The sequence below is a fragment of the Megalops cyprinoides genome, chromosome 25, assembly GCF_013368585.1.
Source record: "Megalops cyprinoides isolate fMegCyp1 chromosome 25, fMegCyp1.pri, whole genome shotgun sequence".
NCBI lineage: Eukaryota > Metazoa > Chordata > Actinopteri > Elopiformes > Megalopidae > Megalops > Megalops cyprinoides.
The window spans coordinates 9527663-9597271 of NC_050607.1; the positions used below are offsets into that span (position 1 = coordinate 9527663).

Consider the following 69609-nt stretch of genomic DNA (forward strand, 5'->3'; position numbering starts at 1 on the left):
ATCCAGTATTAAAACAAGTGAAACGAGTTAGTACCTCTATTTTCCTAATAGATTAAAATGACTGCAACTGCAAATGGCAAGGCATTTGCCAACATGCTCAGTAACATCACTAACATTACTACTAAACAGCAGACAAAAATACTGTAATCAACGAATTGTCACAATCCAACATCAATAACTCTATATGATATCATTCCAAGTGCACACTGTTAGTGGCTACTTGAGGTCCATTTGTGGTTGATGTCCATTATACGTCATCTCCATATATAACACACTCAATGTTAGCACTATATGACACTAGGGCAAACACCTGCTTCTTTTATATTTGGTTGGGACATCAAGGAAGAGCCATTACCAAGAGAATCATTTTAATGATTTGCACATTACTTAATGCCTTTGTAATGGCACCATACCTAGCATTAGCATTACCACCTTACCAGCTACTGGATCCTCCTCTGCATTCATATAAGAAGGCTTGGAGGCAGCCACTCTCACACTAAAACAACAGTGTCTCATGAAGGCGTAGGGATCACAGGGAACTAGGAGGAATAAATTTGTAACTGAAAATAGTGTCAACCAGGGTCATACTCCCTACCACAATTACAGAAAGAATGACAAATCTCCTTCAAACTGTTGTGGGAAACTGTGCTCAGCAAGTGAGCCCACCAAGACCCTTAGTAGAACAGTCATTTGTCATAGTTGTCCAAACATACACTGAACTTCCTCAATGGTACAAAATGGTGAACAACTAACTGAGTGAACACAATGTAACATGCAAATGTAACAAAGGTAGCCTAATGCTTCAGATGCATCCTTTCTGTTCACTGAGCAGGTATGGTCATGTAGTCTTATTTCATCCATTCCATAATTATATACGCATGTGGTTTTGCCAACATAGAGGAGGGAGCAGGCACATTCAGTAGCATACATCACCCCCCACTGAGACACAAAAATTGAAAGATTTAATTCTGAATGTCCCGTTTGTGTGAGTTCTTTGGACTGGGGGCAAGGACACAGTGTATATGCAAAGAATGGTCATTCCGCACTGGGAGCTGTGTCAGGGTTGTGGCAATCTGGAGTGTCTGTTTTAGGTGTGCATAAAGTGGTCTGAGGAGTCCTGCATATCTCTGTTGTGTCACTGCTATGCTCTACAAGCTCATGCCTGGCTTTCCCCCTCCTACAGGGAAGCATCTCTCAGTCACACCCCCTGTCTGTTCTGGCACGGATGTGGTAGAACAAGATTCCCATAGCAACAAGAAAAGCAGAGTCTGCCCATCCATTACAGCAGGCTGACGACCCACCTCTTCAGATTGTACCTTTGCTGCCATACCTAAATGCATCACTTCGATGCTTCCTCTTCTTTTATATTTCTGTACTGTATTATTGCTGTTATTTATTATTAACACTCATTCTGTATTCATCTTGGCACAAATTCCTATAGGACTGCGAACGATTGACACGTTATGTTGTCTTTCCTATATGTACTTTTGTTTTTTATAATAGGAACTCTCAGACTTTTGTAAGTTCCTCTGTGTAAGAATGTCTGCCAATCAACTCTAAATGAATACCAGTGTGCATGGAGCTGCAGTATATTCCAATGCTTGCAAGGAACTCTCTTGATATTGTCTGCCATGAATGAATGTTTGGAGGGACATTATTCATCTATTTGCACATACCAAATGGGACCTGGTACCTTGCTTTTCCTGTTTCATCTGGAAGCTCACAGTTGCTCCACTCTTATTGGAATAACAGGGATTATTAACTAGCTAACTTGCTTTTCCAGCTTGCTCATTAGCAACATAACTGTATGCTATTTAAAGACAGGATGATATGGTCTTAGGGAGTGGAGTGGTGTAAGGGGAGGTGCCTGGTGATGTGGTAACATTTAGCATCTAGCAAAAACGGCTATTTTCAGTTTCTCAGTTTGTCAGTGAACAGGCAGATGGAACTGAAAAAAAAAAAACCAGCACGATAAGTTCAGAATGGCATTCACCTTGTCAGCCTGCACAGAATGTGGTAACATGCCGTTCTTAAAGAACATCAAACTGAGTTGAGCTGACTTTTCACAGAACCAATTCTAGCAAATGATCAGATCCTTAAAGGTTTCAATACATGTGAGTGGACATTATCATATATTTCCACACCTACCCATATCCAGAGCTTGCTAGCTAATGGTTAGTGCGCAAATTAATATTTCACCACAATTTAGGTCTTTTAATCACCCTTGAAAATTTGCTACAATTCATGGTGAAATTCAGCATGGACACCCTGAAATCATATCAAGACTTACAGTAGCTCATTAATCTGAGAATAGCTAGCTGTATAGTTATTTTTAGTTTAAGATAGTTATTGTGCTAATAAACAGCTATGGTATGTATTTTGTCTTACCTTGCTGTAGTTGGAGTGGAAGGGGGCAGATAACCTGTAAACAGGTTTGTGGAAATTTGTAAATGGTCAAATAACTTTGCCCAGGTAAAGCTAAAAAATACTTAGCTAAACAAGCATTGTACTGGGAGACACCAAAAACTAATACTCTATCGTTTGATCCAATCAGTATTAAGCTGTTTCAGGTGGCTCAGGTGTGAAGAGTCCTTTCTCAGCCATATTGTCTGAATTGTCACTTATTTTACACTAACTTTCGGGACTAAAAAAGGCCACTTTTTTAACCAACCTTATATTTTGCCGATAGCAAGACAGACTCCTTCCTGAGAAGAAATGGTCGTCTTTGTGCGTCCATTGTGACTAGTTCTCTGTAAGAAGACAGTTCAGCCCATTTTCCAAAGCAAACTTTTTGGTTTGGAAGTCTCATGTTTTTACAATGCTGAATAGACACTCCCATTTCCAATTGCTACCCCAAAGCCATACATATTGATCAACTTTTAATATATTTACCCTGGTTAGTTTCCTTTTTCTAAAGTTGCTCTAAGTATTTCCTTGCTACACAACCGTACACGTGAAGCAAATTTGTTTTGAAGTACCCGGAAAGGTTCGTAAGTCTTCGGTTTTGGGAAACGTGGCTGGCTACTTTTTGAATCGAGGGCGGGAAACGTCCAAACCCCCCGCCCTGGGTCTATTTTCCCTCCCCTCTTGGCGCCTCGATATCCGCCTGACTTAGCGCTCACTTCCACCCAGGTTTACTACAGCTTCCGTGCGGCCTTTAGTTTCACCACTCAGCAATCAAGCGCACCCGTCCCAGTTAATCTCCGGTACTTTCACAGTGGAAATATAACACAGAAAAAAGATGCACATTAAAACAGGTACGTTGTTGTATTCATGTATGATTTTAGTACAGTCGACGGCTTGTTAAGTTACTAGCCGGTGAGCCAACTCACCTGAACAGTTAAAGTGTCGGGCTTTCCACGTTTTGAGCGAAAGCTTCGCTCAGTCTTACGAAACTACTTGGCTAGGAAGCTAACGTTAGCCGGACAGCTATCTGTGTTGTCTTATTTTCAAATTAAGACCCGTCTTTTCGTGTTCTGGACTTGGCGTGCTGTTCTGACTTTCCTAGGTAGTCACTTGGCTTGCGAACAAATTACCTTGTCTGTTTTTTAGATATAGTCAGTACGTGCTGGTTAGCTAGGCTTTGCGTAGTGGCTCGTACTTTAGCTAGCCACCTAGCTGTTCAGTTAACACGCTTCCCCACATATCGCGCTAGCTAGACAATGGATACCTTGCTAGGCACAGCATTTAACTAACTGTCGTGTCATTTTCAACAGATGATTCTTAAAAATTCTTGTAAAAATTAGCTCTCTGATTTGCTTTGACACGTTCAATACAGTGCCGTTCCTCTTCCATTTGTAATGTGCAATCACGTAGTTTGATACCTAGCCATGTATGTAAATGGCCAACGGTATGAAAAAGTTTTGTCATAGGTTTCACTAAAGGTTAGCTAACCGGTTACCTGGCCGACTGGATTCAGTGATGGGACAGTGCTATGTGTCGTGGGTTAGTCTACTAGATTAATAATTTAATAGTTATAGCCAGCGCTAACTAGCCGGTAGTTGCTAGAACAATCCAGAATCGCTAGGTGGCTAATGCAGCCGGCCGGCAAAGCAACCGTGGGCAAATTGCTGTGAAATTGTGGTAAACGTTTTGCACTTCATTGTTGATTAAGATCAAACCCAACCAGAGAGATCAGTCAATCATGATTATATGGCTATCTACCCAGTCAGTGAACGATTTATTGAAATGTACAGTCAAAGTTAGCTAGAAATGGCAGAAAGTCTTGGAGCCTGCTGTAACCACCGTCGAGGAAGTTCCTTGTTCATGTGTCGTATGTAAACGAGTCTGCTATAGAGCTGTGATGCTTGTCACTCAGCCGCCACTGTAAAAATAGAAACCCAGTTTGCTGCGACTGCGAACGCGTACAACTAGTCAAACTACGTCAGTTTAGATAACTGACTCAATATTTAACTGCAGGTCAAATTGCAGAAGTCATGATGATCCATTCTTGATCCACAATCCCTAGCAACATCAGACTGAAGGAAATGTGCACTTAAAACCTTTGCATCTATGCAGGAATGTCAGAGTCGTGTTCGTTTGCAGTCACAGGGTTGTTTGATTTTCAGTAGTCCATATGAACCATGCCATATTACTCAGTCACTTAAAGTTGATTCGCCTAATACCTTTCACCAAGTAAAGGAAAACTGCAAATACTCATAGTACAGTCAGTGGTAATCAACACTGTGTAATCCAAGATCAGTTCTGATAAAACTCATATGAAACTAGCCATTGTGTCTTCCCAAACACATGCGTGGATTTAGAGATATTTAAGTCACACGTTTTGCAGCAAAATATGACATCAGAATGCATGATGCATCTGAGGGGTTTTATTGGTAAGGACATGATTGCTAAATACACCTTTGTACACCCATTAACAATATCAGCTCACGTGTGCATTTTTGATGCTCTGAAAATGTGTAGTTGGTGCAGACCTTGTTCGTTCACAGCCTCTTTTGGCTCTCTTGAACCGCCTGTCTCTTCACTCCTGGTGCACAAGCCTTTTGAATGGATACTGTCATATATTCAGCTATATAAATGCATGTGATGTAACAAGCATTGTTTCTGGAAGCATGACTCAGCCTCGCTTTAGCTGCTGACTTATCTGTGGTTTTGGAAGTGTTCGCGCCGTGCCAGGGGTTGACTGACGTTTGTCTCTTGCCCTTGTTCGCTTGTTCAGCTACGTGGGAGGCCAGCAGCATGGGGTGCGAGTCAGACCCCCTGTACGATTCTGCTGCGCTCGTCTCGCCCCCCAACCCGGAGCCCCACATCCGAAACCGCCGCCTCTCACCGGGGTCGGGGAGCTGCGGCGGGGGCGGGGGAGGTGGGAACAGGGTCCGCAAGCACGCCCGGCAGACGTCTCCGCCCGCCGCAGAACACGCCCCCCACACACACGCCCCGGCCGCCGGCAGGGACACAGACCACAGAGCCCATCTCAAAGGGCGCAGCCTCCGGAAAGAGGGGCCCAGGGGCGGCCGGGCGGGGCCCCACGACAGAGCGCGGAGGGACAAAGAGAGGTGGGCCGGGGACAGCCTGTCGCTGCTGAAGCCCCCGCCCGCCTTCCCGGTGAAGGACAGTCCTGCCAAGCTACAGCCCGCCGTCAGCTACGCCTCCAAGGTGAAGGCCGGCCCGGCCGGGAGCGTCGCGGAGGACCCCCCAGCTATCGGGGTGCTGCTGCAGAACCAGTGGGGGCTGAGCTTCATCAGCGACTCCCCCCAAAACGCAGAGGCGGCCGAGTCCCAGTCCCCCATGCAGAACGGGACGTCAGTCGAGCCACCCCTCACCTGCCCGGTTAACCCCGCCAAGGGGGTGTCTCCCACTGAAGAGGCTGACGCTGGGAGTCCGGCCCCCACCACGCCCCTTCCCTTCATTGGCCAGTGTCGAGAGGAGGCGGATGCTTCTGGGGAGCTGCTGCTTGGCTGTCGCCATCTGGTGGAGGCAGTGCGGTATCACACTCAAGGTAATATTTGGCAGTGTAGGCTGTCTTTTGTTGCTCATACGTGTTTCTGCTGTTTCTCTGAATAAGTGTGACTGACTCCAAGCCTCGCCGGCCCCTGACCTGTGGAAGATGATCATCCATCCAAACATGCGCCTTGTGTTTTCTGCTGGTGCAGAATTGTGACCGGTAGCCCCCGCTCCCAACACACACGCCATTAGAAGCTTAGAAATGCCTTTTGAATGTTCAGGATTCCACGTACAGAATCTTGGTAGGATGCCCTCCTGTTCACTTAAAATGGCTCATTGACGGCTCAGGTCATGATGACCTCAGTGCCTGGAATAGTCAGCTCTGCTTATTGATACCTACCAGCTGTAGGGATTGAATAGAAGTGCTTTCTGATGTCAGTCTTATAGCAGGAGGGAGAGCCTGTTCTTAATTGCAAATCTCAACCTGTACATGAGGAAGGGTTGCATAATCTGCAGACCTCAGCATACACGGTAGAAAATATGAATTATATCACTGTCAAGCTGTTTCTAAGATGTGATATTGAAGAAGGCAAATGGTTTAAATGAAAAGCAAATTCAGCATTTAAGCTGAATAATTTTAATCTTTTATTGAATAAAAACTGTGGTGAAAAATTGTACACGTCACCCTCTGAGTGCAGGCTGGAAACGGGCAGTCCCCCTCTGAAAGGGGGCTGGGAGTTAAGCAACGGCACAGGATTTCAGTGTGTTTGTAGTGTGCTTCACCACTGAATGGCGGAACCCAGTTAGATCTGGTCTGGCGGTTGGGGAGGATCCTCTCACTTGAGCAGCTGAGTCCCTGTGCAAGGACGGACTATTCAGTCGCCTCTCTGCGTAGAAAAAGATGAAATGAGCACCCCAGTTCAACAGTTACAAAGCATGTCCCTTTAAGAACCCAAACCCAAATTTGTGTATCTTTTGATGAATATGCTTAGTCAGGTCTTCTGAGTCTAATGAAGGGATCACCCATAATAACCTGTGCTGGTTAGAGAAAGGGGTGTCAGTATGAGAGGCAGAAATTGCTGTCAAAGTCCTCCAAGCCTGCCTATAAACAAGTTGCAAACAATTAAGTAGTGATGGACAGTCTTTCTTAATCTTGCATATGTATTCACCAGATACAAGTCTTATTGTGGGTGAAGCTGAAACATCAAGTTCAGAGTTCATTTAGAAACCAACATATTGGCACACAGCCAGAGCATACTCTCTATTCCAAATAGTGGGGCAGTGATTTTGTTCCTTTCATCCTCAAAGGAATTTGCTTCATTGGCAGATGGACCCATATATTTGCCCTGTGAGAGTTAATGAATATTCATACCAATGAATATTTGTTTTCACTCACCTCTCACCTCCAAAATTGCTTCTCATACTGATCTTTGGCTGTCAGAGTTGTAATATAAAATAAAAAAACACCATACCAGCCTTTCAAACTGCTGCACACAGCGCCCTCTGCTGGGAGAATCCAAGTCTACCACATCCAGGAGGCAGAGTCTCCTCCTCTATGCATGGAATGCTGTATTGTGCATACAGTTGAACAATGCAGCCCTATTGTTCATATTTAATTGTTCATGAGTTGTCCTTGTCTGCTTGCATGTTTTCTGAAGAAGCTTTTTTTCTGTCTTTTCAGAGTGGGAAGCTATCTACAGTAGACAGAAACAAGGTAAGGCACTCTTTGTCAGTCTGGTCCCGTTTGAGTAAGAGGGTGGAGCAGAACAAACCATTTCCGATTAATTTTAAATGCATTTTTGAACGAGTTCTTAACAGTGTTCGTTACTGTAATATGTGTATATTTGTTAATTCAAGAGAAATGCAAATTCTGGTAAATTCCAGCTACCTCCCCCTCCAATGGGTGAGTCAGCTCACCTGCACATGGCAAATAGCTGCTCCAGGTGGATGTGTCGAGCAGATAGCTGCTCCAGGTAGCTGTGTCAGTAACACGTAGCCGCTCAAGGCAGATGTGCCGGGAGCGGGTGGCATTTGAAGCATTACGGAGCGCATGAGGTTCTGATCGTTGTCTCCATTTCTCCCAGGTTCCCCCAAGGTCGTCTGGTACCAGTCTTCGGATCAGCCAGCCTAGCACATGCTAACATGTTTCTACCGCACGTGCACACACACAGACATGCATATATACACACACACACACGCGCATACACATACACACTCCGGACTAATTTCTTGAAGTGAGGAGGACAGCTGGCCCTTCTCCTATGCCTTACAACAGAGCCTGCCTCAGTAGTCTGGACCTGGAGTTCTGCTCGCGGCTCACAACGGAAATCTGTGTTGTGGAGAGTTTCTTTTTAATCTCTAAGAAATGTCCTTTTATTGTAAGGAGCTGCAGTTTTATCACAGACACCTTTTTGTCCTCTCTGATATGCGAGTGATCAATCAAGCACTTTCCTATCCATTGTGACCGACTGTTGTATTCGCCCAACCCAAACCGTTTTTAAGAGCACAAGTTTGAAACGTTTCTCTTGTTTTTGTTTTTACCCTGGAAACGGATGATCATTTCTCTTGTTTACACAGAGACAGCCAACACGGTCTGTATGTGCCCTGCTTTAAAGTTGCTGTCTGTAAAGCTGTCTTGTCTTAGACTGGTCTAATCATTTTTTTTAAATCCTGCTGGGATTCTGGTCACGAATGTGGTCTTTGATTTAAACGACACTGGAAGAGATTGAAATTGAAAAGTGAACAGTATTTCATAATAGAAATAAATGAGCTAAAGATGTTGTATTGCCTTGATGGAAGTGTGGTTGTGATTTGCATCCCGTGTCACTAAGATTGATAATCTCAGTGGAAGATCACATCTCTAAACCAGTGTGCTTTTTCCACACACATATTTTATTGTTTGTCCCTTAGGTTTTACTTTATTCATTACTCCCTGATCCACATTTATAATATCTCTGTAAATGACAGAAGCCATCTTCCTTTGTTATGATGCAACATTTCATTTTTTCTTGAAATTTGCTTAATGCTGCTTCAGGAACATGACACCAAGGAAGCAGCAGTTGAACGGTTACAAACTGTGAAAGAAATGGACTGCTGACACAGATATTAGGCTTAGTGTCTTTCCACTCTTGCAACTGGGCCTTTTTAATGAAAACGGATTAACATGAGGGGCGTCTTAGGGCAGAAGTTGTTAAACTGGAGGTTGAGATCCATCTGTAAGAGGAGTTGAATTGGGAAATGGGATACACATGAGAAATGAAGCAAAGATTTTCATACAGGGCAGTGTAAACATCACCAGCTTAGCTAATGGTACAGTTCTATATAATGTTGAGGGGAAAAGGCTGACCAGTAAAGGCAGACGTTTAACAATGGCATAATATAAGGGAGGAGGCAGACTGGAGACTGCCAGTGACTATATTGCAGCATAATCTTTATGCATGGAGTATAAGAGTGTGCAGAAAGATTGGCATGAATATTTAGAGAAGAGCAGCTTTGTAGACCACATGCTCAAGCGTCAGCTTGCAACTGGTTGTGCACTCCACCCCTTTTGTAGAAAGGAAAGTTATTGAGCTGCTGTGAATGGAGGGCAACCAGAGGTCAATGTCCATTGCCAGATTAACAAAGAACACTTGACTTCTGTGAACACATTTGTTCCCTTTTCGACAACCCAAAAGTTTCTATGTGTATTGTGAAAGCTCTGTCTGGAGATTACCCATCTGGTATAAGGCAATGTACAATTTGCCATTTTTATGGAAACTGGTTGTTTCCGAAATTGCACAAGTGTTTGTTGTCAGCCCGGCTCATGCTGGAAGATCTGTTTGAGTATTTCAGAGGAACCGTTATCGAAGATCTCTTTCTTCTGCTTGTACCACCATAAAGGCGGGAAACAGTCTGGATGCACCAGGCCCTGACTTCATGGCAGAGACCTCCAGTGGGGTGCAAGTGTAGGAAGAGCCGGCACGGAGGTGCTGAGACCGAAACTTCACGGAGTGTGAATGCGCAGGCATGGAGACGGCAGGAGAAAGACACACCGGGGCTCTCGGGCTGCCAGGGGCTGCGGTGCTCGCCGGGGTTGGCAGCTTCACCGTGGCTCCACCTGGAGAAGATGATCGGCACGACTTCCAGAAGCACACGAGCTAATGATTAACGCTGCAGGGAACAGCTACGCTAAACATAAAATATGAATCAGTAAATTTTAGAAATGAAGCCATACATACAAAACACTGAATGAAATTTTGTGTACTAAGTGTTTAATTTTGTACTGTAATGTTTGATATGACGTGACAAAAATGACATGGTACTGTACACATGCACACACACAAAAACCACCACACTGCTGCTTGTTGTCTATGCATTACATCTTTATTTTAAAAAAGAAAACGTCTATGAATAACCTAGTAAGGTTTCAACATGTGAACACTGTTTATCGCCCTAGATCACACTGTATGGTAAGACAGTATGCACACCTGTATGTGCACATACACACTATGCATTCTAGTGCGAACAAGTAGAATTTGCTGATGGTGGTAGTTTCAAAGACAAAAACACCAGTTTCATTCAAATAGAATTCCCCTTCCCTGTTATTAATGATGTTTGATTCAAGGACATTTCTTTGTGTGAAAATGTGCTCCAATGCTTTGGTTGCTAAAGGGACGATTAGAAGGCAGGAGCAAAACCAGGGGTGCGCTACGGCCCCCTGAGTCCGCCACCCCTGACTGGCTATTTCGGACAGGGGGAGTATCGAGGGGGGGCGGGGTGCAGGGGGTGGGCAGTGAGGTTTTACTGGAAAACAGCAGAGGGAGGAGGAGGTGAAGGCGGGAGGGAAGGAGCGAGATGGGAGGTGGGGAGGAGTTACATAAGAGAGCTGTGCAAACAGACCTGTCTTTGTGCCCGGCGCTATTTGTCTGTGCTGCGGGTTACTGTACCGTTCATGTAACGCGGATGCTGAGAGGACTCCAGCAGGGCGAGTATGTGCTTTAGCCGCGCGGCCATGTAGAGCTGACATTTTTCTGACATCTGTCTATCTGTAGACTCCAGCTGTCACTTACAGTACTGTTGGAATTGTCATAGATACAAGGGAAACTTGTACCCTTGTATCTATGACTCACTAAAAGCTTCTTGCCTCTTTCAGAGGTTAATCTGTTGTGTAAGGTAATTATGTGCACTTTTAGGGGTCTGTTGGCTCTTTAGAGTATATAGATCTAAATTATGTACATAACGATATACAGAAGTGTAGATGATTGTTGGATGACGTGGGATCATCATTTTATCAATTTATCATTATTTGTGTGTCAGTCAAGTTCTTCAAGCCATGATCACGTTGCAGCTGTGCTTGACATAATCTCAACAGGGAAAATTAGTCTTATGAGAACCTGTAGATGACTTTGTGTATTAATCATATTATGTCAGCTTTGACCCATCAAGACTTCTAGGAAAACCTTTAGCAGTTTTTGTCCCAGTTATATCACCCTTACTTAATTGCTTTTAATTTCCAATTAATTGTATTTAATTAATAGTATTTTTTATTTGTTGTTATTACCTTCCTGTTAATAGAATGCAGGTTCTACCACTGAATGGTAGAATAATACTGAGTGTACGTAATCCTATAGTGTCACAAAGTTCATTTTTTCTGTCAAGTGTTTTGATACTTTGATAAAACATGATAAAACATTTGATATTTGTTAGAGAATCTCTGTAGAACAGTTGTAATACACTTGTTTTGTACTGTGCCTACAGGTGCACCCACAGCGTTGGGGCGCCATCCCATAGTGGGTGTGTGGGTCAAAGGGACAGAGGGAAGTGGGAGGGGGGGAGGGGCTGAATGGGTCTCCAAGGAGACGACCGTGTAGAAATGATGTTTGGGGAGGGGGCACTGTGGCTGCTTTGCCAAGAGAGGGAGGCAGCACAGGTTGGGGCCTTTGATATGGGAGAGACTTTATTGAACCCCCCCCTCTGCTTTCTCTCTCCCTCCCTGTAAAACACACACTCTGCTCCCCTCCATTATCCTGACTTATCCTGAAGGTCTGCTGCTGTGCATGGCCTGATTTGTGGGTCTCTTGCCGTGTTGTTGAATGATATGTGTTAAATGATTATATGGTTTCCCTGTGACTGAACTTCAGCTTCATTGGCTGTGGTGCCTCAAAAACGAATTCTTGGGTTAATCTGTACCCGATAGACAGTCATAGAATCACGGGCTCGACTTCACATCTGCCCCTCAAAATAAAGTCCGCTGTGACAAATCAAATCTCAAAGCAGGTACAGTATATGTTATGAAGGCCCACAGCTGTAGTTCTTACAGAGCAGCGGTGCTGCCACTGGCCTGTCTTCAGAGATGAGGTGGCTGTACTGATTTACCAGCTTGTTTTGGGCAGCCCGGATCCGCCGGTCCGTGATGTAGTGGAGGGAAGGGGTCAGCCTCCCGGGGCGTCCCTGGCATTGCCTGAAGCACAGCAGTTTTGATGAGTTCTGTGACTGTGCAGCCAAGAGTTCACAAATGCTGGGAGAGCTGGCAGGGGCGAGGGGGGGGGCATCTCCCCTCACCTTATTGTCATTCCAAGCCATGCCCCCCCCCCCAGCCCCCCTGCTTCTGGCACTGGAAGCTCATGGGGATTGTTTTTTTGTTCTCCTCTTTTGAAAAGATCCTGTTCCAAAACTTTTTTTTCCCTCCCTCTCAAAGCGAGAGGAGCCGGGGTGTGGAGAGTGACTAAACGGAGAAACGAGCCCCCTCTGCTGCAGTCAGAGACGCAGCCTGCGGAAGTACGGCGAGCGGACGGACACACGGACGGAGCCACCAGCAGCCACCAGCAGCACGAGTACGCAGGTGAGCTCAGGCAGGAGAGGAGGTTCCGGGGGGGGTCATCAAGGGTTGGAGAAACAGTATGGGAGGTAATGAGGGGTCATGAGAGGGGGAGAAAAGAGGGTGGAAAGAGGAAAACAGCAGGAAAACAGGGAAGGGGGGGGTGTTTTGAAAATAAGATGGCATCTCTCTGGGCTCTCTGGTTTTCTTGCTCATCTTTGTTTATTCACTGTAGCACTTACTCTGTAAGTCCCTTAAATCCTACATTATTTTTGTAGAGGTACAGAAGCAGAAGCAAATTTATTAAGTTCAATGTCATGTTTTATACATTTGCACGCCTGTCACGAGGTTGTGGGGTGCAGGCTGTAGAGATTGAAACTTGTGAGAGAGAGGCTGTAAACTGGAGCATGACATTAACTCTGCAGTCTTTCATGGAATAGCAACGTGGAGGGACTAGTATACTGCTATGGCTCTGTAAGGTTTTACTGAATTTATCATTTCAGTTAGATGTGGTCTGTAATAAGTTAACGCCACTGCATCTTAGGCAGGCTACTCTGACAACAGGAAGTCGCTGTTTTAGCAGTCCAGTAACGATTATGGTGACTATCTGGGGCAGTGATTGGGGAACTGTAATTTTGTAAGACAATTGTGCATTGTAATTCCTATGTTATCCTTAAGAGAAGAGTTAACTTGGTTTTCTTCAGTGGATAGCCCTGTAAACATATTGATATGTCAACTGTCAGCAATATTAGTCCAAGTGCCTACCAATATCCAAGTTCCTACCAAGCAAATGACTCATGAGCTGATTAACTGACAGCTTCAGGGAATGAATGAAGACAATCCCTGGGGAGAACAGAAACAGAAACCCACAGGGATTTATCCCAGCTACTGAGCCACATTCACAAAGGCCACAGTGCCTGTTGGAGTGCATGCCATCCACACACGTCAGCTGGAGAGGGATGTTGGCCAAATTTATTTATAATACTAATGAACAGATGACTCGGCTGTTTTTCCTGGACTGTTTGTACCTTTGGGAGGGTTTGAAAGGATAAAGATGATGGATCAGGGCCTTCCAAGATCAGGATTTAGGACTATGCTGTGAATGAATGTATTGGCGGGACCAATTTGACGATCACCGTGGGCATGTAGCTTAGCGGTAAGGAGCAGGGCTCACTGAAAAATTCCCCACTGGGGCACTGCACCTAACCCAGAATTGCCTCAGTAAATATCAAGCTGTATAAATGGATAACATGTAAAAAAATTTAAACCTATGTAAGTCGCGCTGGATAAGAGTGTCTGCTAAATGACAATAATGTAATGTAATGATTAGGCTGTGTAAAGTAAAATCCATCTTCGTCTCTTACCTCACCTTAGTTAATATGAATTTACAACATACAGTGCTTAAAAATCTTACAAGTTGTGAATCGTTTAGATAGTTATTCAGGGGACATCATTTGGGATTTTAACCCATATGCCGCAGGTTTAGTGTACAGTAGCCTAGCCCTCATTCTGCATTGCTTCATGTATAACCTGCAAACATTACACTGTCCAATCCTTACCAACAGAGCGGAACAATCAGGACCAATCACTCAGCTGGCCACCCGGCTCCTGCAGACTGCCAATCAATCAGCTCACAGAGGGCGTCGTCACCATGCAGAGGGAGGAGCCGCCGGCGGGGGAGGAGTTTGGCTATGACTGCATGCCCACGCTGGAGCGGGGGGCGGGGATGGGGGGCCGCCGGCCGGAGCGCGACAGCTACACGGTGGACGTGCGCGCCAGCGACCTGCACCTGCCCCACTCCCAGCCCATGCACCCCTGCCTCAGCTACAGGGCCTGGCTCTACAGCGTCCTCATCGGGGTGAGGTGGGGGGGGGGGCGACCTTCGTTGATCCTGGATCAGTGACTGGCGAATGAAAATGTTGCACAATATACTATGCACTGGTCAGGGGTCAGCATGGAGAGGGTGGGATGGTTTAGAATGGCAATGGGGCATCTTGGAGCATTAGCTGTGTTACTTTATTGATTGGGTGTAGCCTAGCAGTATTAAACATGCTGATTGGTTAATTTGATGTAGAATAGCATCACTGGCTACAGTATGTGGATTGGTTGATTTTATCTAGACTAATGTTGATTGGTGCATCTGGAATGCAGCTGTGTTTCTGTGCCAGTGTCAGGTGTGATGATTGGTTGGTTAATTGAGTGTGCATGTTCTCCCTCAGGGCAGTCTGTTGATCACAGCAGGGTTCTCTCTGTACCTGGGCAACGTCTTCCCAGCCGCCATGGACTACCTGCGCTGTGCAGCAGGCTCTGTGAGTACACCGGCCTTGTTTCTTACCTGATCGAGCACTAACATTGGTATCACATCCCGTCATTGCTGTAGGAACTTTACACTTGCTTAGAAACTCACTCTTGGGTGCACACTATTGGCATATATGCAGTGAAGGTGGCGCTGACCCAGGATGGATTAAATCTTTTTACACCCAATGGTTGGGGTTAGAATCAGGGTTGAGTAAGCTGATCCTGGATCAGTTATTGGGGGGGGGGGGGGGGGGCAGCATGTGCACTGTACATTGCTGTGTGTGTGTCTCATCGCTAAGGATGCTGGAGAAAGCCACCATGTGTTTACACTTTGTGTCTTACAGAGTATCCCCGCAGCGGTGGTGAGCTTCGCCATTGCCAAGAACAGACACATTGCAGTAAGTACAACCAGTAGGTCATATCCATCAGACACACTGGCCTGTGAGAGGATGACCCAGCAGTCATTGGTCGATCCCAAAAACAAAATTGCAGCGCCGTACAATACCTTAAGGTGCAATCTGTGTAAAGACATTTTATTATTGTACGGTATTTCCTTATTTCCAGCTGTTGAATGTATTTGAAAGTTTGTTAACACATGAAGATGAGTTTGAGAAATATCACAGAAAGAAGAGTGTGGAATGCATACAGTCAACATTCTACAAACTTTAAAATTGGCTCAAATGCAACTCAACTCATACCAGCCTGTCAAATTTTGACAGTTGCCATCAAAAACCACACTGTAAGACAGAAACATGAGGCCCTTAACACATCTGTCAACTAAATGTGCAATCCAGGTGTATCAAATAGGTAACATTAATGACTCCAAGTAATAACGTTTTGTCTCTGTATTGCGGCACCTGTTCGCGGGTGACAGGTGTCAGATTTCCAGGTGGTGTTCGTCTCCACCTTCGCTATCACGACCACCTGCCTGGTGTGGTTCGGCTGCAAGCTGGTGCTGAGCCCCTCTGCCATCAACGTGAGTCACTGTGTGGTCGCTTGTGTGTGTGCGTGGCCGCTTGTGTGTGTGTGCATGGTTGCTTGTGCACATGCTCGCTCATATCACAGAATGACTCCCAGCTGCTTTATACTACAGAAGTCAGGGTGACTCCCAATCCTACGAGCCATCAAAATACAAGACAGTTTACTGCCATACGCAAGTTACTGGTTTGAAAATGAGAAGATCCCATTCAGGAACAGTAGTGATATGTCTGGAATTCTTTAGACACGAGTGAGTTGAGCCACATGGTGGACTGTCTCTCCCTTTCAATGACAATCCTGTAGTAAGCAGTGCTGTGCTATGTAGGAATTCAGTTAAGGTAAGTGTCCTGCTATGTAGCTGCCCTCTCTTTCACTGAGTAACATTTGTCTCTCTTGATCTCTGTCAAGATCAACTTCAATCTGATCCTGCTGATTCTGCTGGAGGTTCTGATGGCCAGCACTGTCATCCTGTCCGCCCGCTCCGCGGAGGACTGCTGCAGCCACAGCAAGGTGTGTGTGTGTAGTGTGTGTGCGTGTGTGTGTGTGTGTGAGTGCACACGTGTGTGAGCGCCTTGGAGGACAGCTGTCATGCTGTACTGCTTCCTTGTTAATCCAGACCAAAATATGGGATGAGAGATTTGCCATTGTTTCTCCCAAGGGATGGAGGATGGTAGGGTGGACTTTGTCCATATATCTGTACTGAATTAGACTCAGCGGTGTATCGATGGTTTAATTTTTGCTTTTTAGATACTTTGACCTTAACATTGACCACTACACGGTTTGGCTCGTTGTCTAAAAGCATTGATTGAATCAGCACCAGTGCCAACACACATGGAATCAGAAAAATGGCAGTTATTGAAATGATTTGCACCTTTACCCTGTTTTGTATTATGATTTGTTTTTCATAAAAGTAAGTAGGAGAGTAAAAAGGAAGGATTTCTTTGGTCATTTATGCAAAATGCAAAAATCCAGTGAAAAATCTAGTTACCCCGTTTGCCTGCTTTTCCCTCTTCACTAACGTTTCAAAATATGAGGCAGGACCCGGGTTTATCTGCACATCATTTAAATGCAAGGAAAAAGAATGCCACATTCGAGTGTAGCTCAGTCTGTGCTCATATAAACATATCCCTGTGTGTCTGTCTGCGTATCTGTTTGGGTATCACTCTGTATTTCTGCCTCCCTTTCTGTGTGTGTGTGTGTGTGTCTGCCTGTCTTCCTCCTTCCTGCTGATATCTCACATTTATGTAGGAGACTGCCTCTTTCTGGTTGACTTCCTCTCTCGTGATGCTGCGTGTGTGGTCATCTACCTGTCTGCGTGAGTGCGTCAGACTGCAGGTGCACGTGTTTTGTGAGTGTCTCTCTGTTTGGCTCTTTTTCCAAACGTCCTCCCTGACCCGATTCCCCCCTCTCCTCCAGCCAGTGACGTGTGAGGGGCCTGTGGTCCTGACTCCGCCCACTTTCCCCACCCGCCTGCTCAAGGCCTACTCAGTAAGTTTCTATGAAGACACATGTGGCAATGTAGTATAGCAGTGTCATATCGCATGCATGTGTGTTTGGGTTAGTGTGTAAAAATGAATAGCTTGCACAGTTAGTCTTCCCTCCCCTAGTAGCTGGGGTGATAGTGTGAAGGTGTGAGAAAGTATATCAGGATGGGTGTAGATTGAGAATAACATAGATGTGTACTGTTATACTCTGTCCAAGGTAACTGCAGTGAATGGTCTGTGTGTGTGTGAAGCAAAAATGGTGTGTATAAACTCTAACTCTCCTCAGGTTATTGAGGTGATTGTGGGAATCTCTGCTGTTTTTGGGGGTATCATTGCTCTCAACATGGATGCTCTGGTCCCAGGACCCTACCTGTCCGTCACCTTCTTCTGGATCTTAGTGGCCGTAAGTGAGGGTGACTGTGTAGAGCGTGGGAGGTTTGGAGGGCTGTCATTGTCACAGTAATGACACATAGAGAGGACTGACACTACTGTTAACGTCCCTGCTTGTGTTCTTCTTTGTGCCCCTCCCTGTGCCCACGGACGGCCATGCATCGCTCAGTGTTTTCCCAGCGCTATCGCTAGCCACGTGGTGGCGGAATACCCCAACAAGTGCCTGGTGAGTTCGCGCCGCTCTGTCCTCGGTGCTTTACCTGGATTAGGTCGCATTCAAACCGCAACCGCAGGTGTGGTGGTAAGAGCTGACCCTCAGAGGTTCACTGGTTCTACGTGAATAGTCGTTGTGTATGATCTGTAAACGATCTGTACTTCCTCTAATATTTTTTTGGTGATTTCAAATCATTTCAAGAGTGACTGTAGTGTGAATAGCCGCTAGGCCTGGATTCTGATAGCCACAGCCCAGCTGGTTCATGGCTGCCTTTCAATCAGATGCCTATTAAATAGTGGGAGGCTTGGTGATTCGCCTTTGCATCCAATCAAAGAAAGTAATAACACAATCAGTACCAAAGGGGAGCAATGAAATGACACTTTGTGGTTCTCTGGGGACATGTTCATTTGAGTCTACCATGAAATGACTGTAACAGGACCAAACTGCTTGTAAATAACATCTTGTATCAAGAATTACTGGTGACTTGATATTTTCTGTCAAACACATCTGTTAAATGTCTCCTCCTATCTATCTTCAAATTAACCCAGTTTCACAGGAATCTTGAGTATTCTAGCAATGAAGAGTCCTTGAAAAAGCATTCATATATATTCAGTGCATCACTGAAAAGTCATAGAAAATATAAGTGCGGTTTCAGTGTGAACCTTGAATGTCCCTTGTCCTTCGAGAACCTCTCACTCTCTCTATCTCGCGCACACGTGGCTCAGGTGGAGATGCTGATCGCCATCAGCAGTGTGACGTCTCCTCTGCTCTTCTCTGCCTCCGGCTTCCTGTCCTGCAGCGTGCTGAGCTTTGTCGACATCTTCCTGCAGGAGGTCCCGGTAGCCAAGGTCAGGCCCTCACGCAAACGCCCCCACCTTACTGATCCTGGGTGAAACTTTGCATGAACCTACTACTGCGGCCATTGTTCACTCTGTGGCAGTAGTACGTTTTGTGTCTGGGGACTTGTTCATTTGAGTCTGCCATAAAATGACTGAAACACGACAAAACTGCTTGAGCAGCAGTGTAGTACAGCAGTAAGGAGTTGGGGTTGTAACTGAATGGTTGCTGGTTCAATTTCCCACCGGGGCACTGCTGCTGCACCCTTGGTACCTAACCCGCAATAGCCTCAGTAAATATCCAGCTGTATAAATGGGTAACATGTAAACATTGTATCATATGTAAGTCACTCTGGATAAGAGTGTCAGTTAAATGCCAATAATGTAATGTAATGTTTTACTTTGTTCTTAGTACGCAGTCATTGTGTGGATAAAGACATTAGATGAATGACACCTGAGACTTTGCGTGCGTGTGTGTGTCTCCAGCAATCCTACGACGTCCTGCTGCTGATCCTCATGCTGCTGCTGCTGGCGCAGGCGGTGCTGACCCTGGTCACCGTGGTCCACTGCGCCTCCTACAAGACCCAGCTGCGCCTGGGGGGCGCGGACAGGGAGCGGTGCACGCCGCCGCCCCCCCAGCACTGCGAGGTACGCACACCGCCCCGCCGGAGGCCCGCCCCGACCCCCTCCCACCACGGCAGGACACTCAAGCTGACAGCTGAGGAGTTCCCGCTGGAGGTTCTGAGTTACTGCTGACGCGTGCCGATGTGTGTGTATTCTCATCCATTCTCCTACCGCTGAAATCAAAATTCTGGAGTTTGGAAAACTAAAAGGAGGGGCGGTCTTATTCCCACCCAACATCTTTACTGTAACCAGTTTCAAAATTTCTGTAAAAGCTCTGCAGCTATACTGTACTTCAGGGGGCCGTGAATGGGCAGGGGGTGGTCTGAGTACTGCTGAAGGGTTACTTTTGTAGCCTCCTTACATTTTGGTTCGATGTCTCCATTTGGCCAAACATACATATACGCACGTTCTAGATTTGTGTCCGCTTCACCTGTCATCAGAAACTTCCCACAGAAACTCGACAATTGACACAGACACCTGATAGTGACACACTGACTGTCCTGACCACATACACAGGCACACATTCGCACACACACGCAAACATACACACACACATATGCGCACACACACACACACACACACACACACACACACACACACACACCAATGGAGCCACATGCAGTCACCACTCAAACTGTCCGTCCCTCTCTCTCTCTGCCCCTCCTTCCTGTCTCAGCAGCAAACGGCCAATGGCAGCCTGCGAGAGTTTGACAAAGACAAAGCATGGAAGGCTGTGGTGGTGCAAATGGCACAGTGACGAGAGAGAGGGAGAGAAAGAGGGAGAGAGTGGAGGAGAAGAGAAGACAAAAAAAAAGCTATGGAGCTAAACGGTAGACAGCAGAGAACAGAGTGAGTTAAAAGGAGAGAGAAGATAAAAGTGAGACAGAGGCATCTGAGCACTCATGCCTCTCTGAAGTTTCGCTACCTGCTTTAACAATCATGTTACTACTGCGTACAATCTGTAGACCTGGAGCTGTAGGCATTACTGGATGCTCCTAATCTCTCAGTACAGTTACTAGGAAGCTCAGAGTCCAACTACTTAATGTATAGGACTGTGTTCGTCAGATGTTTGTGAATATTTAATAGAGTCTTTTAGTTTTTATATAATTAACTGCTGTGTATATTACCCGAGGGTATTTTTATTACATGTAGTTTTGTAGATATTTTGTGACTGAATAAAGTAAAGAGTTTAAATTTATTGGTGCCGTCTCTAATAAGTTTACTTGACTTGGAAATTTAAAAAGACAACTCTAAATATATCCTGTATCATACTACATAACCAAAGCACAAGAAAAAGTGCAAATCTAATGTTATTTCACCTTTATTTAGAGAGTAAAATAAAGTAAAAAATATAAACCATGGCATCTGTTTCATAAGGCCATGATGAAATTTCCTGCTGACAATTCACATGACCAACCAGCAGAGGGAGCTCAAGCCGTGTCCACAACAGGTGATGTGTCACACCAGTCCTCTGCAGTTCACCACACCGTCTGTGAGCCTTTTGATGTAACGGTGGCAGGTGATGGGGACAGAGGCTGAGTAGTGCTTTGTCACATTGTGACACACCCCTCATCACCTGTCCGTTGTTGAGTCACAGCTCAAAGGTGGTAAAATGCGATGGTTGTCAATCAGTCTATCCAGGTGACTTCCACCTCATCTGTTCTGTACCTGCCAGTCACAAACATAAGTTAAATTTCAGAAAGTGAAACTTGCCAGCCGTAAGGCAAAATGGTACCAGTGATTTGGTAGTGGGTGAACTTATGAAGGCTGTCTTTCAGATTCTCTGTCTGTCCTTTCAACTGATAAAAGCCATCCACAGATCAACGCCAGCCAAAAGCCTTCTGTGGAAACTCATTAACACAGTAGCCAGGGGCACGGGTGACAGGGTACCTTTGAGTGATCCAGGAGTCGGCCAACTCGGTCACATGACCCGACCGGAACATCTCCCATCCTGCCTGTGCGATCATCACCCCGTTATCAATGCAGAACCTGGGGAATGTGTCAGTCAATACCACATCATCAGTGCCGAGTCTCAGGGAAGACCTAGTCAATGCTCCATCAGTCAATGCGTACCTACTCAAATACCAAGAGAAAAATACATTTCTATTATAACTGTGCTTTCAGTTCAGGCGACAGAAACACATACAGTACTTACCCAATCCAGTGAAATAAATTATCTCTATAATGTGTGACCTGTAAAGCTGTGAACATTTCAAATCGCCATGGATAAGGGTGTCTCCAATGCAGCCACAATAAATCACTGTCACGCTCGACACCTCCCTTGTCATAGCTTAGGAAACGCACACACTGTGTTACTTCAAAACATTGGACTTCCTTTCCCCCCATCAACCTTAGGTTATGATACTGTACATGGTGTTACTTTATAATGGTAGCGTGGCATAGTGGTTAAGATGCATGACTCGAACTGGCAACCCTTCAGTTACAAGTCCCCACTGGGGCACTGCTGCTGTACCCCTGGGCAAGGTACTTAACTCACAATTGCCTCAGTAAATATCCAGCTGTATAAATAGGTAACACTATGAAGAAAAACTATAACTGATGTAAGTTCCTCTGGATAAGAGCGTCTGCTAAATGCCAGTAATGTAATGTAATTATAAGACGTGACTTCCTGTTTGCCGGCTCTCCCTCACCTCTCATCCGTAGCGAACAGCCGTGCCCCCCTCTCCTTGCACATGACCCCCATCATCTCCTGCAGACGCAGGTTACCTGTGTGGATCACATTGTTCTGTTTGTGTGTGTCTCACGGATTACGTTAAATATTACATGCAGTCCAAACTACAACACCCAGAGTGCTATGCGGCGGGTCAACACTCACAGCCCACACCCCCGACAATGAGCACCTCCTGGGAGTTGCAGTGTGCCATGGCCCGCTCTGTGATCTCCACCAGCATGGCAAACAAGGTCTCCTACAGAGAGAGGGGGGTGACAAGGGTGGTAAAGATGGAAGCTCTTCGATGGAAAGGAACATAAGAAGTTATCATTATTTTACTTGGAGTCTATAGTGTAGTCTAGCATTGTTTCAGGCCTGGTCTTGAACACTTCAGAGTTCTCTTTTTCCATTGCTGGTCTTGGTAATCTATTTTATGCATGTAACACTTGGCATGAAACATTGCTTCTGAGAGTGAGGATGACTGCACTTTGCACTTTGCACTGACCTGCAGAGAGAAGCACAGGTCCTCAGCTGTGCACTGGCCTGAGCTCAGCATCTTGTGTGCTGCTTCCTGCAATGACACACACATAGCACTGTTACTGACTGATGTCTGACCACTGGCAGACACACACCGTTACACAATCTCACTGATGCAAACAAACCCCCTTCTGTTACACACTCGAGCCACTCCGACAGAAACATACTCAAATACATTGACACACCCACTCTACTACTGGCTCCTCCTACTGTGAGACACTCCCACTTTTAGTGGCCCCTCTCAGTGAGAGACACACCCACGCCTGTTGTGAGAAACTCCACCAAAGTTGGGGTCAATTCAATCTCAGTTCAGTCACTTCAGGAGGTTAAATGCAATTCACAAATTGAAAACCGCACATCAGTGTCTGTGACATTTCTTCAATTAACAAATTAAATTTCTGAATTGACCAAACTGAAATGGAACTGACTCTGGACCACTCTTCATCTAGCTAATCTCATTCTCGGGGTCCTGTTTGCAGACTCCTCCAAAAATTCATCATTAGAGTGTCCCTTCCTGACTGCTGACTCCTCCAACTATTGCACTCACCTCGATATAGGACAAGATCCCTGAGAAGGACACATCCATTCCCTTCACTGTGTAGGGCAATTCCACATACTTGGTGCCCCTGCCAAAACATACCAAAAACAATCTGCACTATCCATTCCAAAGCATGTCTCCACACACAGGAAGTAATGTCAGCAGCCACTCCTCAATATGACCACATTCACACAGAGTGACAACAAACCGATAAAACACACCATAAATCCTCTCGCAGTCAATCTTTCCACAACAGGACTTTTTGTCACTCTGGACAGGACAATTTTCTGTGTACAGAACATAGGACAACACTAATGCACAAAAGTCCACCAAGAGACAAAGACGGGTTCCCTGGACTTACCTCTTGGCCATTTGCTCAATGTTGTACCCAGGACTGGGGTCATTAGAGATCTGAAAATAAGTTAAGACTTTCAGATTTTCAGCTGCCCTAGTTGCTCCATCGAAAAACTGATCACAGATTTCAAGCAGCAGGCAAAACTGACATTCAACATTCTCAAAAAGATTGCTTCGATTGGTTGATCGTGCCAAGTTCGTTTACAAAGCATGTTAGACAGTGAAACCAAAGTTGCTCCCCACAGCATTAACTTTTTAAAAATTCAGAATGAACAGAATCATTATACACTGGTTTGCCACATGTCCTTGCCCAGGGTTACTTGTATATCAAAGAAATATGCCAGGAGAGGCTCTAATATATTGCAAATATTGGCCTGGCTTGATAAGCTACTAGATACAAAGCACAACCTTACAGAACCCTACATACAACCTTACCAACTGACCTTAATGACCCTGGCGAAACGGTCCAGGCAGTTTCCCACGGCGATGTCGATGGTCTCCCCAAATATCCTGTAGCGGCGCTCTGAGTACGCGATCACCTGGCTCCACAGAGGGGCAGAGCAGTCGCCCCCGATGTGAGCTTCACCAGCACTAAGTCTGCTACTGAAAGCACCCAGCTAAGCCGAATATATGCTTTCCTCTTCCTGCACAACAGCCTGGCTAAACAGCTCACCAGCAAAAATAACACATTTTGGTGACAGAAAAAAAGTTTATTGCATAGTATATTTTAGGCTGCTGCAAGGAAAACACCTCCATTACCTTAGGTAAACGACAGTGTCATTATTAACTTTCCCTTATTATACTTCAGGACCCCCTTGAAAACGAGATGGTACATCTCAAGGGGTTATTCCTAATAAAGAATTTCCCACCTATAACTCAAGCAATTCACATGATGAATTCATAATTACTCAGTGGGCCCATGTGTGACCAGGAAGGGGCGCTGACCTGTGTGTTACCCCCGCTGACATACAGCACAGTAGGGTTGTTAGCATGGGTGATCAGACGCCCCATCTCGATGTGCCCGATGCAGTGGTTCACCCCCAACAGCGGCTTCCCCCAAAGCTGGGCCACTGTCCTGGCCACCAGAGCCACCGTCACCAACGGGGCACCCATACCTGGGCCTGGGGGAGAGCGAGGGGACCAGGGTGAGAACGAGAATGAGATTATTAGCATTAGCATTATTAGTGGTGCTAACAGCGATTCCAGTTCATTTCCTGTGTGAAATAACCCAGCCTTATCCAGGGAAATTCACAAAAATTCACTTACACATGCTTGTAGATACAAGCCTGTTTAAGACAAGTTACAAAAATGACCTCAGCGTTATATATTATTTTAAGCATGTACACAAAGTGTGTGTTGTGTGTATGAGAAACATGGAGGGAGAGAAATGTCACAACAGTCCTGCCTTCATAATTGATAAGGTGTAGCGCACTCACCCTTTGTGTAAGCCACACAGTCAATGTCAGCGGGTTTCAGCCCTGCTTGCTGCAGCGCCTCCCTCAGGACGCTCAGGATAACGCTGCGATGGTGCTTGGCCGTCTCACTGGGCAGGAACCCTGGAGGGACAGACAGATGTCAGACCCACGTCCTATAAAGAAATCAATAATTTCCTGCATTATGAGTGCCTACGGCTTTCTATGGGTTGTTTCTCTGTATTTCCCCAGTACTTCCCACAACATAGCTTAACCAAATTATTTTGAATATTCTGAGTACTTATAAACTCATTCATCATCATCATCACTGCCATTTAACAGATGCTCTTATTAAGAACAACTAACAGAGGTTACAATTTTTTACATGTTATCCATTTATACAGCTAGATATTTACTGAAGTGGGTTGAGTACCTTGCCCAAGAATACAACAGCAGCGCCAAAGTGGGGAATCAAACTGGCAATCTTTCGGTTACAAGTCCTGCTCCTTAACCACTATGCTACATTGCCGACAAAGTCTTACAGGATGCATGACTGGGGAAAATACAGTAAGATCAATGCTTTATTAACTCATCTCAAAAACATACTAACATGTTTCTGATTTGTCCAACTGCATAGATGTATACACCAACGTTCAATAAAATACCAGCTGGTTTTTTACCTAACCTGACCACTTTAGGCACAGGACCTGAGGACTGGAGGAGGAAAGGACTTGCCTTGTCCCGGTGGAGTGATGTAGGTGCGCCTAGGGTTGGACAGGACCTCTCCATCCCGCACGATGCCCACCCCGATCTTGTTGGCACTGCCCTCGAACCCGATCACCACAGTCATAGCGATTCCTGCGACAAAATGGAAAACGAACTGGAGTCTCTACCAAACTGTGCGGTGCATGACGCGGACGAGGGTGTAGAATGACAAGATCCACGTGTAGCTAGGACGTAGAGTTAACATACGTTAATGTCGAATTCGTGATCATTGTCTTGAGACTTGAAACTGATCAGGATTTTAGCAACATTTACTAGGTTAGCTAACTTGCAAAGCAATTTGCTTAGGTACTGTATATAAACTGAGCTACTGTTAGATGTCTCACGTTATAGATAACTCAGACAGCGATCGAGTAGCAAATCGTAGAGATACATAGCAAAAAGAGCGTAATAAAACATACATTAGGCTGCCAGTAAGCAAATCCGTAAGCTTGCTGTCTGCCTGATTAGTTGATACCATAAATTGCCATTACTTTAGTCAGAAATCAAGTCAGCGCTCTCGTTAAGAGAGAAAATGTTTAGTTTGCAGGGCTCGAAATGCTAGATGAAATGTCCTATCGGCTACTCGGAAATATTTTATTTAAGGAATTAGCGTTTCGGTTATCCACACAAGCACAGATTTAATGAGTACAGTGACAATACCTTAAAAAACACATCAAATCCGTTGACCAGGCTGACAGCTCTTTCGTCGCGCTCTTATTTCCTCATACTCACGAAGAAAGGACCGCAAAAAAAAGCTCACCAGACGCCCCATACTACATCCGAACTAAATTAACACGTCCAGAAAACGTAATTAATCGTTAAATTAACAGTTAACAGACAGTATTGTTTTATTAAATGTATGAGGTGTGTTATTTTAAGATGTGGTTTTCTTGCAGAATACCCAGTTCCAAGTTTGAATAAACTGCAGTGGTGTTTTATCAGGCAGAAGAGAAGCCAGCCCCAAGCGGGCTCACGTTTGACTGCGATTCAGTTGAGCAAAGCAGTGGTATTGTTCAATGAGGCTCATGCGGAATTGCTGTCGCTAGCTACTTGTTTGGGTGTGCGCTCGTTTGATCAGGAAAAAAAGTGTACGGTAAGAGCCTGTTATCTACGAGATGTAATCTACACTACCTGTGATATCAAGGTTATTCGACTGCACCCGAGAAGTGTTCCCGTTCATTCATTAAATCAGAGAAATTAAAGTCAGATTGCAAGGCCGGTGCACGACCACAGGCTTCGCCGGCCTCACGTCCATTTTCATGAACCTATGCACTTAGCTTAATTCGTGCAAGTAGGTCAGAACTTTTACCTTGATTTTGTCCATTTTGAAACCGAGAACATTTGGTCGGTAGCTAGGTGGATGGTATTTTTATCATGCAAAATGCATTTAGTTTAGTGTGCACATTAAGTGATTGGTTAATTCAAACTGCACATCGATTGCAAATGTATTGTTCTGCAGCGTCCAATATGTGTCCGTTAATCCGAACTGAACTAACGTTAACAGCCTGTGTCTAATTATGTACGAAACCATGCAACGGTTGTTCAGAATGAAATCGAAAATGCATTGCTTCTTAAAGACTACGGTGGCTAACATTTGAACAGAGACAGCGATTGTGTATACCCTTCGTAGTCAGAGATGCGATTTTTTGGCCTCTGTGTGTGTGCACGAATTGGGCCTGCAAAGTAGTTCTGACTTCTCTTCGTAGCTCGATAACTAGTTTTGCTAGTGAGCCATTTATATCCAGTGGACGCAGATGCACCCTGGAGATTTAGTAGGATAATCACCATTTTCCAGCAATTCGTATCATTTTTTTCCTCTGTGCGCGGCTGGATTAGTCTAACAAAGCAGGCGTTGTATTCTTACTCGTTCATAGTCTGTTAGCGTCTTAGATCTACAAATATTTTTTCTATATTTGGCATATCTGAATCCAATTTTCTCATACGCTGTTGCCTTATTAAATTTCAATAACCGTTTGAATATTTTCTGGACAATAGTAGGCAATGCAAAAATGCATGTTATGAATCATTTTCAATAAATATCAATATTTTTCATGAAGTATTGAGTTTGTGTCGGACCACCCATATTGGTGCTGTTGTATGACCAGCTCGTCTTTCGGCTAGTCAAGTTGACAGGCAGGCATTGATTATTGTCAGGAGTGTACCAGTTAGTTGCACTCCTCAATCGTGTTGATTGTATTTTACCGGTTGTTCCAGGCAGAAATTTCCTATAAGTGCGGTTTCCAGCACCAGTTTTGCTTTTGCTTAAAATGGCGAAGCTATTGTTGTTGCTGGGTAATTCGGTACAAGATCACTCGCCCGTATGGGCAACTTCTGCCTCGAGCGAAAAACGTCCTGTTTGCATCCGTTGACGTCGTTGCATTGTGTTTCAGCGGTTAGGGTGCTCTGGTGTGTGCGTGTTGCGTGCCTGCGCGGAGTGTGTGGAGACAGACGGATTGCAAAGATGTCAAAGAGAGGAAAGAAGAACAATGATGACGCGGCGGATGTGGAGCAAGACAACGGAGCAGGTACTGAAAATAGGCGTCAACGATACAGTGCGAACCCTGAGCCAGGAACAGGACCCTTGTAATGCGACTGAAGACCAGAGGTCTGACTAAAGTTGGCATTTATTTAATGAAATATGCTGAATTAGATGCCACCTGTATGGAAGGTATGGTAGAGTAAGAAGACTTTCATTATGACAGCAACTTGACAATCTTCTACAGATTGTATGGCAAAGAGAACAACCAGCATATTCTCCTTACAAATATTGTCATTAATTCTTCCTGGACTTCTCATTTTGCAACATTTCAAGTTGGTGTAAATGACTTCATTTTCTGTAACCAGTTACCCACATCACCCTTTAATCTCCAATTCTGTAATGTCTCCCAGCTCCAAATGCCAAGAAGGCCAAGAAAGCGAAGGAAGCTGAGGCCCCGGTGATGTATGAGGACCCCCCTGATCAGCTGACCACCAAGGACGGCCAAGCCGCCAACCTGAAGATCACCTCCTGGAACGTGGACGGCTTGCGTGCCTGGGTCAAGAAGAAGGGGCTGGACGTGAGTGTGGGAGGAGGGTGCCAGGTTCTCCATCAATGTGTGACCTCAGTGTAAAAGAGTCATGAGCAGTCAGCTCTGTCTCTACTGGGAAGAGCTTGTTTGTTTCTCTCTCTCTCTCTCTCTCTCTCTCTCTCTCTCTCTCTCTCTCTCTCTCTCTCTCTCTCTCTCTCTCTGTCTCTTGCTCTTGTTTCACGTATGTCATATTCACATATATTATGTGCAGTGAAGACTTGTTGGCATCCATATCCAAAGTAATCTGCCCTCTGCAGTAGAAGCTGTTGAGCTAAATAAAGGGGGGAAGCTTCTCATTCTGTTAGTACATATGGAGCTGGTTGAAGATAGACACATTAAATGAGTTACATTGAATGAGTTCTTCAGATGGTAATGTTCTTTGTTATAAATGCCCTGAGTTGCCTGTGTGATTGGCTGCTTGGCTGCGTTTGCCCTGTGTGATTGGCTGCTTGGCTGTGTCCGCCCTGGGCAGTGGGTGCGTGAGGAGGCCCCGGACGTGCTATGCCTTCAGGAGACCAAGTGCGCCGAGAAGGCCCTCCCACAGGACATCACCTCCATGTCTGAGTACCCACACAAGTACTGGGCGGGATCAGAGGAGAAGGAGGGCTACAGCGGGGTGGCCATGCTGTGCAAGACCGAGCCCCTCTCTGTCACCTACGGCATTGGTGAGCCTGACAGCACCTTCCCACAGCAAAAGGACCATGTTTGCAGCAAACAAGTGTCTGATATACTTAAGTTTTTTAACAATGTAGCATTTATCGGATTTCAGAAGTTAGATACAAAGTAAATGATTACCTATTTCTGTTGCAGTTAAAACACCCATACCCAAAAATATTAAACATATTTTGCTGAAATATTTGTTTTCCTGAAGTGTTGAGAAGGAAGAATACACACAGGCATGTGAATATATAAAACTAGCTTAATGGTTAAAATGGAAAACTATACATATGTTTAAATTGCTTATTGAAAACAAGTGTCATTTTTGCAACATATATAAACTTCGTGCATTGTTCTTGTGCCCTACTATGCAAAATTGCTTTTTCTGCAAAATGTGAACCCCTTGGAAACTGTCCACTTCCTGGCTGTTATAAGTATGTATTCCAGATAGCCATCGTTTGTGCTGCTTGGTCGTGTGTGCTCACAGTGCACTGTGCCCTGCCATTCTCTCCCTGTCTCCACCCACAGGTAAAGAGGAGCACGATAAGGAGGGCCGCGTGATCACCGCCGAGTTCCCCAAGTTCTTCTTGGTGACTGCCTACGTGCCCAATGCCAGCCGGGGGCTGGTGCGGTTGGACTACCGCAAGACCTGGGATGAGGACTTCCGGGCCTACCTGAGCGGGCTGGACCAGCGCAAGCCCCTGGTGCTGTGCGGCGACCTGAACGTGGCCCACCAGGAGATCGACCTGAAGAACCCCAAGGGCAACCGCAAGAACGCTGGCTTCACCCCCGAGGAGCGCGAGGGCTTCAGCAAGCTGCTGGAGGCCGGCTTCGCGGACAGCTTCCGCGAGCTGTACCCACAGCAGGAGTACGCCTACACCTTCTGGACCTACATGATGAACGCCCGCTCCAAAAATGTCGGCTGGCGCCTGGACTACTTCGTGCTCTCCCGCGCCCTGCTCCCGAACCTGTGCGACAGCAAGATCCGGAGCACTGCCATGGGCAGCGACCACTGTCCCATCACCCTGCACCTGGCCCTGTAGCCACTGGGTGCCCCTGCCCACGCTCACCTCCTCATGCCAGTCACTTATGCTCCCTTTCCTGTTACTTCATCTTGCCTACTGAATACCTTCAGACCACACCAACCTGTCCAGAATTGGGTCACCCAACAATAATCCAAACCCCAGCTATTATGCATAACCTGTCCAGTTTCTGGTGGCAGGATCTTATCAAATCGTGTCAAATTACCTGTCCTGTATTTTCCTGTTTTAATGAAACCTCTGACCTTTGTTCCATTTCAGCTGTGTCTAACAGTTGTGATAATCATACTGTCTGTAATCCTACCTGTGTCGTCTCGTCTCAGATGGAGAAGAGGTCTTCAATCTTACTAACCTTCTCACTGGCCTAGGCCTTGTCCTTCGGTTCTTTCTGCCTTTTGACGACAGGGCCATCTGAAACTAGTGCTCATGCCTCGTATGCTAAGAGCTTATGCATTAAGCTGTCTGTGACCACTCACGCCCATAGGTCACCACTGATGTGACACAAACCACCAGGCAGCCTAACAATGGATACTTTAACACTACTGACCACAGTCTTCCTTCTGTGATCCCATCATATATGCTATACTGTGCTGTACTAATTGGTTACAGCTTAAAGCTATCTAGGTTGCTCCTGTGACACTTCTATGATTTTTTTTTTCTTCCTCTTGAAACAAATGTATAAGCCCTAGTTGTCTCTGTTGGAGGACATCTAGTGTTCTGTAAGTGCTTAACATTTTCTGCTGTTCGGTGTGTGAACATCTGGTCTGTCATTTCAACTTTGCCCCTCAGCACCTACTGCCACTGTTAAAAAATGTCATTGATAGCGAAGGTTTGCTTTACGTTCTGGCATTGTATGGCAAACCCCTCAGACATGTATTTCTGTAGGTCTTGTATGTTGATGAAACTACTGTCAAGCATTGTTACAATTGGCAGGAACACGTGAACATGTATGGAGTCGTACAACATGGATTGCGTATTCAAAATAAAGTTTTTGATTTTTTTTTTTAAAGCCTTGTCCATGTTTTCTATGTGTTGTGTTAGTGTACTGCATTCATATAGTGCCTTTCAAGGATCTCTAAGCGCTTTACTGTGGTGATGGAGCTAGTCACCATAACAACCACCAAAGTGTCATGGCCTGGGTGACACTTGGTGGCCGTTTGCACCATAACATACACACACATCAGATGAGGTGTAAAGGGAAGGAATTATGTAGACTGTTAAACTGGAGGATGATTATATGGCAAGATATAAAGAGCCAGTTGTTCCAAGGGATGTGTCATGGATGCTGCAAAGTCAGACATAAAGTCCCCTATGGAAGTTGTCAGATCAATGTCTTGTGTCATCTAAAAAGAAAAAGAAGGCACTCCATATGGGAGACGAAATATCCATATGGTAGACGAAAAGCAGACCAAAGGAGTTGTGGCTGAAGAGGTGAAATTCATTGGTGGTCTGCCAAGTCACATGTCAGCCTTAACAGTCACATGACAGGAAAAAGATTGGAGATTAATGGCAACTTGGATGATGTGGACAGAGGGCTGGATTTCTGGACTGAAAGTGAGAATGGGAACACACTGTGTAGATCAGGACTTGAACAGGACCACCCCTTGTGACACTGTGCCACACAGCTGGCTCTGAGCTCTTTCCTGATGAACAAGATGATTTAAGACAATCACAAAAAGAGCAATAGGAAAATCCTGCTCAAAATGCACACGTGATTAATGTTCAGCTCTGATCTCAAAGCCACATTAGGAGGTTATATTCACCATGAATGTTCCTGCCCATTTGTCTATGCTTACTGCAGGGGACAGGTCTCAGGATACAGATCATAGTAAAGAAAGCTGTCATTGTCATATTCCGTTGCAAAGAAGGACTGCTCTCAGTAAAAAAAACACACAGGGGTACATTCTCCCTGCTGTTTCATTTGGTAATGCAAATTACATTAACCTAAATTTATATTATAGTCACTATATGTAGATAAAACTGCACACCAGACCAAACTCTGCATTGCTGTGTAGAAGAAAAAACTAAAACAGACTTCTACTCACTTTAGTCTCTGCAAATCTAATTTCATGTCATTATATCATACTTCTCACCTCTCAACTATACATATCCACCATAAGTTTTCCAGACAAAGAAGTTGCACGCATAATATATGTTTATTAGCACCTGATACACAACATTAGTAGGTGTGAGGTACAGAAATACTTCATGTTATTGTTCGTGTGGACCCTGTGGTGGGTACTGAACCTCACCATCAGGGCAAAACTATAAATGACATCAATGATATGACATCACAGCACAGGAGAGGCTTGGAGGTGCCAAGATACTGAAGGCATCTGTTAGTGTCACTGATACAATACTTTACACACAGTACACACTGATATACAATTAAGGAAAGGCAAGAAGAAGGAAAGTAAAAGCAATAGGAATATGACAGAGAATACAGGATAGGAAAGCTGTAGTGTCTGCTAATGTGATTCAGGCAGTAATTCTCAGTGAGGCAAGCATTGGTACTGATAAATCCAGTGTCTTCAGTTGTCTGTCAATACTGCAAATAAAATCTCATGATTTTGGTGGTGCATATAACAATAACTATGATGCTTAGGAAAAAGATGAAGATTGGAAGACCGTTAACTTTTCTTCATTAAGAAGCGAACGGAGAGAAAACACATGCTTATTGGATCAAATCTCTTCGTTTCTAAGGCTTGTGTGCTTCCCTGTGTTCTTCCATTTCTTTTAATCAGTATCTTCAATGAATCTCTTCACACAAAAAATTGCATCCAGTTTTGAAAACTGCATGTGCAAAACGTTATTCATAAAAAACTAGATCTTGATCTGCAGGTCTGCTTTTCTTTGCCAAAATTACTTCCTAGAAAGAATAAAATGTTTCTAAATCATTGAAGGTCTTCTTCATATACGAGTTTAATATGGAAATTTGTTAGCCTTCATCTTTTGTCATCTGCATAAACCTGAACTGAACATGTTCAGTGAATCATGCTGAAACCCCTGAGGATCAACCGAACATTGATCTGAGGGCCTGGAAGAGCATGTCGTCGACCATCACATTTGTGCTGGACATAATGGTGTGATCCACAGTATAAGCATATTGCATGACACACCTTGTGACGTCCATCTCTGTTCGACTATACTTGCTCTCATTGTCGAATTCCAAACAAGCTGCCAGATGGACCTTGGCTCTGAATTGCAGGGGCCAAAGCACTATGGACACCGCAAGAGTAAGGACAAACAAGGGAACTGGGGGGAAGAGCTTCTCATCTACACCATCCGGAACAACGTAGGGAATGAGGATTCGATTGGCCGCTTGGAAAACGCCCCTTCTGCTCATTAGGTGAACAAAGAGGCGCCAGACATCTTCCGTTGGCTTCACGGGGTGAAGTATGATCCAAGGGATTTCTGGGTAAGGACTGCTGCTCATACTGTTCCAGTGCTGGGGCAAAATCCTGGGGAAATGAAAAGGGGCCTCGTTGGGTGTTACTGCATTGGAAAACGCTCTGTCCTGGGGCTGGATAGAACCCGTGGCTATGCCATAAGCCACATTGGCATCTATGAGGCAGTTCCAAGGAGAGTAGAGAATGACATCTTCAACAGTGCCCAGAGGCATCAGGCACCTGGCTGGCATGAAGCGGGTCATGGTGCTCCCGTGGGCAATGATCACAATGTCCAGCGGCTGCATTGCCCTCTTCATCCTTTCCTCCTCTTGCTCGAGTTTCTGTAAAAGGAACTGATAGAAGTACTGGACAAGGTTCACAAACCACGCAGCGTGACACATGTCTGCTAGCCACGCCAAGACGACAGGATCAGTGCATCTCTCTCTCACAAATCTCAGTAGCTCTTGGCCTGCGCTAGTTAGGGTGTGCGAGTATTTCTTCAGGCTGCTGATCAGCTGTCTCACGCGGGACATTTCTTCAAGCATCTTCCTGTGGGGTGGAACAACAGAAGAGGCCTTTGTACAAACATACCCTGGAATCCTTACAATGTTCAATAGCCAAGCCTGTATTAGTTTCATGGTGCACCCAAAACTCACACTCACAGACCAACAACTTGTTAAGGAATAGGAGTTAATGCTTCAAGAACTTTTTTTTAATAAAAGACTGGAACCTATCTGCAAGTTTAATTATATAATTAAAATAAACTTATCACTGTCACAACAATTCATAGGTGCCTGATAAATAGTGTGATAATTTTCATATTTTTATTTTTGATAAGGGAAAAAAATTACTAATAGTAAATATTTTTTGTGGCCCCTTATATTTCACACATGGATTAGAAACAAGTTTGACAAGACAACTAAGACTTACAGTGAATAATATATTGTATATCTTGTGTTGGGGTGAAAAGAATACAGCTCTATCCACTGATGTCATTTTGGCTTCCTGAGCACTGGAGTTAACAATACTCACGAGTCTGTGAATACTGGATGAAATTGTAAAATACAGGTTTTTGGGGGGGATATCGCCTTATTCAGGTGGATATGGTGTGTATACATATAAAGACCAAATAATAAAGTATGGAAACCTACTGGATGGCTTCTAGCTTCTCCCTAAGGGTGGCCTGCGCCTCGCTTATGCTCTTGGCTGCATTCCTCAGGGCTTTGCTGGCCTCGGTCACATGTTCCCCTTTAACCAGTTCTATGGTAGACTCCACCAGCTCCGGCAGCGAAAGTGCCAGCCCGACCATTCCTCCAGCGACCTGGCAACACAGACCAACATAGAGAATCACATCAACATCACTTCAGGCCCTGGCAAGTGAATAACAAAAGCAATAACATCCTTGAAGATAAACTTACCATAACTAAATTATAATGTTTGCCCACGGACACCAATGAAACACTTCAACAGCACACATTACATCAATATTTTGACATTTATGTTCTGTCATGCTGTATTGGCTTGCATTGCATGCATATTCATTCATAATTCTTGATGTAAGTTGTGTCCCCTCTTGTCTTCTGTTTATCAACTACCAGACGCAAACACAAGTGATGTAAAAAGTAGAAAGTTGAATGTATTATAAATAATTTGAGAAATCTCAGTGAAGTTAAATACTTACAAAATGTTTAAAGCATAATTGAGTAAATTCTACTGTACATCTGATTCACTAAATAATGACTATATATACATATATGTATGTATATATTTATATATAATAACAATAATTACATAATGTCCTGACAAAAATTATGAAAATATTATATATTATAATTATATATTATAATTATATAATATTACTATTATAATATTATATTATAATTATATAATATTATATTGCCCCGTCACAAACACTGCATACATATTCATATGCACTTACGTTAAATGACGTAGACTGTCACTGGGTATGCTATATGACAACAGCCAGCATAAGTGATATTATAAACCTGATCAAAATGTTGTGGAAATGTCATTCATGAAATGGATTTTGACTTAGTACACTCATAGCACAGACTATGTCAGTTGTTGCAACTAATTGATTTTTTATATAGTTTTTATAAAGTTTTCATGAAAGCACTATGTCATGCTTGTGAATACTTTATGTAAGGTGTTATCATATTGAGGTGTTGACATAAAAGTCTAAAATTGATTTTCTTGAAATATCAAAACTTGTCACGTAGGAAACAGTGCAGAAATAAGCAATAAATTTAGATTTTAAAAATGTAAAACGCTGAACATTTGAGCTAACTACAGATCTTTCTTACAGACAAGACTTGATTTAGAATTCACTCCTGTAGCCACAACCAGGCAATTGGACTGCCTTGCATCACTGAAGCAGGTGTTAACTACCCCATTCAATGCAAGCTCTTTATTACATTATGAGAAGGGAAAACCAGTTCATACCTTTGCTGCACCTTGTGCTGTCTTTTTCAACCCAATTATTCCAATATCAGCCAAAATACTGGGCAGAATGTTTTTAGAGGACTTTGCTGAGAACGTCATTGTGGAGAAAAGAGCTAAGGTGGCCATGGATGATACTGTTAAGGTGCTAAATAGTTCTGAACTGTGAGGAAACTGTAGTCCTCTGGATCTGGCTAAAGCCCCTAGTATTCGGCTCATCACTCTACTCTCTGTTGTGTGTCCCGCATACGAATCTCTCCCGTCGGGTGAATCTCTGTCATCTTTGCACTCCTCCGTTAGCTGCTGCAGAAGCCTCTGGATGTCCTTCCCAATCGCCTCATCCTCCTCCATGACTTCCTTCGCCTTCTTCATGGTCTTACTCTCACAAAACTTCTCCACCATAGACGCGCCGATGGTCACAGCGGTACCAGCGACGGACGCTGTCGTCCCAGCCACGGTCAGGCACAGGATGGGGGTTGCAAGCCCCCCTGTGGCGAATGTGAGAAGCCCGGCTCCGGCCAATGACAGGCCCCCCACCACGCCGATTGCGCTCCCGGTCGTCTTGGTGACTGTGCTGGCATAATGATTCTCCTCCAGCTCTGTGGCCAAGGCCTCCAGCTGCACAGCAAAGCGCCGCCGCCGGTCCAGCCAGGAGAAGAGCCGCTCACACAGTCGGTCTGCTACGTCCATGGAGTCACTGAGAGGAGGGGCAGAGAACAGGGAGCGTTGAAGTGGGTTAATGGAAAACAGGAGGGGAGGGGGAGAGGAGGGGGAGCTGGGAAGGACTGGGATGTGGCCTGGAGATTAAGAAGGAAAACAGAAAAAAAATTACTTTGTCTTCAGTTCACCATGTCTTTATAGATCTAGATAAGGGCTTTCAAAAACTGTAAAGGAAACTGTAATCTCACATGATTGCTACTGCATTTTAGTATGACCTGATACAGGCGACATCTTTTTGTCAAAAATAGTAAAATGAGAGCACATTCAAAGTCACATCAAATACGTGCATACGCTGACAGTCAAACTGTTTTGAACTAATTTGGCTAGCCGAATGCCGGCGGAGCCACACAATCGTTCCTCCAGCTGCCTCCAACATCTAAAATGGGAGAGAGGTGAAGTCAGCTGGAAACTTTTTTTGGAAACGTAGGATGACTGAAGCATGTGAGAATGTGAACACTCTTCAACTCGCAGGGTGTGTATTAACATGCGAGCAGAGATCGAGAGGTTTTAAACGCACGTGAATGCATCTTGCGAGTTGAACTTTTGCAGTAATTGGCAAATGTCGAAGTATTTTGCAGCTAGTTCATGACAACATAAAATCTGTTTAGTATTTGTAGTACTTTAGTACTTATTGGGCTCAGTGCATACGTCTAACATGATCGGAAACAAACAGGATGGCATAAAGCTGCATCACAAACTCGTAAATTCCCTCCTCACATAACTTCAAACAGAGATTTCAGTATTTCTGCTAATTTAGTATTTAGTGTTCAGACATTATTATTATTATTATTATTAGACTATTATTATTAGACTATTGTTAGTAATACTGGTACTACAACTCCTGATGCTTCTACTTCTACTCATTTAATATAATATTAATATTAACATTAATAATAATAATAATGCATGAATACAAAAATTAGGCTACGTTGTATACACAACAGTGCAGTTCACAGTAGTTTTCTCTTACCTCTGTCAGGGTAATTCGTAGTTATTCTCGAAAAACTAGCGGACTTTTGATTCAGCGAAGACGCTGCTTTTTACTACGAGGTAACACGAAGTCAAGGGTGTATGAATGTCACTCAGACCGTATTTCTCTGTTGTATGTAACAGCGCTACTGTCTCCTCAACCAAACTGATTATGCCGTAAGTGTGCTTACACTGTTTTATAGTGCAGATTTAGTTTCGGTTTCCATTTCCGGTAACCGGGGCTAGTTATCATTGTAACCTGTTTATGCTCAAGAGCAGGGTCACCAGGCTTGCATACTGGACATTTTGTTGAACTGAAACAATATTTTAGAAAATACATGTAAGAAGACTGAACGTGACACATACTCTCTCCACATGCACATGCACACACAGTCGTCAGACTGTACGAACTGTATTTGATTGTGCTAAAAGAGTGTGAGAGTGAATAACCTAAGCAGTTTGCTTTATTCAGATGCATATATGCCACAGAATTATTATTGAACATCTCATAATGTTCATGTACTTTAAGACCTGTAGCATGAAATTCATCTTTTGTTCACCCCAAAAATGTTTCCTTTTGCCACGTGCCATGTCTGTCATGGACATAAAATTCTCATTGCAACTAGCCAGCTGGCATCAGCAACACCAATGACATTGTTAACAATGAAAATGTCGTATTTCTCCTTCTCTCAGGCATGCAGTTTTGATACAAAACCAATGGCTAAGGTATGATGGTGTTTGTATGTTCCAGTGGCTTTACGAAGATGCATATAAGATCAATTTCCACATCTCTTACTGCAACTAAGAGCTTAATTGCATTGAAATAAACAAAGAGCATTGTCTTTGACAAATTAAAATAACATTATTAATATGCATGTCAACATGGCCAATGACCAAGTGCATCGTATATGCGGTTGTGTTTTTGACTAGAGTGTGACAGCTGGTGATGAAAAAAAAAAAAAAAAAAACAATCTGCCAGTCAGATGTTCTTAAAGAGTGGCACTCTGTCTATTGTCAGGGGTACCTTTCACCTAAATTGACAGAAAGTGCTTGCACATATGAGTGCTGGCCCACAGACCACTTGCCTGGACTTTTAGTTTCTACAAAACAGCTGTTTAGTCACTTTGAATCAACAAATGCAACATTCACCTGAAAAAGTTCAGGTTTTGCCAGCTGCATACATTTGCCATTGAGATTTATTACAAGTTAAATGATTCACTTGTTCATGTCTGACATCTAGCGGAAACTTGATTGCAGTCTTTTGAGCCTATATTGGCACTGCTGTGGTGTTCTGGAGTATCCTCGGGCAGCCATCTTCTTTGAAATCTGACTGAAGAGATGCCTGTTCTTGATACATCCCTTCAGATTTTCCTGAAATTCATCCTCTCCCCATAGACCAAGAAGGGCAAGGGTTTCTTGCTTTGACCAAGGAACGGTGTTGGTTCTGTCAGTCATGGACATTTTGACTGCTCCTTGCCAATCTAGGTGCATATAATAGTGAACAGTGAAACATGTGAAACCGTGAAAATAAAGTAAGTGGATGTAATATATGAACTGTAAAAATGCACCTGTGAAATACAGGTGAAAGTATGGTTTATCACAATCTGACACTTTCATTGTATGTGTTATACCACCCATTTAGTTCATGGCAACATTCAGGTTTGAGATGGATGATGATATGATTTTGGCCTGTAATGGGATAGAAAACCAACACCATTTATGTTGGGAAATGAGATAAGATAACTGTTGCCCTCACTGACACACACAGCTCATTTGATGGTACTGTCTAGAGGCGGCAGATGTGTCTTGCCGGTCGCTGACCCGTCAGAAAATACAAGAAAAAGGGACCTTTACTTTGAAACTCACACATCACCGGAAGCAGACCAAACCCCCTTTGTTGTTTTACTATAGCGTCCTCCTGTAGCTAGGGCTGCTTCGGTACGGAAGACTAATAGGGTTTTCAGGCATAGCAAACGTAATGGCCTCGGTGGCATTCTAGTTTAATACCGTTTTCAGTAGGTTCGAGCATTGTTTGTCTTTTTCTTTTTGCAGAAGCTTTGTGATATAAACATCTAGCTTGCAGCTGCATTCTCTGGTCTAACTGTGAAAGATAATCCAGTAAGAAAACGAACTCTCGTTCCGTTTTGGTCTCTTAAGCGCGCTGTTCTGTACTGTGGTGGATTCAGTTGAGGAAGAGTGATAACGCAAAGCACTCGCAAAGCGTTGGGAGCAATGACTTTGTTGAGCGATGTATCCTTCCCTTACAAATGATTTTGTTTTTTGCTAATTTCTTGTTATAAGCAATTTAGTGTTGGTTAATGTGAGATCGCTAAAATTATCCCATAACAACCAAGCTCGCAATATATCCAGTAACGTTAAATAAAGTTTTCCTCCCGCGATTTTGTTAGCAAGAAAAGTAGTATTCGCTAACTTGGTAAACATAAAATGACAGTGAGGCATCTTAAATTGCGTCTATAAATCCAAACTAAGTTAGCTTTTGATTATTATCTTAACGTTATTCATTTGACAAACCTTTTCCCTTTTAATTGCCTGACATTTGATTTACCCCATTATAGTATTGTTTCTACTTCATCTGATGGGAAATCAAGATGGGTCCGATTTATTTCATAATAATCAAGGTAGCTAGTAAGCTAATTGGCTAGTGTCTCTGTAGCTACACTTTGGCCTTCACGCGTGGACTCTGAACCGGATCAAGGCAGATCAGTCCGGTACAGCTGCAGGCTGCTCTCAGGGTGTGTTTGCACCCTGTGTCTGCACATGGTGAAAATCTGAAGAGGATTTCGCAAGTAATATTGCAACAATTATTGACGCGTATGTTTTTCAACATATACAGGGACTTCAAGATGGAAACAAAACATTTCTCAGAGGACAACAGAGGTGCGTAACTGGACTAGCTAGCGTTGTAGTGGGCACGTCAGTCACCGCAAACGCTAGTATCTAGATTTCAATTAATTAACAAATGGTGTTGTGGGTGTTTGGGAGGCTGTAATCCACGTTTTTTTGTGCCGGAGTAAATCACAGTTCAGTGGTTTCAGTGTGCAAACCCAACAACAGATTTTGTCAGAATTAAACAATATTTCAGATATCTTAGAGATCTTTTTCCCCCGATAATTTTAACGGAAATGGTGATAAGGCATGCTATCGGCACAATTAGTACATGCTCACCTTGTTTAAAGAAAACACGTGCCGTCAATGCACATGTATTTAAGTTGTTTCCCTTACAATTCACCTGTTCACCTTACCCAATAGGTCTGTGGTGCAGAAACAGAAAGCATTTAGGTCAAGGAAAAAAAGATGTTGATATGGTGATGATCATACGTCTCTCGTATAGTTGTATCTGTTTTATTTTCTGTGACAAGATAATTGAAATTGCTCTGTGCCTCACCTATGGTTTTATATGTCGGTTAGCATTAAATTTAAATCCTGCAATAAAATATAAAGTAATGAAAGCATTGTTTAAAAAACGAAGTTCCTTCTTGTTACTCCCCTTATCATGCATAGTTACATTCTGCTGGTATGGCTAGATTTGGGTAAATGTGTGTGAGTAAGGCCAGGTTGCCTTCAGGAGAGGAAAAAAAAAAAACATCACCAATGGACAAAAAGCATGCTAAAGTCAGGCACTTTTGGCATCTTTGCATGGATGCCTGATAAAAAAGGGCAATGACTGTGGAGGAATCCCATCTGAAGGTGTGAGACTGGGACCTGACTGCTTGAAGACAGCCAGGTGTGCATGTGAAGTCTGGAGGCTAAATTGAACTGTATCCTGTGGATGCATCTCAGGCCTCAGCCTGTTGGCCCACAAAACGAAGATCTTACCATAGAGAGAGCAGCACGTTCACTTTCTTGCTACACGTAGAAAAACACAGGAGAGGAGACCTAAGAATTAGCCAGGGTCACAGGCCCTATAATTCCAGAGAATATTAAAATCTGTCAAGTTGGACCATTCCTCCACCCAACTAGTTAGCGGCTAGTAAGTCACCAGATGATTTTTTTTTTTTTTGCTAGCTAGCAGTTGCATTGGTCACTGGTTTGTTAACTGTATTGAGAGAGATCAGATGGAAAAGGGGAAGACATCTGACATCCTTCAGTAGTAAGCTACACTTCCAATATAATGTAAGGAAGTGCAGTTTCTTTCTTTGGATCTGTATTCATTGGGGCTGTCAATTAAATGACATTTTGTAATTACTGCAGTGTTGAACCACTAAGGTTAAGCAACTAAGCAGGTGAGGATTACATCCCTGAGATGTGCTTGCTTTACTTTTCTGTGATAATGCTTTACTCTCTGTTTTCAGATGGCTTCCTTCCCCTCTCCTCCTTGCGTCTCTTGGCTGCACCCCTGCGGCTCGCCTCGGTGGCCATGTGGCTGGTGACCCAGCAGAAAGATGTGATGCATTATGGAGAGCTGGAGGAGTTTGTGTCGCTGGTGACAGAGACGGTCCCTGAGCTGCTGAGTTACAGAAAAAGGGTCCAACTCATTCTGGGGCTGCGAGCAAGAGTGAGTTTAGGAGCAAGGGTGGGGGGTAGTGATGGCAGACATTGGAATCTTTGAGCTCTGGTTGGGTGTGTCTTGGTTGTGGCTGCCTCTAGTAGGATAAGCACCTGGTTTAGACTGCCGAATAGTGTGGCAGTGTTTTACAAATGTAATGTAAAATGTACAAATGTGAAATACTATTTAGTGTTTAATTTTGTATTTATTAGTTATTATTTTGTATTTTTTATATTTTGACTTCTATTATCATGTTCACCTGGCATAATTTTGCAATTGTCAGTTTATGACTTACGAGTGCATATAGCTGTATTATGCTTAAGTTTAAATGGTAAACGTTAAGTGGCTAGGTAGCTCAAATGTTCGTGATTAGGTAGTCCATATATTAGTAGGTTGGTTTTTCATACATACACAATTAATATTTTTTAGCCTGCCACGCGATGTTGAATTCAGCACACTGTCTGATTTAGAGAGCTTTAAGCAGCTGTTTCACACACTGAGTGCACTCCACCTGAGGTGTGAGTTGAGCTGCAGTTCCTCTCTAACAGGTCCAATTTTCTTTCAGCTGATTCTGGAGTTGTGTCGGGGCGAGCACCTAGCTGACCCCGCGACCATCCAGCACCACCTGGACAAGTTCCGGCCTCCTGTAGCTCCTCCTCTGCATAGCGAAGTAAGTGATGTCCAGTGCTGGGCCATCCTTAGAGTGCTGGGCATATAGCAGTGTGGGCTGAAGCCCTCTACATTAGATTTGAGTGCAGTTTCGGGAGCCCTGCAAAATGTTCAAAGAAGCGCAATGAAAAATAAGTTTTGTCCCAGTCATTCTTGATGGTTTGCTTGGTGTGTCTCTATGTACGCTGTTCATTTTCCAGATGAGTGATACGGAGTTGGAGGTGTTGGAAGCCAATTTTCTGGAGCTGGTGCAAACTCTGCTGAAAGACCCAGTGGAGAGAGAACACTTCTTCCAGGTCAGATACCCTCTTCTCCCTCCTGCTTATTGTAGCTGGCCTTGCCTTCCTTTGTTCACCCCACTATCCTTCTCAGGAGGTGTTCCCAGTCGAGTACGGGCCCCAGTACGACCTTGCACTGCAGCTCCTGGTGACCGAGTTCGTCTCCAGACTGGAGCAGCTGCTGCCAGTGCCAAACTGGGGACAGGTACGGAAACAGTCCACAACGCTTGTTCATTTGTCAACATGTCCAGCTTTTTCTCATTACTGTTGTTTTTTTAAATGCTTTTTCACCCTTTCCCCTCTTGACTTGGGAATCACCAGCTGTATGTTAGGGTTCGCCCCACAGTGTTTGGTGAGGGTGCTAATCAGTGGTGCGATAAGAGGACCCTGGTCAAGATAGCTCACTGTACCACAGCGGAGCAAAGTCAAAAGTTCCCCTGCTGTAATTTCCTGGTCATTGTTAGCTAATGACACAGCCCCGACTCAAATGTATGTCTCATCTCCAATGTTAATGGACTCCCAGTTATCCCATGTTAAAATAGTCAGTCTCCTCTTCGACTGTATTTATTCTGTTATAGCCGTGGATGTCCACCCAAAGACACACAAACCTCAAACAAAACAACTTTCAAATGAGTCAGCACAAATTCTGAGTTGTACAGTCTGATTCTAATTTCCCTGATTGTGACAGTTCTCCCTCATGCACTTCTACCTCAGATAGTGCGCTGGCTTAGTGCTGCCCCCTCTGGTGTGGAGGAATGTCTTCACAGTGTCTCTGATCCACAGCAGCTGAAGATGCTGCTGCAACACCACAGATGTCTTGGCCATCTGGATAGGCATGGTAGGCCTTATCACAAGTTTTTTGTAATTGCTCTTGTCTTGTCTGGCATCTGAAAAACTCAGTGCTCAGAATCACGTCACTGAACCATAATTTTACATACAGGCTCAACATGATCAAAACCTATTTGTGCATTGTTTGTATCAAGTTTTTCACAAATGTAAACAGCAGTAAACATCTAGGATGTCTAAACAATAGTTAACATTACAGATATTACAGATATAGGTGCATATACATATATATATATAACGTTATACCTTTTGCTTGTAATTTTTAAGTTTGAAAATTAAATGAAATAATTATTTGCCTACACTGTCCTTTTAACTGCTTATGAAAAAAGATGAAGAAAACTATCTGCTATAATTAATTAAATCACAAAATGCATAAAAAATTTAAATATGCAGTTCCTCCACGGTAGAAATGGATATCCCACTTTTAAATTGGAAATGAGCGAATTATGCCTAAATAAGGGGGTTTACTCCAAATTACCCACCTATTAATTTAACTTCTCTTTCCCTCTCTCTCAGATGCTGTTTCCACCATGGGTGATTGCATCCTCTCCTCTCTTTCTCTCCCTCCCATAGTGAGAGTGGTTATTGCCACTGAGCAGATTGACTCTGACAGCCAGTCGGAGTCCATGCGTGACTCCATTTTAAGCCCTGCATCTGAAAGCAAAGAGGAGGACTTGGAATATATGATTGACAGCACGGTTCACACAAAGGTGGACTTGAGAGTTGACAGTGGGCTTGCGCATGAAGGAAAAGCAGATCGTGGGCAACATGAGGCAGTGAGCCAGTCACTCCTGGTTTCCTGTCTGCTCCAGCAGCCCACTGTACTGATCCAGCGCCTAGATCTCTCTAACATCTCCCATCCTGTAGTGACACTTCCTCTTCCAGTGTCAAGTACTGGGGATAAGGAAGGAAATTCTCCACGGGGACAGGAAGAGTTCTCTGCGATGAGGGAATTGCAGAAGGACCGGCTTGTGAACCACAAGAGAAAGAGGTACGTTGCCTGGTGTTCCCTCCAGAAACCAGTGGCAGAGTCTTTGATGACATCTTTAAATGCTTGACATGTCATTTTTCATTTGTGTTTTAGGAAGTGTGCTAAAGTGTGCAGCGTGTCTCCCGTCATCTTCCCCAAGGAAGGAAACACAGGTGAGGAAAGGTTCCTAGCTGTTCTCCTCACCAGAGCTGTGTTTAGGAAAGCAGTGAATTATAGTAGGACAAGAATGTCTGTGGAGACTAAGAAACGGAACGGAAATAATGTTGGTTTATAGATTGTGCTTGCTTTGTTTTTTCATGAGGAGTAATGCACAATTATCAGAACTTCTCATTTATGAAACTTCCAGTCAATGGTCGATTTTATGTATGCGCCTGAGTAGTGTTCTGTTCTTTTTGCAATTTTTAACAATCCATCTGTAAGTTGCATTTTATATAACACTGTCTGCTTTAACTGCAGTCCTTTAAAATATCTCACTCATAATTCGCAAAAAGTATTGTAACTCTTGGCAAATGGAAAGCAGTTCTTGGCCAGTTTCGAAATCCCAGTCTGAAAGAGAAACAGCCTTGACCAATCCTGCCATTTTCTCTTGGTATTTTGTTGTATGAAAATGCTTAATGTGATATGTCATGCTTTCACGGTGACAGCCGAGGAAGGGGTTTCACTTTGGCCATTTATGTTCTGTGTTTACTTCCACTAGGAGCCAGCACCCTGTTATCTGATGGAAGCAAAAGCATCCCCTGGACGGAGAGGGAGACGCTTGTCCTCATTGACATTTGGGGAAGGGACAAAATCCAGCGCAATTTGAAGGACTGCACACGGAACAGAAACATTTTTGCTGTCATTTCAAGGAAAATGGCCGCCCAGGGGTTCTTTAGAACACCTGAGCAGTGCCAGTCTCGGATTAAAAGACTGAAGTGGAGCTTCCGCCAGTCCTCAGATGGCAACAGGTAAGAGCAGACTTGCATTTTGCTGTACCTGGGTAAGAATGTTAGCTTAATGGACTGCATAGTTGGTTTAACGTTAAGATGTAAGATGGCTAGTCAGTCTAGTCACATGGCTAGTCTCTAGTTAAACTTGCTCGTTTAAGCACACTCACTTTTCATTTTACACATTGCTAAAATGTAAACACAGTAGGCAATTAAATAATACAATATCATAATGGAACATGTTTTTGAGTTTTGATATTGCAGGAATGCAGCAAAATATATGGTAAATCTCAGCTGTCGTATTGACACATTGTTATATTACAATTTTTTCATGTTATCCATTTAAACAGCTGGATATTTGTTGAAGCAGTTCCGTTAAGTACGTTTCCCAAGGGCAGAACTGCACTGTTGCACTGAGGGCTTGAATTGGCAACATTTGGGTTACGTGCAGTGTTATCTACCACAATACGACACTTACGTATTTTCACTTTGTTTTCTAAAACAGATCAGGGTGCAAATTCTACAGTCAGCTGGAGCGAATAATTGGGAATAAAACCCAGGCCACTGCTGTCGGGACTGTGCATTTGACCGAGGACACAGACGGAGAGTCCACGACTGACTCTGACTTGGCCACAGGTGGAGTTCTATGTCGCACCTTGTGAACCGTGCAGTGCCACGTTTCCCAACTCTGCACATTAAGCTATTTGGATGAGTAGTTGTAATGATTGTCTTTTGCTGTGTGGTCATATTTGGTTCAATTAATTTAAAATGGCATAAGGTGCTCTTTAATAATATTGGAGCTTGAGAGAGTAGTGTATCTTGAGGTAACTTGCTGTCTACCTTTGTGTTTATTCCCATACAGCTTAGCATTGTTGCTAGACAAGATAGGGGAATCATTGTGTTAACCCATTAATATATAGACAAAGGAACATGAATCTGAATAAACGCAGCAGGAGATTAAATATCGTATCATAATAAGCCATATGAACCACCAAACATAATCCTCTTCATACAACATAAATGGCTCACACAGCCCATATTGGCTCCTTTGCCTAGGAGTGAGTCTTTTGCTGTATCAAGTTTTGCCGTATCCCAGCATCTTTGACTCCTTCAGATACCGTTGTGTGAAATACTAACACATAGGTCACTCCTACCATGTCATTTGTGTCATTATCGTTTAGATTCCCCAGGAGCTGCTGGAAGCAAAAAAATCCCGTGGACAAACCGAGAAACCCGTACCCTCATCGACATCTGGGGGGAGGCGGACATCCAGTGGAATCTGAAGAACTGTTTAAGAAACAGACACATTTTTGAGCTCATTTCAAAGAGAATGTGCGATCGGGGTTACTCCAGGACAGCAGAGCAGTGCCAGACCAGGATAAAGCGGCTGAAGCTGAAGTTTCGCCAGTGCTGCGATAAGTAAGGGCTGGGCTGCATGTAGCAGCAACACAGTACACACATACGTTTATCCTGTCCAGAATTGTCTTTTATCTGTCAGTAGTTAATATGTCCAGAAAATACACTCTGTATTTTCATATTTATATATGACCTAGTTCTGTGTGTATGTATTTCTATTTGTGTGTGTGTGTGTGTGTGTGTATGTGTGTCTGTACATTTAAGACCTTGGATGGCCTCCCTCATGCAAATATAAATATGTTCAAGGAATGTTTCTCTTTTAGGAGGCACTCTATTAGAGTGCATAATAATGTATAAGACTTTGAAAAGATGATACTGCGTTAAAGCAAAGATCTGACATGCTTCTCTGTGCCCGTGCGTGTGCAGCAATAAAGATGGAGGGGAAAAGGTGTTCTGCAAGTTTTACGATCAGTTGGAGCAGATCATTGTGAATAAGCCCCTCGCAGCTAGTGCTGTGGACGTGTGCGCTGACAGCGTGGGAGAGAGCACCTCTGCTGCCCAGGAATGCAAGGTGCAGGAGAATGCTGCCGGTTCCAATCAGGAGAGAGGTACAGCCGGGTATTCCTCTGGCTTTATGCATCTGACACTTTCACTGCTCAGAAAATTTATCCAAAAAGTGGTAGAGCTATCTCAGAGATTTAAGATATGTTATGCATTTGTATGTTATATTATGATAAATGAGGTAGTTATATTCAAGTTGTGACCTGCTATGTTATTGTGAATATTAAATATTAAACAGTTCAAAAGAAAAAAAAAGGTTGTCGTGGCTGTGGTGCTTCACACCAGCCAAATGAAAACAGTCTGGTCTGTTGCAGTTCAGCTGAAAGTGGAAGTGTTCCCCCGTGCCATGTCATTTTGTACTTTGGAGTCCAGAAAACTACTTTTGAACAGTGAAAATGATTGACTGTCATCTCGAGATTTTGAGAGGACAGTATTCCAGGAAATTTACCTTCACTCTTCTCATGTGTCATTCATGCACAAGGAGCAGCCAGCATCCTGGTGAACAACAAAGCCAATGACATCCCATGGTGAGAGCAATTTTTTGAAATATTTGGACTTGAAATTTGATTGTTTTGCTGTTCCAGGATCAGATTTTTCGTACTTTTGTGCTTCCTATACCTGATTGTAGTGGAACGGAACAAGACAAGTACGAGACCTATGATCACACGGAGCCAATAACTGGCTCCGGGGCTGGGGCTGTGGATTCGTATGGTGACAGCGCTGGAGTGCCTTCAGAAGCGGATTCTGCTGCCGATTCGGATCTGGAGAGAGGTACAGCGGTGATCTCAGAAATCAGACACCACATGGCACTTTGTGTTTTGTCTCTTACGCTGAGAACACATCGACATAGTCACCGCGCTGTTATAGTTCACCGTCCTTAGGAGTTCTGCCTTAGGCTGACTGTTTTTTTTTTTTTTTAAGCCAGGGGGAGTTACTGCAGCTTGTCAGGGCAGCAGTGTTTCCACATCTGCAAAGCGTACAGGAAAATGGAGTGCAACAGTTAATTGTCAAAGCTTTGTTCAGTACACATTGCTTATCTTTATAGAAAATTTTATTTGGACATTGTTGCGAAAATGCAAATATTGTCCATTTCAGCTTGTAGTGCTTTTTACATTCCCTCTTACAAAATATGGCTAAGTACTCCATTGAACGCAAACCGTTGAGCATAATTCACACAGAATGACATGCGTGTATATGTGACTTCCGTAGCGATCGTGTGTGATTGGCACTTATGTTCACAAGCAGCAGCCAGCAAGCCGAAGACTGATGGAGCTAAGAAAATCCCGTGGACAAACCAAGAGACCCGTGTGCTGATTGACATCTGGGGACAGGAGGACATTCAGCAAAACCTAAAAGACTGTTACAGGAACGGACACGTTTTCACTGTCATCTCAAAGAGGATGTGGGCTCGAGGGTACTCCAGATCGGCGGAGCAGTGCCACATGAAGGTGAAGCGACTGAAGTCTAGTTTCTACCGGTGCGTGGGAGCGAGGTGAGCGCAAAGCTAAGCAGCTGCCTGGGCCAGTCTGTATGGCTCTGAGTGGTGTCTGCATCACGTGAGCACAATAATGGTGTTTTACCAGTAGCGACTGGGACTGAAGCAACACACGAAAGCCTGCAATCACTTCATTATTTGCATTCAAAGCAAACAGCTTCACAGTTTCGCAAGAAACTATTTATGAAATTAAGATTGTGCCTCAGAATGAGAATGTAACTGATTTTGTGTGAAACCTTCTGTTAATTGTGTAGATATAGTATTGCTTCTACACACACACTTGCTTTTAACTTACAGGCTTTTGTAGTAGAAATGTACAGTGTCTTTAGAATTCCTGTGTGTGTGTGTGTATTTATATAATCACTTTGCAGTGCATTGCTTAAACTCAGATCCGTGCTACTTTTTCCTCTGCCTGAACGTAGTTCAAGTGGAAGGGAGCAAGTGCTGTGTAAGTTCTACCACCAGCTGGAACAGATACTTGGGAATAAGCCTCTAGTGTCCTCTGCTGTGGATCTGGGCAGTGACGGCGTAGGAGAGCCCTCGTGTGCAGGGGAAGTGTCTGCAGCTGGAGAGACTGTTGCTGCTTCTGACCTGAAGGAAGGTACAGTGATACACACCTGTGGCTTGTTTGTCACATTTATCTTGTTAAGCAGTCTCTCGGATGAAGACTTGTTGTGTATGCCATTACATGAAATAAAATAGTCTGATTAGTGATTGAGGTTCTGCTAAAGTATTCAAAAGAATGCATCTTAAATAACTGCAGTATAAAGTGGGTCTAGTGTAATGTTTAGGGGTTTTTACACTGGGAATGAGAAACTGTTTTCATAAGGTCTGGTTTGGTTTTCTATCCCATTACAGGCCAAAATCATATCATCATCCATCTCAAACCTGAATGTTGCCATGAACTAAATGGGTGGTGTTACTCATACAATGAAAGTGTCAGATTGTGATAAACCATACTTTCACCTGTATTTCACAGGTGCATTTTTACAGTTCATATATTACTTCCACTTACTTTATTTTATGTGTTCACTGTTATATGCACCTAGATTGGCAAGGAGCAGTCAAAATGTCCATGACTGACAGAACCAACAATGTTCCTTGGTCAAAGCAAGAGACCCTTGTTCTTATTGATCTTTGGGGAGAGGATGAATTTCAGGAAAATCTGAAGGGATGTATCAAGAACAGGCATCTCTTCAGTCAGATTTCAAAGAAGATGGCTGCCCGAGGATACTCCAGAACACCACAGCAGTGCCAGTCAAGGGTGAAAAGACTGAAGGCGAGTTTCCGCCAGTGCTCTGACAGCATGTAAGTGCAGATCAATATTTGCTATCAATAACATCTACACATTTAATTGAATAGGTAATTCAATGGTTTATCAATGGTTTATCAGTGACGAAAAAGTATATAAAAATGTCCCAAATGACGTCAGTTTTCACAGGGTTTCAGATGTGATTTCAGGGCATTTATAAAGAAAAGTAATGCTTGATCTTGGAATACTTTTGAGGGTTGAGATGTGAAATTTTTACATGTCTTTTCTGATCCCAAGTGCAAGTGGAAGAGAACCAATGGAATTTAAGTACTACCATAAACTGGAGCGCATACTCGGCAAAGAGCTGCTCACCGCTGCTCCTGTGGCTGTGGACTCCAATAATGACACAGTCAGAGGGACCACATCTACAGCTGGAATATCTACAGTTGAAGACTCCACTTCTGATTCTGACACGGACTCAGGTTTGATTAAACCAGTTGACTAAACATATGAATGTGACTGTCCGTGGACACCTGTTGTCATATTTCTACAGGTGGTGGTAAGGTTAAATGTGTTAGATGTGGTTTCACACTTGCAGTTAGAAATCCAGTTTGCTTTGGTCCAGATCATAGCATAAAGCTAAAAGTATATTGATTTAAGTTTCCATATTTCCCATCCTGTGTCATGCAAGGGAGAATGAGTTTACCAGTCCAGTCTGGCACAGTGAGCAATGATGAGTTTTTGTGTTAAACACACCACCAAATAAATAACTTTACTCACGTGGGTGTCATATGTCTGTAGATTCTCAGAGAACATCCATCACAGTGGTTGATGGAAGCAACAGCATCCCATGGTCAGAGCAAGAGACCCTCGCTCTTATTGACATCTGGGGAGGGGATAAAATCCAGCGAAAGCTGAAGGCCTGCATTAAAAACAGACGCATTTTTGTCGTCATTTCACGGAAGATGTTCGCTCGAGGGTACCCGAGGACACCCGAGCAGTGCCAGTCGAAGATTAAGAGACTCAGGTTAAGTTTCCTTCAGTGTTCTGGCACCTGCAAGTAAGTACTGCCCTGCACAGAGCTGTTTCTGAATGCATTTTGTTTGCTAATGCAACCCACTTCAAATGGAGCGTCCTGTAAAGTAACAATTTTTAAATATGTGAAAAGTAGTTTTAAAGTCAAATTCCTCCATGAAAAATTTCTTCAAGGGCGCTTGTCAGATGAAATGGATTGGATAAAGCTCACACAAAACCGCACCTACTTGCGGAATATCTTTGTAAGGCACAAGCAGTGTTCATACGGCAATATGTCATTTATTTCATTCATTTTCGAATATTTTCCCAAGGTTTTGTCACATGTAAGAAGAATGTTCTTTCGTGTCTTTCCATTTGTAATTCAAGTTTTTTTTTCCCCTCTCATATCAAGATTTTCTGAAAATATTTAAACGAGAAGATTTTTGTAGTCCTATGTTAAAGGTCTTACCCTTAATATTGGCTTTTCTCTGCTCTGAGCAGAAGAGGACAGGAGCAGAAGGAGTGTAAGTTTTACGATCAGCTGAAAAGGATTCTGGGGAAGAAGCCTGTCAGGGAGGCCAGTGCTGGAGACACCTGCTCTGCAGTGGAGGAGTCTACAGCTGGAGCATCCATGGCTGATTCTGCTCAGGGGAGAGGTACAGTAGCACTGCCACAACCTTTATGTTCTGTACCATGTTTTAGGCACCACACACCGAATTAGTGATGAGTCCTTTAACCATCAGACGAGTTTCAGCTTATTCTGTATTCATACAAATTCGTGAAGGAGTAAAACGCATGAATCTGTTACTCTTAGCTGCACGGGTGCTTGTGTGACGATGAGGAATGTTTCTGAGGTGTAAAGCGCATGTTGATTAGTGTTTGAGTTGCAAACCATCGTAGCAATAAGGAAGTAAACTGGCATATTGGTGAAAAGCTGATAAATGATCAACAGATGGTGTTTGCATGCTTGTCATTTGTACTGTGATTCTCAAGCAGTGAACAGCAACCTAGGTGGAAGTAGAACAATCCCACAGACAGACCAAGAGACTGAAATCTGGGCTGAGGACGAAGTTCAGCAAACTCTGAAAGATTGTCCCGGGAACAGGCACGTTTTTGCTTTCATTTCAAAGAAGATGTTTGAGCAGGGGTGCACCAGAACACCAGAGCAGTGCCAAATGAAAGTGACAGGACTGAAGCTGAGTTTAAGCCAGGGCTCTGACAACAAGTATGAAACATGCAACCACCACCAATTAAATGTAGCCCATACCTTTAATTAAAAATAAAATTAATTTAAAGTTACATTTGAAGGTGTATCATTTACTAAGCACCAATGACCCTTCTTAAAATGGGTTATCTGAAAAAGCCATATTGTAACAAGTAGGACTTCCTATCTAAAATGTTTAGTGATTTTACACATTTGTGGTATGAGTATTATGTAGTATTAATTATACATTAAAAGATAACTTAATTGCAATTGTGTTTTCCTTGCAAAACAAATACAAATAAAGTCTTTTGGAAGGGTTTTTCAATAAAGATGCATGGTATTAATTTAAATAATTATACTACATGCATTTATATTTGAAGGCTATTATAAATCATTGCAGTGAATATAAATGCTTCAAAACAAGCAATGTTTCATTAGGGTATGAAGTGTGTAAATGAAATCAATAGTTCAGAAGTTTTGATCTTTTGTAAATTGATTTTTGCATGTAATGTTTCATCACCGAAGGCTTTAAAAAGGTGGAGATGGGAAAACCAACATTCTGTTGCAATTCTGTTTGTATTCATATCCTACATACATGTTCTCTTGATACCTAGTTTGAGTGCAAGAGAAGGATCAGAATGCAGTGAACTGGAGTGCATAAATGAAGTCCCTGCCACTGCTCCTGTGGTGACACAGGATGATGACACAAATGGAGAGACTCCCTCTACAGATGAACTGTCTACTGCTGAAGCATCTGCAGGTGAAGACCCCTCTTCTGATTCTAACCAGGAGACAGGTTGGATAATTTATCATTTATGAACATCACAGGTTCTGTTAGATGAATGCATATCTTATCTCTAGGATTAAGATGTGCTTAATTGTTACGTTAAATACAATGTACTGAAATAACCAGTTAATTTAATACTAACCTTATGAATTTGAAAGTTCAAAATAGACCTAACATTTTACAGGTAGTTGTAATTATATGTAACTTAGGTCAGATGTTTCACACATTCCATTAGATACCAGTTTGTTCTGTTTTTGTCCAGATCATAGCCTGAGGCTGAAAGTGAGTGTTGATTTAAGGTTCCTTGCTTCTCATCAAATATCACACTAGGAGGTAGAGTGCAAAGTTTTCCAAACCAGACTGGTGCAGGAATTAAATACATGTCATTTTCTGCTTTCAGATTCGCACGGAGCAGTGAGCATCACGAGAGACGGAACCAACAACGTCCCGTGGTCAGAGCAAGAGACGCTCGTCTTTCTCGACCTTTGGGGAGAGGATGAATTTCAGAAAAAACTGAAGGGATGTATCAAGAACCGGCCTGTTTACACTCAGATTTCGAAGGAGATGGCCGCTCGAGGATACTCCAGAACACCCCAGCAGTGCCAAACTCGGGTGAAGAGACTAAAGTCAATATTCCACCAGTGCTCTGACAACATGTAAGTGCAGAAGTACATTTACTTACTGCCACATAAACGGAAACATTGAATTGAATGGGTAACTGCTGTTGCTTAGCAACTCAGAAATATTCACCCTTAAGTTAAACCTGATAGTGCAGGTATTCATTAAGGAAGCTTTGTAGTGAGAGCCTGGCATCATATTATTATATTGCTACTATATGCTACTATATACTATATATTTCAATTTTTTTAGTGTATGTATGTATGTACATCCTTGAAGGTCAGCAGGTCAGTACTGTAGAAATGTTAAAGAAAGAATTCCTTTGAACATTTATTTGTTTAAACATGCATTTGTTAACTAAAACCATGTTAAGTGATCCTATAGATCACCTTTCAAAGTATCCTGAAAATAGGTACTAATTGCAATGAATGTACAGAATGATTCACCACTTGATACGCTGAATAAAAGTAGTCAGTTTTTAGTGGTTTATCAGATGTTTCCATTCAAGAACATGATGAAATGGGGTGCATCATGAAAATGATCTTGGAGCATATAATGTTTGATCTCTGAATACTTTAAGAAGGTTGCAATGTGAAATTTTCAAGTCCTTGGTACGTTTTGACTTCTGACACCTAGTGCGAGTGGAAGAGAACCAATGGAATTCAAGTTCTACAATAAACTAGAACGCACGCTCGGCAGTGAACTTCGCACAACTGCTCCTTTGGTGGCACAAGCTGATGACACAAAGGCAGAGACTGCTGAGGCATCTGCAGGTGGAAAACCCGCCTCTGATCCTGGCATGGACACAGGTTTGATAAAACAAACTGTTTAAAATGGATGAATTTGTCTGCCTGTGGACAGCAGGTGGCGTAATATGTTTTTAGAGGTAGTTCCATGTAAATTGGGTCAGATGTAGTTTCACACATGCCACCAGAAAGACTGTTTTCTCTGTTATGGCCCAGCTCATAGCCCAAGGCTGAAAGTATGTTGATTTAAGGTTCCATGCTTCCCATCAGTGTCGTGCAAGGGGAGAGAGAAAACCAAACCCGCCTGATTCAGTGCTACCCTAGGCATCAATGTCATGTGAATATTGTCTGTGAAATTTGCCATGTAGCATCTGTGAACGTTGTCTGCCGTGCTAGTCACTGTCTCTAATGTTTAATGTGATGTTGTTGAATGTCTGATGTGATGTTATTATATGCCTATGTTTGATGTTACTGACGCTACTGAAATTGAGCTTATCCTTCATGCTGTACCGAAAGCAAATTCCACCGACCTCGGTCATGTGGTCATTAAAGATGATTCTGATTCTGATATCATTTGTTTAGATTCTCAAGGAGCAGCCAGCATCATAATGCTGGATGAAACCAGCAACATCCTGTGGTCAGAGGAGGAGACCCTTGCCCTTCTTAATCTTTGGGGAGAGGATGAATTTCAGGAAAAACTGAAGGGGTGTGTCAAGAACAGACATCTCTTCAGTCAGATTTCAAAGAAGATGGCCGCCCGAGGATACTCCAGAACACCACAGCAGTGCCAGTCGAGGATCAAACGACTGAAGACGAGTTTCCGCCAGTGCTCTGACAGCCCGTGAGTGCAGAGCTGCATTTTACCTAGAGCCGCTTTAATGGAAATGCTGAGCTAACCTCTGTCTGCCTGACAGTATGCAAATTTCTGCTGTGTGTCTTCACCATCATTACAGATGAGTGTTTATTTGTTGTCAGCCCACTAGTTAGCTGCAACATGTGGGGCTTTAATCACATTACATCATATTAAAGGACTTAAAGGCTTCAAATGGGTTGAAAGATGAAAGCAGACATGTTTTTGCGGCCCTAAGGTACAGTTCAAATGCTTACATGTTCTCTCCTGATACCTAGTGCAAGCGGACTAGAGAAGAGTTCAGCAGATCAGAATTCGAGCTCTACATGCAATCGTTTGACTTGTATAAAGTCTTAAAAGAGACGTTGTTGTACAGTATCAAAAGATTGTGAAGAGTCAATTAAACCTTTTGCTGTTGTTCATTTTTTGTGTTTACATTGTCACAAAGAGCTGGACAGAGTGCAAGGGGAATTGGAAAAACCGGAAAACCCAGAGATGATAGCAGAAAAAAGAATTAAATTAACCAACAGACAAAAGAAAAGGTTGGGAAGGGGTATATATAGCAGAGTAGATGTAAATTAATGTAAAATAAAGCTCAGGTCACAAGCAAGTTTCTCTTCCTTCACTGGTTTCAAGGAGACAGCAACAAGTGGAATGCAAGTTCTACAATCAGTTGGAAGCAATCATGGGAGAAAAGGCCCCATTCTCTGCTGATTCTGACCAGGAGAGAGGTAATATAATGTTGTAATTCTTGCTTCACGCTTCAAGGTTGTGTACACATACTAGAAACATATTAGTGGCATCTATGCTTTTTCGAGCTCTGCCTTGTCAGCATAGTTCTCTGTGACCTTGATATTTCCCTCAGTAATCGGCTCTCTTCCTTCAGGAGGGGCCACAGCGAGTCACACGTCTCCCAGCACCGCCCCTGAAGCTCCGCCCCCCCGGCCTCGGCCACACAGGTGCTCCCGGTGCGGGAAGGCCTTCCGGTTTGAGTCGCACCTAGTACAACACACGCTGACCCACACAGCGGGGCGCCCGTTCGTCTGCTCCCAGTGTGGCAAGACCTTCAGCTGCCCGCGGTACCTGGCGAAGCACCAGCTGACCCACAACGGGGCGTGGCGGCGGCGGCACCCCTGCCCCCACTGCGGCATGCGCTTCGGCAACGAGTACGACCTGCGGGGCCACCTGCGCACCCACACGGGGGAGCGGCCGTACCTCTGCCCCCACTGCGGGAAGAGCTTCGCCCAGCTGCAGACCCTCACCAGGCACCAGCGCATCCACACCGGAGAGAGGCCCTTCCTGTGCCCCCGGTGCGGGAAGCGCTTCTGCTCCTCGGGCGAGCTGCTCCTCCACCAGCGCTCGCACACGAAGACCCGGCCCTACGCGTGCTCCGCGTGCGGGAAGACCTTCTCCAGGTCCAGCAGCCTGACGGTGCACCAGCGCTCGCACACGAAGACCCGGCCCTACGCGTGCTCCGCGTGCGGGAAGACCTTCTCCATGTCCAGCAAACTGACGGTGCACCAGCGCTCGCACACGGGCGAGCGGCCCTACCCCTGCCCGGAGTGCCGAAAACGCTTCTTCACCACCAACCAGCTGAAGCGGCACGTGCGGATCCACACCGGGGAGAAGCCCTAACGCTGCTTGCTTTGCCAGAAGAGCTTCCCTCAGCCCTTTAACCTGACGATACACCAGCGAGCCCATATGGGAAACAGGAGCTGAGGCATGCTGTGAGATGATCTTGCCAATACCAATAGCGGTATTGTAATGTCATTGCAGTTGGTGCTGAAATGCCTGTAATGTAATGATCAGGATGTGTGTTTCTGCCGAGCGGAGTAGCTGGTTGACACTTCTCACAAAACAGCAGAACAGGAAGAGCACATATTCAAAAGCCAGTCATTTATTTACAATCCGCCAAAAAACCTGCCTGAGCACACAGCCAAACCAGTCATCATCCTGCAGCCTTACACATGTATTCATCTTGCCCTTAATTGGCAGGTGAGGCCAATTAGCCAGTGGCTGGTTTGGTACAATTGAACAATGTGAAGATTTTTGTGCAAGTTGTCAATGTAGTTTATTACGACCTGGGGGCTCTCCAGTAAATTTGCTCTTTTTCTGTGTTGTATTTACTCTCCTGGGATCGCATTTTGTATTCAGAAACAGGCTTGTCAAAATGTAACAGATACTCACTAAGCACAGTGAAGATTGTTTCACTCTCTGTTGGATTCGGAGTATGGACCTTTAAGACTACTACTGGTATTTTGCTGATATAATGTATTTTGTGTGTTTGGTTTTGGCAGTAATCTTTTGCAAACAGTTAGGTTTAATAGTGTGTAATAATAACACCTTCCTTATGAATTTCTGTCCAATGTCCATTACTTGTATACTTGTTTACAAGCAGACTGTTAAACTGTTAAACTGAATCAAAACTCCACTTGTTCTTCGAGATAATCTAGGAAATAACTTTAGAGGTAAGAGAAAATACTGTAAATTGCACTTTTTGTTGATACCACGAAGCTCATGTTTTGTATTTTAAAGATTTCATGCATCATTGTTGTTATTATTATTAGCAGTAGTAGTAGTAGTAACAGTAGGTGTAAGAAAAAAAACTTAATCTAATGGTTTAACGGACTCGTTATCTCTACCAGCTAGCTTGTACCTTGTTTGGCCAACCATTGAAAACTCGTCATGCAGCGCCTCTAATATTGTTAACCTCGTATGGGTTTTCGCTTGTGTTGTACTCTACCTCAGTCACTTTGAATAAAAGTGTCTTCCAAATGAATAAATGTAACTCAGTGGCCATCTTCTAATGCAGACTGAAGACCCTCCTCGTCTGTCTCACTTCAGATGTTGTGGACAGCTGGTGGAACGATTGTGTGGCTCCGCCAGTCTTCACCCTGCCAAGTTACTGACATTTAGCAGACGTGCTTATCCAGAGCAGCAAGTTACTTCAAAACAGTTTGACTGTCAGCGTATGCACATATTTAATGTGACTTTGAATATGCTCTCATTTCCTATTTTTGACAAAAAGATGTCGCCTGTATCAGGTCATACTAAAATGCAGTAGCAATCATGTGAGATTACAGTTTCCTTTACAATTTTTGAAAGCCCTTATCTAGATCTATAAAGACATGGTGAACTGAAGACAAAGTAATTTTTTTCTGTTTTCCTTCTTAATCTCCAGGCCACATCCCAGTCCTTCCCAGCTCCCCCTCCTCTCCCCCTCCCCTCCTGTTTTCCATTAACCCACTTCAACGCTCCCTGTTCTCTGCCCCTCCTCTCAGTGACTCCATGGACGTAGCAGACCGACTGTGTGAGCGGCTCTTCTCCTGGCTGGACCGGCGGCGGCGCTTTGCTGTGCAGCTGGAGGCCTTGGCCACAGAGCTGGAGGAGAATCATTATGCCAGCACAGTCACCAAGATGACTGGGAGCGCTGGTACCGCTGTGACCATCGGCGCGTCTATGGTGGAGAAGTTTTGTGAGAGTAAGACCATGAAGAAGGCGAAGGAAGTCATGGAGGAGGACGAGGCGATTGGGAAGGACATCCAGAGGCTTCTGCAGCAGCTAACGGAGGAGTGCAAAGATGACAGAGATTCACCCGACGGGAGAGATTCGTATGCGGGACACACAACAGAGAGCAGAGTGATGGGCCGAATACTAGGGGCTTTAGCCAGATCCAGAGGACTACAGTTTCCTCACAGTTCAGAACTATTTAGCACCTTAACAGTATCATCCATGGCCACCTTAGCTCTTTTCTCCACAATGACGTTCTCAGCAAAGTCCTCTAAAAACATTCTGCCCAGTATTTTGGCTGATATTGGACTGATTGGTTTGAAAAAGACAGCACAAGGTGCAGCAAAGGTAGGGGCTGGTTTTCCGGGATAGTCCAGGAGTGTTGATCCCTAACCTATTTTCTCATTTGGAATATGTAATAGTGTCTTTATTTAGTAAATCAGATGTACAGTAGGAGATACCCAATTATACTTAAACTATTGAACAATTAAACTATTTTCCTTATCAAAAATAAAGATATGAAAATTATCACACTATTTATCAGGCACCCATGAATTGTTGTGACAGTGATTTTATTTTGATTACATAATTAAACTTGCAGATAGGTTCCAGTCTTTTATTAAAAAAGTTCTTGAAGCGTTAACTCCTATTCCTTAACAAGTTGTTGGTCTGTGAGTGTGAGTTTTGGGTGCACCATGAAACTAATACAGGCTTGGCTATTGAACATTGTAAGGATTCCAGGGTATGTTTGTACAAAGGCCTCTTCTGTTGTTCCACCCCACAGGAAGATGCTTGAAGAAATGTCCCGGGTGAGACAGTTGATCAGCAGCCTGAAGAAATACTCGCACACCCTAACTAGCGCAGGCCAAGAACTACTGAGATTTGTGGGAGAGAGATGCACTGATCCTGTCATCTTGGTGTGGCTAACAGACAGAAATCCCAAATAGGCAAAAACAGTCCTGGTGAATATGACCTCCTCCACATGCGCATTTTGAACAAGATTTTTTCATTGGTCTTGTTGCCATTGTCTTAAATTGGCCTGTGGTTATGCCACACAGGGGAGAATGCAGACAAAGCCAGCTGGTCATCAAGAAGGAGCTGAGGCCCAGCGGTGTGGCACAGTGTCACAGGGGGTTGTCCTGTTCAAGTCCTGATCTACACAGCACGGTCCCCTTCTCTCTCTGTCAGTCCACAATCCAGCACTCTCCTGCTTCATCCAAGTTGCCGTTACACTCACTCGCCACCAGAGGGAGAGCTGCTTTTTGATATTGTCATGCAGGAAATCAGGAGATGAAGGAGACAGGAGTGTATGGGGCTAGTGTGTTCATGCGTTAGATACATGTATGTTTTGTGTGTCTGGTTGCGATTGTGGTTTAAAAGCTATGGTGTAGGTCTATAATGCGACTAAATATGAAGATGTATGTATTACATATTTGCACTAGCACACACAATTAAGGAGAGAAACTCATTTGTCAGTTTTCTCAAAAAAGTGTTTATTGTTCAGTAATAGCGAGATTGACATCTCTGCGTCATCTACATCTATGACCCCTCCACCACCGTCTCCCCTGGCTTCTACCCCACCATCGCACCCTGCCAACCCCTCCCTCCCACTGCGTGACTGTGGGGGGGGATCACCACACAAGCACGCACACACGCACACACGCACACGCTTGTGCTACAGTGTGGTTTTAAAGTGCCTGGGGATGTATCAGTGTGCTTCTACAGTTGGGGACGACAGCGAGCTCCGTGCAGCCTGGCAATCGTTAGGACAAAATGATTTCTTATCGCCGGCCCCCTTGCTTCTGGGCCAACTGGAGACAGTCTCGAATGCCGTGGAGGGTGTGTCCTGACAGATTCAGGCAGCTCTTGATTCAAAAACAAATACACCGCGATCTGTGCTATGAGGCTATGAACAGAACCCACCAAAAAAGAGGTCCAAGTCTTCACACAGACCTCTTGCATGTTAAGTCTTGGGTCTTTTGCTCAAAGCAGGCTGACTGCTGTTCTCAAAGAATGAATGGTGTAAGGCGCAGAAGATGACAGGTACATTTTCTTTGCAGGCATTAGCAGCACATGGTTATCCCATGCAACAGACCTACCAGCCCAGATAGTCACAGATACATTATTATCATGACACTAGCATCTAAGGCTTTCCATTACGTGACTGCCATATCCTCTCCCTTGCATTAAATGGCATGTCATTATGTATTTGCTGGGTGTAATCCCTGGTATAACATTACACCTTAAGAGCTATGATAAGTAATCCATTGATAGAGCTGGGTTATTTTTTTCCCCCACTCGGGCGGCTGAGTTGAAGAGTCTGGTTAAAGGGAACGGCAGGGCAGGGCTCAGCAGTTCAGATGGAAGCGGCTGGATCTTTGAGGATGGCACGTTCGATCACAGCAGTCCAGAGCGGGCGGGAGGTAGTTCTGTCAGTGGGTAGTGAAGCTGAAGGAGTGTGCGTCCAAGTGACAGCCGGATTTGTGACCTCAGTTGTCAGCAGCAGCACAGTTCCCACTCTCGGGTGGCCTTGTTTCTGGAGGGTGAGAACAAACACGTGCTCAGTCTGCAGCGTAGCAGCGGTCATCCAGCATACTGCACTTCCAGTCCTGTGATGTTCATGTATATTATCGTCTCTTGCCTTCTTTTCAGAAAACTGCACTGGCCCACTGCTGTCAGAGATTTTCAGATTTTGACTTGAATTGAGATCATCTCATCTGAGAATCTTAACACGGATATGGTCACCCTGGGCTTCATCTCCCATCACCTCCACTGCAGAACTCTTCGACACACCCTAGCAGAAGTGATCCTGGGACCACATGCTGCCCCCGAGTGGAAAGGTGGAGTATAACACTCTATTTCAAAAATCGTTTCATTGCATTTATGGTCTATGCATTTGGTTTGGCCATGGCCTGGTGGCAACTGAACTCTTGGACAGGACAGCAAGGTGACCTTTCCTTAAAGGACATCTTAGGCTGTTGTCTGACAAAAAGTCAATTGGTAATTTTTCAAATATCATGCAGTGTATATTAACAGATCAGCATTTAATATTGAATTTTGTCACAATGTTAGAAGTCGGTATGTATTCCAGAAAAAGAGTCCTAGAGAATGTTGACTTGTACAAACAAGTGTGTATCAAATCAGTGTTCCTTTTACATCTAACCCAACACTTTCCCTGAGTTTTTCACTTCGAGAACCACCCGAGGTGTCCTTTATGGAAAGTCACCCCTCTCCATCAGAGTTTTTGGCACTGTAGTTGGCCGCAATTGAAATCATTGTATCGATTAACAGCACAAGAACAGATCCACTTAAAACCTTGCAACAGCTCTTTCCTCATGTTTATACCTGCCGATGCTTGTTTCAGATGAGATTCATGTCTCACTTCTGTGTCTGATTTCATTCTATGTCTGGGTGTGATTCGTAACTTTGAGTATCGCAATAGCTTAACAAAGGTTTCTGGTTTCATGTGCTTTGTCCTTTGGAAGGCAGTCAGGGTAACATTGTTGCTCGACAAGTGGTAAAATGAGTGTTAAACAATGGAATTAGAATTAGCTCTGATAAAAAAAAATGTCTGAGGCTGAAGCTGAACTGTTTGAATTCACCAGCTGCACACTGAACTGATGTATGTCTCACATCAGTGATGAGTGAGTGGCCTGTCTTGTCTTGCACTCATTGGTCTGTACATGAATGCAGTTCTGGTACCTGACAAATGTCAAGACTTGTGAAATGACACAGGGGGAAAAAAAATCAGAAATAGACCATTTGTAATGGAAGCCTCCTTTCCAGCAAACTAAGCTATAATGCCAGCCTGGTACATCTGACCTGTTAAGGAAAGGACTTTTTTAAATGGAGGGCTTGTGCACCAAATATGGTCATGGCACAGAGTTTTTGGACAGACACTGATTTGGTGTTTTCCTGCTAATCGAGTCTGTGGTGAATGGAATGGTGTACTCCCTTATGAAAAAGTAATATATGATATAACATCAAATCCAAAATATAAGGAAAGTATGTTTAAATACAGGCATACAGATACTGTTGTGATTTCATGCTTGCTTTGTAAAATTTATCATAAAAATACACATATTCATAATATTAATGTTAATTATAACAACATTGCATATGTGAAGATGGTGGTTATTAATTTGAAATATAAAATATATATTTTGCTGTGTGATACTCATACATTCCTTATATTCTAGATTTAATATTTTACATATTTCATCAACATATATTACTCGTCAAGTATCTGTTTATTTGACCTATGTCTTGCTTTATTTTCTGCCTTCTTCAGAACACACCCCTTCTTCTGGGTCTTTCCGATGATGTGTAGGGGGAGAGGCCTGTAAAGGGAAAAGCCTGCAGTCAGTGGGAATTCCAGGAATCTGCAAAGGCCAAAACAGCCCTTCACACAGAGTGGTGTTTGTTAGCTTATGAAATTTTCTTTATGCCCACATGAGGCTGTTTGTCATTCATAATTCAAACTTTCCTTCTCATTGGAACTTCATTGAAATAATTTAATTTATTTAAAGCCAGAAAGCATCTGAAAGTCAAGCCTGGGAAGTGAAAAATTGGATGTGCCAAGCACACGTCATGAGACTTTTATGAGGCTGGTATAAAATTAACGGATGCATCCAACCGCAGACTTTCCCTGGGTTTGACTGTGCACATGTTTATTGTGTACATTTTCAAGTTGAACAATAGACCAGGGTGATATTTTGCAAAGAGAGCTTTGTGGGCTATCCCTCTTTATTCTATACCTAAAAAAGGCTCATTGCCATGGGAACACGCTACAGATCTCTTGACCCGCTCCAGAGTAGGCTGAGTCAAGGTTAGACTGACTGTGTATAAATTCATGTTGCCCCAACCAAATACAACAGAAAATTTATATTTTATCTGGTCATCCTGATACAGATTCCATTAAGCTTTATGTTAGAACAGTTTTGATATGTGGCTGTAAATATAAATTCTCATGCAATTGATATCGTTTGGATAATACAATACCCTGTTGATGAAATGAATCCCTGTGTTGTCCATAACAGTGTGGGGGTTTTTTTAGTTGTGCACCACATATTTACTGCATACAAAATCAAGGACGATGTAACAGTCAGCCAGGCATCTGCAATGTTGAAATCAGTGTGTGTCTTCAGTATGTGGCACTTTTGACAAATACTGTCATAACTTCCAGTATCATTGTCAAACATATATTGTTCTAAAACTACTATTGTGTATTCAAAATGTTTGTGCAGTTGAAGATATAGTGCTGTTGTGCGAGTTGCCAGGTTATTTTAGCATACACAGATTACATTTTGACTGAGTAGTAAATTTTTAAGCTTAAATCCCTGATACTGTAGTCGTTGATAATTCAGCTTGAAATGCTTTGAATATTTCATTATATTACTTTTGTTGGCATTTGTTGTGAATTTTTCATATTCAGCCAGGCTCCCGCCACTGCATATTTTTCTGTAATTTCAGCGATGCCCTTCAGCTTCTTGTTCCTGACTTGCCCAGCCTCACACATACTGTCCTGGAGCCAGATTGATCACAGTGATCTTAAACAGATGCTGTGAAATGCAGTACGCCCGACACGGATTACCGCCTCAGCCGAAGACACATAAATTGACATAAGCTCAAGTTAGTCAGACCAGCTTTGTGGAATGCCCGCTAGGCTAACTCTGTCTGCTGTAACTGCAGAGCTTGCATGAGATGAACGCACCCTATTTTTACCCCCTTCGCTCCCTGTCGCAATGATTCAATCAGCAAGCCTCTTTTCTCGGCACAGCAGTTAGTCTGCTAGCGCTCGCTGGCAGGTTGATGAAAAGGACGGTGTCTGGAAGGGCCTCTTAAGTTTGGTTTGTTGTTCTCTGCTGATAGGCTTCTGTCTGTCCAAACCCTTTGGTGTCAGGTGGTGGCTTGTACATTCTGGTGAGCTGGTTGGTTTAAAACAAGGCTTGCGCTGCAGGTGCGTCAACGTTGCTTTGTGAGCTACATGTTGGTTTGAAGGTTTGACGGTTTGAGAACTTTGTGGGGGTAACCAGGAATGTTTTTTTCCATCGTTCCCTAACCTCCCCCACCCACCCAGCCCCTCCTACCTGTAGGTTGCCAGGGTGACGCAGCAGTCAAAGCCAAGAGTCCTCACACGGAATCCCGATTGGCTCCCTTTGCGTGTGATGTCACCACTACTCTTACTGCTGGTTTAGGAGGTTGGAGCTGGTGTGCTTGTTGGCAGCAGAGGGGCGGGAGAGTTGCTTTCCACCTGGCACACGGTGTCCACACATCCACGAGGCACATTCAGTCTGAGGCAAGTGCGCGTCCTAAAGCTGCTTCCTGAAGGGGTCGGGGGGGGGGGGGGGGTGACGGTGATTCTCTACCATGGTTCTCCGTGACGTTATCCCTGATGAAAGGAGCTAAATACAATTACTATTGTTATTCTACGGTCTACCATTCGTTCTGACAAGCGTGCTGTTCTTTGGTGGTCGATGAGGCGGGTGCAATGAGAGGGTGCGCGTGGGGCACAGCGGCCCCCTGTGTGTGCTTTCTGTGCATCGGCCACGTCTCTGCCCCTGTTGCAGGGCATACGGTGAGGGCTCGTGCGGTGGGCGTGGCCCAGTCACAGGGGAGTCACCGTGGCGACGCGAAAGCGGGAGCCGCCTGCGTTGTAAACTCCGCCCCCTCTGCGTCACCTGCCTGCGGGAACAGACCACCAGCTTGGGATCCAGGCAGGTGAACGGCGATGAAAAGGTGAGCGGGGATCGTATTTCCCGGGAGGGCACAGGTGGTTTGAAAGTGTGAGAGGCTGTGGTCCACTGAGAGGTCCCAGTGTGACGTGGTGGAGTCAGCATCGGCCTCTCTGTACCTCAGCACTTCTGTGGCCCTCACCCAGGGTGCATGAGTCTGACCGCCCCGGAGCACTGATTCTGGATCAGTTTCAGCTTCCTCCACGTAGCAGTCGGCAGCAGGGTTAGGGTTAGGTCAGCTGAACCTGGATCAGCACTCAGTAGCGGGGGGTGTTGATGCTGTGCGGCATCGCAGGGCATGGCAGTGTGACTATCCTCAGATTGCTCACCTCTCCCTCGGTCTGTCCCGTCGAGGTGTTCACTAGAGTGGCAGTGACCGGCATTACCAGTAGGTGTCACAAATGTGCTTCTGTACATGCTGCAGGTACACAGTATCACCACCCTCTGCCTCTCGGACACGATGACTCAGCAGCCAGTCCTGTTGTTTCCCCAGGCTCTATTTATAGCGTTAGTAAAGAGGTAACAAACACAAGATTGACTTATTTGTCAAAGCAGTTCAAAATAGGCAATAAGGTTTCAGTTTGTGCTGCCATGGACGTACATGTCTTAGGTCAGGAAGTGGGGATGTTGATGAGCATTGTATCAATGTTAGAGCTGTACATCAATTTAAATCTATTAATCTGAGCAGACAGTGTGGAAAGTCCATTTTTAAACAGTTTTTTTTAAATCCTTTGCAATTGGTTTAGTTATTTTCGTATTTGCTCATTTTACTTGATGCTTTAAAATATGAATAACTCCTGGCTTGTCTACCTAAGGTAATAGGTATTAAATAGTAGCCATTAGAGTTATTAATAAGTGGTAATTATTTTTTTTACCGTTTATAGCAGTTTAGCAGTGATATGAAAGGCTGCTGTTTTCTCATGCGTTTGCCCTTCCACATATTGTCGCTGGCTTGATTGAGAAGGAACAGCAGGCTGTCAATTGAATTTGTGTGTGAAAAGCGCAGTATGATTTGTGAGTACCACAGTCCATTCAGTGACTGCATTGCTTTGTCCAGTTCTAACTGGCTTGATTGAGCTGTGATGAGATGTAGTCAATGAGAAACAATAGCATAATTCAGTGGTGTGCGAAACCAGTGCGCAGTGTTTCACAGCATGGTGTTGAGACCAGCTCTCTATCCATCTCAGTCTCTGTGCACACGTGATGGGGTGATGAGCAGTGGTGGTGTGAGATATGGACAGATCTGGGATCTCCATTCTCTGGAGATCCGAGCAGAGAGCATCCCCGAGCACTGTTCTAGGATCAGCGAGCCCAACCCTTCTGCCTAACCCCCGCGAGTGGCCGAAACTGATCTGGGGTGACCGGGGCGGGTGGCGGCAGCGGTGAGTGGCGGCAGGATGAGCAGGGGGGCCAGGCGGGCGGCGGGGCAGGGCGCGGCTCCGCCCCCTCTCAGCACTCCCCGGCGGCGATCAGCTCCCCGGCGGGCCTCTCGTCCAGCCTGTCCCTCCCCCCTCGCCCTGGCTCCTCCTCCTCCTCCTCCTCCTCCTCGTACAGCGTGCGGTGGATGCTGAGCAGCGGGTGGGCGGGGTTGCAGCCAAAGGGCCCGCCCTGGCTCTCGGAGGCGTCAGGCTGGGAGATCTCCGGGGGGTGGGCGGAGGAGGTGGCGGGCAGGCTGCCCGTGCCCCCGTTCAAGTAGGAGGTGGTGGGGAGGGTCACAGCTGAGAAAGGTGGGGCTGGGGATTCGGAGAGAGTGTCTTTTTTCTCTGGGGAGAGAGAGGGGCAGGAAATGGCAAATATTAATCCTCAGCCCAGGTGAGGCCACGGCGTGTCCCTAATGCGATTTCAGACACAAGCGCTCTTCTCTCAGCTCACATGTGCTCTGATGGCCTCCTTTGTTTTCCTGAAAGAGCTGTGTTCTGGCAGAAAGGATATTAAGTTCATGGAAGGGCTTCTTCAGAGTATTCCTCACAGTCACAGCAGACCTGGCTTAGCCTGAGGAACAAAATGGCGCTGTAGCCACAGGCAGTTACCTGAACCCCAGTTTCCAGAGTGTTAGTCAGTGGAAAAAAACTTAACATAATTGTAAGCATATGACTTAAGTCAAATTATGGCTGCCCTAAGCTTTGAAACGATATACTAAAAAGAAGTTGGTTTGAGACCAACTCTCACTCCTGAGTTTTGAGAAGTGGAAAATTACTGTAAAATTTTCCCACAGAGGCCACATATTAGAAAAGATTGCATCATAATGGGAAAATACCAGTCTTTGATATTTGGTACAAAGCAGTAATTTTGCACAGTGAGTTATACAGAAATGGTCATTTGCTCCCCATATTACTCCCACTTTTTACCAAGTTGGACAGGGTGTTGTTTTAAAATTTTTGCTTGTGTTGTACTTTGCCTCACTTGTAATTCACTTGTAAGGATAAAAGTGTCTGTCAAATAAATACATGTGAATGTAAATGTAAATGTAGATGCTAAAATGGCTCCCCTCTAATAAACATTATACAGCGAATAGAGATGAGATAGATGTTGCAGTATTTTCAGTGTGGAGTGTCCCAGTGTATCACCTGTGATGGAGGTGGAGACGTGGACGATGCTGTGGGTGCCCTCGATGAACACCGCGTCCAGGCCCCGCTCCGGGGGGAGGGGCTCGGCCTGGGTCGTCTTGGCTTTGGGCTTGCTGAAGGTCAGAGTGTACGGCTGGACATCCAGGGAGAAGTTTCGCGCGTTTTTCTTCTCCACCCCGCCCCCGCCGAGGTCCGCGGCTCCTGGAGGCAAGAGGTCAGAGCGCTCAGTCTCTGGACAACCTATGCACCTTCAGTCAGGCCTATTGCACTGCATCAGGCTGGCACTCATAATGGCTTCCTTACGGAGCTTTTCTTCCCACTGCATCGCCCCAAAGGGCTGAACAGAGCGATTTCATTAAAAATGCGGAAAACCCAGTGCCATTTTAGTGGGGGAAAATGATTACCTGTGCCCAGGAAAAAGGTGGCTAGGCAAAACTCCCGGAAATCAGTGCAGAAGCGAGTAAAAGCTTGCGAATGAATACACACGTCAGTTTACATATTCAGTGATTTGTATGCGCTGAGAGGCGTAGCCTTCGGTGGCCCATGGCTGACTTTGGGTGGGAGGAGGTTCCCATTGGACACGATGGCATGAAG

General features: G+C 44.2%; 6 protein-coding genes across 7 annotated transcripts in view; 4 read left to right on the forward strand and 2 right to left on the reverse strand.

The window, feature by feature from the left end:
- Window positions 1–3136: 3136 nt before the first annotated feature.
- Window positions 3137–8684, forward strand: si:ch211-214j24.10 (uncharacterized protein LOC558894 homolog). Its single transcript, XM_036520387.1, has 4 exons — window positions 3137–3257; window positions 5180–5959; window positions 7586–7618; window positions 7989–8684. The coding sequence occupies exons 1-4, from the start codon at window positions 3242–3244 to the stop codon at window positions 8033–8035; spliced, it is 876 nt and encodes a 291-aa protein (XP_036376280.1). The 5' UTR covers window positions 3137–3241; the 3' UTR covers window positions 8036–8684.
- A 2093-nt stretch (window positions 8685–10777) lies between these two features.
- On the forward strand, window positions 10778–20542 carry mlc1 (modulator of VRAC current 1). Of its 2 annotated transcripts, none has more exons than XM_036520324.1 (13): window positions 10778–10871; window positions 12581–12724; window positions 14266–14558; window positions 14920–15009; window positions 15343–15396; window positions 15873–15974; window positions 16385–16486; window positions 17393–17464; window positions 17747–17863; window positions 18020–18076; window positions 18790–18912; window positions 19387–19548; window positions 20201–20542. In XM_036520324.1, the coding sequence occupies exons 3-13, from the start codon at window positions 14352–14354 to the stop codon at window positions 20279–20281; spliced, it is 1167 nt and encodes a 388-aa protein (XP_036376217.1). In that variant the 5' UTR covers window positions 10778–10871; window positions 12581–12724; window positions 14266–14351; the 3' UTR covers window positions 20282–20542. The 2 variants fall into 2 exon arrangements, with proteins under 2 accessions (XP_036376217.1, XP_036376218.1); XM_036520325.1 differs by having other exon boundaries at window positions 20204–20542.
- A 351-nt stretch (window positions 20543–20893) lies between these two features.
- On the reverse strand, window positions 20894–26526 carry LOC118772038 (O-sialoglycoprotein endopeptidase). The gene is made up of 12 exons (XM_036520277.1): window positions 26462–26526; window positions 25772–25894; window positions 25061–25180; window positions 24570–24745; window positions 24068–24163; window positions 23632–23681; window positions 23280–23358; window positions 22701–22766; window positions 22361–22451; window positions 22176–22251; window positions 21415–21513; window positions 20894–21192 (listed from the first exon to the last, which is right to left on the reverse strand). The coding sequence occupies exons 2-12, from the start codon at window positions 25884–25886 to the stop codon at window positions 21153–21155; spliced, it is 1008 nt and encodes a 335-aa protein (XP_036376170.1). The 5' UTR covers window positions 25887–25894; window positions 26462–26526; the 3' UTR covers window positions 20894–21152.
- Window positions 26527–26802: 276 nt separating this feature from the next.
- apex1 (APEX nuclease (multifunctional DNA repair enzyme) 1) lies at window positions 26803–31501 on the forward strand. Its single transcript, XM_036520207.1, has 5 exons — window positions 26803–26894; window positions 28192–28326; window positions 28691–28857; window positions 29342–29534; window positions 30055–31501. The coding sequence occupies exons 2-5, from the start codon at window positions 28263–28265 to the stop codon at window positions 30567–30569; spliced, it is 939 nt and encodes a 312-aa protein (XP_036376100.1). The 5' UTR covers window positions 26803–26894; window positions 28192–28262; the 3' UTR covers window positions 30570–31501.
- Window positions 31502–40968: 9467 nt separating this feature from the next.
- Window positions 40969–58358, forward strand: zgc:113263 (uncharacterized protein LOC503753 homolog). The gene is made up of 25 exons (XM_036519699.1): window positions 40969–41002; window positions 42418–42620; window positions 43177–43281; window positions 43481–43576; window positions 43653–43763; window positions 44273–44396; window positions 44921–45395; window positions 45489–45547; window positions 46093–46342; window positions 46827–46957; window positions 47503–47740; window positions 48104–48285; window positions 48720–48765; window positions 48867–49009; window positions 49484–49730; window positions 50156–50334; window positions 50783–51041; window positions 51283–51467; window positions 51787–52012; window positions 53818–53963; window positions 54391–54646; window positions 55245–55417; window positions 55937–56195; window positions 56841–56935; window positions 57091–58358. Exons 1-25 carry the CDS (start codon window positions 40969–40971, stop codon window positions 57837–57839), a joined length of 4971 nt encoding a protein of 1656 aa, XP_036375592.1. The 3' UTR covers window positions 57840–58358.
- An 8944-nt stretch (window positions 58359–67302) lies between these two features.
- The window catches only part of panx2 (pannexin 2), a 13759-nt gene continuing 11452 nt past the window's right edge, over window positions 67303–69609 (reverse strand). Inside the window, exons 5-6 of the mRNA XM_036520439.1 lie at window positions 69016–69216; window positions 67303–68211 (exon numbers count right to left, since the gene is read on the reverse strand). Coding sequence (XP_036376332.1) covers window positions 67898–68211; window positions 69016–69216 — 515 coding nt within the window. The 3' untranslated portion in view covers window positions 67303–67897. The remainder of the gene's footprint in view (window positions 68212–69015; window positions 69217–69609) is intronic.

Bases quoted from the DNA above. Each gene is read 5' to 3' on its own strand.
- LOC118772038 (XM_036520277.1), bottom strand. From the start codon at position 25,886: ATGACTGTGGTGATCGGGTTCGAGGGCAGTGCCAACAAGATCGGGGTG. The intron at 25,181-25,771 runs GCAAGTCCTTTC...CTGTCCCTCCAG, and splicing joins CATCACTCCACCGGGACAAG to GGTTCCTGCCCAGTGAGACG. The intron at 24,164-24,569 runs GTCAGCGCCCCT...CTGTGGAGCCAG, and splicing joins TCAGCGGGGGTAACACACAG to GTGATCGCGTACTCAGAGCG.
- mlc1 (XM_036520324.1), top strand. From the start codon at position 14,352: ATGCAGAGGGAGGAGCCGCCGGCGGGGGAGGAGTTTGGCTATGACTGC. The intron at 14,559-14,919 runs GTGAGGTGGGGG...GTTCTCCCTCAG, and splicing joins TCTACAGCGTCCTCATCGGG to GGCAGTCTGTTGATCACAGC. The intron at 17,864-18,019 runs GTAAGTGAGGGT...TGCATCGCTCAG, and splicing joins TCTTCTGGATCTTAGTGGCC to TGTTTTCCCAGCGCTATCGC.
- zgc:113263 (XM_036519699.1), top strand. From the start codon at position 40,969: ATGGAAACAAAACATTTCTCAGAGGACAACAGAG. The intron at 42,621-43,176 runs GTGAGTTTAGGA...ATTTTCTTTCAG, and splicing joins TTCTGGGGCTGCGAGCAAGA to CTGATTCTGGAGTTGTGTCG. The intron at 47,741-48,103 runs GTAAGGGCTGGG...GTGCGTGTGCAG, and splicing joins TTTCGCCAGTGCTGCGATAA to CAATAAAGATGGAGGGGAAA.
- apex1 (XM_036520207.1), top strand. From the start codon at position 28,263: ATGTCAAAGAGAGGAAAGAAGAACAATGATGACGCGGCGGATGTGGAG. The intron at 28,858-29,341 runs GTGAGTGTGGGA...CGCCCTGGGCAG, and splicing joins TCAAGAAGAAGGGGCTGGAC to TGGGTGCGTGAGGAGGCCCC. The intron at 29,535-30,054 runs GTGAGCCTGACA...CTCCACCCACAG, and splicing joins CTCTGTCACCTACGGCATTG to GTAAAGAGGAGCACGATAAG.
- si:ch211-214j24.10 (XM_036520387.1), top strand. The intron at 5,960-7,585 runs GTAATATTTGGC...CTGTCTTTTCAG, and splicing joins AGTGCGGTATCACACTCAAG to AGTGGGAAGCTATCTACAGT. The intron at 7,619-7,988 runs GTAAGGCACTCT...CATTTCTCCCAG, and splicing joins CTACAGTAGACAGAAACAAG to GTTCCCCCAAGGTCGTCTGG.